We start from the raw sequence: 66,940 nt of genomic DNA, 5'->3' as shown, positions 1-66,940 counted from the left end.
AATAAAAAAAATAAAATAAAGATACAGTTCAGCTCACAGGAATAGAGACACTCACATTAGTAGGGGTACCACAGAGTGGCCCACTCATGCTTGGCATTTGGTAAGCAATAAGTTATTATAGTAAGACCTATTTGGAATTGAGACAGTCATTTAATCCAGCCAGTTGGTTAAGTTGAGAAACATAAGATAGCATTTACTGTTATCGGTTGAGTATTCCTTATCCAAAATGCTTGGGACCAGAAATGTTTTAGACTTCAGATTTTGTGGATTTTGGCATACTTGCAGATATGTAATGAGATATCTTGGGGATGGCACCCAAGTCTAAACACAAACTTCATTTATGTTTCATATATACCTTATATACATAGCCTAAAGGTAGTTTTAGTTTTCCCTCCGGCACACTGAATAAACTGTGTTTTGCACCTGCATTTTGACACTGACCCATCATACAAAGTCAGAATTGGGGCTCTAATGACATGAATAATTGATGTATATTCTCTTGGGGCAGTAGCGTCCGTACTCGTAGAAATCTGGATGCTTCCCTGTAGAGATTCTGGTTTGTTAGTGCTAAGTGAAGTCTGAGAATTTTTCTTTTTTTCTTTCTTTCTTTTTCTTTTTTTTTTGAGATAAGAGTCTCACTCTGTTGCCCAGGGTGGAGTGCAGTGGTGTGATCTCAGCTCACTGCAACTCCACCTCCCAGGTTCAAGCAGTTCTCATGTCTCACCTGCCTGGGTAGCTGGGACTACAGGTGTGCACCACCATATCCGGCCATTTTTAAAATTTTTTTTTTTTTAGTAGAGACAGGGTATCACCGTGTTGGCCAGGCTGGTCTTGAACTCCCGGTCTCAGGTGATCTGCCCACCTTGGCCTCCCAAGTGTTGGAATTACAGACATGAGCCACCATGCCCAGCATTCTGTTTTTTAAATTTTCTTTCTTGAGACAGAGTTTCACTCTTGTTGTCCAGGCTGGAGTGCAATGGCGTGATCTCGGCTCACGGCAACCTCCGCCTCCCGGGTTCAAGCAATTTCCCTGCCTCAGCCTCCTGAGTAGATAGGATTACAGGCATGCACCACTATGCCCAGCTAATTTTGTATTTTCAGTAGAGACGGGGTTTCTCCATGTTGGTCAGGCTGGTCTCGAACTCCCGACCTCAGGTGATCCGCCCACCTCCACCTCCCAAAGTGTTGGGATTACAGGCGTGAGCCACCGGGCCTGGTCTTCTTTTTTTTCTTTAGACAAGCATGCCAGGTCATTCTGGTGCTGGAAGACTTTTTACTACATTTCTCTAGGAGAAATCCATCTTAGAGAGTTGAAATAGTTGTTGATTTACATGCCCCACCCACATCTTGCACTTAGCGACTGTGCAGTGTGACTGTAGCTTCATGAAGAGGCATCTTCATTGTTGCTGTTTCTCCTTCAGGTTCTTGTCCCTCATAAGAATTGTGGGAAGAATACTACTGCCCCAGGAAGGAAAGTAGGGGAGGAAGTCTCTGGCTCCTGTGTTTGCTGAGAAGTTAATATCACCAAGCAGGAGGGGAGCCAAGCTCAAGGACCATGAGAGCCACCAGGAGAATGACGACCGGAACAGTGAATTGGACCAGGATGAGGAAGGTAAAGAACCCTTCTGCAGGGAGTTCCTGGTGAGTGGCTGTGAGTTAGAGACAAGCTGCTGTGTGTGCCATTCTAGCACTCGGGGAGAGATTCTGTTAAAAATCCATCCCTCTGAAAAACGCCTTGGCAATCAATCCCTGGCTGATTCTTCAGGATTGGCCTCATTGATGAGGAGTTTCAGTGGATGTTTGACCTTTGCTGTCTGCCTGACCCTAGTCAGAGATTTTCTTTTTCTTTCTTTCTTTTTCTTTTTCTTTTTTTTGAGACAGAATCTTGCTGTGTCACCCAGGCTGGAGTGCATTGGTGTGGTCTTGGCTTACTGCAACCTCTGCCTCCTGAGTAGCTGGGATTATAAGCACGCACCACCACACTGGCTAATTTTTTAATTTTTGATAGAGATGGGTTTGGCCATGTTGGTCAGGCCGTCTTGAACTCCTGACCTGAAGTGACCCGCCTGCCTTGGCCTCCAAAGTGCTGGGATTACAGGCATGAGCTACCGTGCGTAGCCCAGAAATTTTCTCTTTAAATACTATACATTGATGAGTTCTGTCTTTGTGCTTATGATCCACGCAGGTAGGTCATCTCAGATTTAACTTTCAGTGGTTTGTTTTTGTCTTGATGGAGTCTGTGTAACATTTAAAGTATTGCTACCAAAGCAGTAATTCTTACTATAGTTATCAAAATGCAAGAACCATACGTTTAAAATTATTTCATAATAAAGTTAAAATGAGGCTGGGCATCGTGGCTCATACCCTGTAATCCCAGCACTTTGGGAGGCTGAAGCAGGAGAATTGCTTGAGGCCAGGAGTTCAAGACCAGCCTGGGTAACAGGGCAAGACCTTATCTCTATAAGAAATTAATAAATTAGCCAGGTATGGTGGCACACACCTGTCATCCCAACTACTTGGTAGGCCGAGGCAAGAGGATGGATCAAGCCAGGGAGACTGAGGCTGCAGTGAGTCGTAATCTCACCACTGCACTCCAGCCTGTGCAGCATAAGTGAGACCCTATCTCACAATAAAAAGTTAACTTTTTATATACAGCCGGATATAAAAAAAGTTGTTCTCTGAAAGGAGAATTTGTCATTCTTAACTAGTCTGTGTAATAGTAATTGATTAGGTGGCTTCCCTTGTGATTCTGGGGGTGGGGGGAAAAATAAAGCTGGGACCAAAGTTAGAGAAGACCTTCCCATGAGGGTTGAAGATGATGAACAGGATGGCGACAGTGGCAGTGACAAAGGCAGTGAGGAAGAGGATGGGGGGAAGGTCGGATGATCTGGATCAGCCCTGTTAAGCAGTGTGACTGACATCATGGAATGCTAGTTGTAAGTGAAGCCCCTCAGAAGGGGCTGTTGTATTTCTTTGATTAATTTAAATAACTTTCTTACTAATTTAGAAATGCTTTTAAAAGTACCCTGACCAGACTCAACTCATGAGTCTTGTGACAATTAAGTGTAGCTTAGGAATATAAAAGTTTCCAGTTTACTCATTAGTGGCCCAAGCAGATGATTATAAATGCAATATTCTGGCTTTCACCCACAGAACCTATCAAAGAAACACCTGATAAACAAAAGAAGGAAATGGCCAATCAGAAAGATTCCCCTGGAGCCAAAAAGCAAAAATTAGAAGGTAACTTATTGGCCGTGGTTTAAAGCGCAGGAGATGCATGGAGAATGTCACGTTGGCAAAAACTTAGTCTCCTTTAGCCGAAACGAGCAACAATGGGATTTGCCACAGAAGCTTGGTGTTACAATCTTCAATGGGTTTTCTTTCAGTGCTACTCTATCTGAACTGAGTGTTTTTGTTTTCTTTTTTTAACCTTTTTGAGTAGCAACTGAACCATGTGTAGCATTCCAGCTGTTTGTTGGAAACCTGAATTTCAACAAAACTGCTGCTGAACCAAAAGCTGGTCTCAGTTAATTTTTTGCTAACAATGAGCTCGAAGTTGTTGGTGTCAGAGTTGGCTTGTCCAGATAAGTACCAATAAACTAAGAAGGTTTTTAAGAGCTTATCAGCCAGCACTTACTATTCCTGGAGAATTTAGGAGTTCCAGTAGCTTTATGCTACTTCATGATGGTTCATAGGCTGCTGTCTTCTCAGGTCCTTTTGTTACTGCTCTTCACCTTTTGGTGGGATTTTACCTCAGTCACTTGCAGTTTAAAGTGAATATGTAAAATCCTTCAGTGGCCATGTTTAGTAAATCTATTATTAAACTTTGCTACCTCATTTTCCCAACCAAAATATTAAAATAATCCCAAGATCTTCCAAGTCTTAGAGACAGGGTCTCGCTATTTTACCCAGGCTGGTCTCAAACTCCTGGGCTCAAGTGATCCTTCCACCTCAGCTTCCCAAAGTCCTGGGCTTATAGGTGTGAGCCACTGTGCCCTGCCTGTTTCTTAAAAATTAAAAAAAAAAAAATTTTTTTTTTGAGACAGTCTCCCTCTGTCGCTCAGGCTAGAGTGCAGTGATACGATCTCAGCTTACTGCAGTCTCTGCCTTCCAGGTTCAAGCAGTTCTCCTGCCTCAGCCTCCCAAGTAGCTAGGATTACAGGCACCTGCCACCACACCCGACTAATTTTTGCATTTTTAGTAGAGACGGGATTTTGCCATGTTGGGCAGACTGGTCCTGAACTCCTGGTCTCAAGTGATCTGCCTGCCTCAGCCTCCCAGAGTGCTGGGATTACAAGTGTGAGCCACTGCACCCAGCCAAAAATAAATACATAAATAAACAAATAACTTTTTTTGAAACAGGGTCTCACTCCATTGCCCAGGCTGGAGTGCAGGGGTGTGATCATGGCTCACTGCGACCTCTGCCACCTGGGCTCACACAGTCCTCCCACCTCAGCCTCCTGAATAGCTGGGACTGCAGGCACACATCACCATGCCTTTTTTGTACACATGGGGTTTCGCCATGTTGCCCAGGCTGATCTTGAACTCCTGAGCTCAAGCGATCCTCCCACCTCAGCCTCCCAAAGTGCCGGGATTACGGGTGTGAACCACTGCGCCCAGCCAAAATTGGTAATTTCAAGCCACACTTGCTATAGCTTTTGGTTAAATTTTGTCAGTTGTTAAGCAGAAAACTAACAGAGATGTCAATAGGCAAACTCTGCACTGATTCTCAATCCTTGCTCTAGAACATGGTTTCTTGATTTCAGCACTACTGACATTCTGGACTGGACAATTCTTCTTTTTTTGGAGACAGGGTCTGGCTCTATCACCCAGGCTGGAGTGCAATGGTGCGATCTCGGCTTACCGCAACCCCTGCCCTCCAGCTCAAGCCATCTTCCCACATCAGCCTCCCGATGTGGAGCTGAGACCACAGGCATGCACCACTATGCCCGGCTAATTTGTGTGTGTGTGTGTGTGTGTGTGTGTGTATTTTCTGTAGAGACAGGAAATATGTGTTGACCCGGCTGGTCTCAAACTCCTGAGCTCAAGCAGTCTGCCCACCTTGGCCTCACAAAGTGCTGGGATTGCAGGCATGAACCACCGTGCCGGGTCTGGGCTGGGCAATCTATGTTGTGGTGGCTGTCCAGTTCGTTGTGGGATGTTTAGCAACCTCCCTGGATTCTACCCTTTAGATACTAGATGCTTCCCTATTTGTAACAGCCAAAAATGTCTCTAGACATTGTCAAACTTGCTCCCTGGGTGAGAACTACTTCTCCATAGTTACTTCACAGTACTGACTGCCAGTTTGTGGAGACTTGGTTTTAAATTGTAAATTAGGCAGCTGCTTGTGACTTAGTGCTAATTTCTATCCCAACAGCTAGTGTGATTAGTTAACCAGAGGCATAGGCGCTTCATCTTACCTGGGTGTGCTTTTTCCCTTTTCTTCTACATCTCTGTAGGAGATTTGGCTATGTGAATTTTAAATCTGCTGATGATCAAGAAAAGGCCCTGGAACTAAGTGATACAAAAGTCCTTGGGTTTGAAATTAAATTTAAGAAACCAAAGAGAAAGGAAACAAAGGTATGCAAACAAGGTAATTTGTTCAAAGATATCGATGTATCTAGAAGATTCTGGGTCAGGCAGGAATATCACATTCTTTTTAATTTGATGCAAGTAGTCCTCAGTTTCCGACCGGCCACCTGCCTCCGTGGCACTTTGCCCTCTCTCCTGTGCTCGAGCTGCATGGCTCACCTTTCTCTGTCATAACGTTCTTTCCAGGACTCAGTCCCTGGCTACTTGAAACCCATCCATCCAGTTTCAGCTTAAATATAACTTCCTCAGATCAGAAAACTCTTTCCTTACACCCACAGTAGGGTAAGTCTTCTCTACTGGACTTCCTCATTGCCCCTTTTACTTGTCCATCCTGGCACTTATCAAAGTTTATAATTATGTGACTCTTCATTTACCAGTCCTCTCCAACAAGAACGCATGCCTGAGAGCAGAGGCCAAGTTTGTGTTTTCACAGCGAGCATGTAGCACAGGCCCTAGCCCAGAGTATGTGTTCAAATATTTGTTAAACGAACGAAGATGTGTGGTTGTTTCCACTTTACAACTCTTTGAGGGGTGTTTTTTGTTTTTTCTTTTTTTTTTTAAGACAGAGTCTCGCTCTGTCGCCCAGACTGGAGTGCAGTGGTGCGATCTTGGCTCACTGCAACCTCCACCTCCCATGTCCAAGCAATTCTCCTGCCTCAGCCTCCCGAGTAGCTGGTACCACAGGCACCTGCCACCACGCCCGGCTAATTTTTTGTGTTTTTAGTAGAGACAGGGTTTCACTGTGTTAGCCAGGATGATCTCCATCTCCTGACCTCGTGATCTGCCCACCTCGGCCTCCCAAAGCTGGGATTATAGGCGTGAGCCACTGCGCCCGGCCTGAGCCACTGCGCCTGGCCTGAGGGGTATTTTTTTCTATCTTAGGGGACTTTAGATGCTTACTAAATCTAAACTCACCAAAAATATTCTTTTGTTTTTATGTAGATCAAAATGCCGAAACACTTTGACTCAAGAACCTGCCTGACAAAGTCATTCCACATGAAACACTTCTTGTGTTTGAGGATGCTTTTCAAATCAGATTAGTGAGCAAAGATGGGATGAGTAAAAGGTATGTTTTACCCCTTGTACTGAATAAGAATGTATGTCTGCTGGATACAAAATAATGGAATTTCTTTACATTCTCTCAAATCTCTTATGCCTGATTGTAGAGAAGGAAAGAATAGTTATCCAGATTTCTGCCAGTAGGCATACAAAGCCGAAGGAGACATCATAAAGGGACAGCCAGAACTCCTAGAAAACTGTAGTGGTGCTATAGAGAAATAGAGACTTAATCTGCTACCAAGTACAAGATTGGAGATTGGAATTTATTCATAGATTGTGTACATTCATTCTTCTCTCTCCAGGGCTGACTCTGCTAGAATAATGTACTTGGTAACTTGCTTGGACAGGTACCAAAATAGAACGTAGAATTGAATTGTTAGCTTTATGTTGTAACCAATTAATGAAACACTGTCCTTAGGTATCTAGGCTTTGGTAGAGTAAGAGAGTGAATATAGTGAAATTAGAGAGGGTGGAGTATAATATATTTTGAAGGGATTGTCACTGAGGCGAAAATTGAATATTGGGTTTATAGATACATTTGAGCTAAATGTGTTGGTGTAGGTGAACTCTAAAATAATCTGTAGCAGTATGTTCTGATGAACGTAATCTCTAGAAAGAATACTACAGATCTAACAAGCATAAGATAGAACTATATGTATTGACCTGGAAAGCCATGATAAATATAGGAAAACAAATCTGAAAGAATAAATTCCATTGTTAGCAGTGTTTGCCAGGAGGAGATTTGGGAGCACTCTGCTTTAGTCTCCAGAAAACAACAAACAAATTCCTGCCAAAAGTTATATAATTTCTCAAAGTTTAATTAGGTTTTAATCAAATATACTTAAGTCTTTATAATCATTTCTCTACCTGAAGAATTATCGTATCACTTCTCAGCCTTTTGGCTAAGATCAAGTGTAGTATCTGTTTTTTTAGTTTAATATCTGATATGTCCTAAATTAAAAATAATAAAAAAGAATGATTGTAAAGGGGAGATACAAGAAACCAGAGAATCCACGCCCATGTGAAGTAAAGCATAGTACCTATGCCAGAAAAGAGTGTGGTGCAGGCTGGGCATGGTGGCTCATCCCTGTACTCCCAGCACTTTGGGAGGCCGAGGCCGGTGTATTATGAGGTCAAGAGATTGAGACCATCCTGGCCAACACGGTGAAACCCCATCTCTACTAAAATACAAAAAAATTAGCCAGCTGTGGTGGTGCGCTCCTGTAGTCCCAGCTACTCGGGAGGCTGAGGCAGAGGAATTGCTTGAATCCGGGAGGCAGAGGTTGTAGTGAGCCGAGATTGGGCCACTGCACTCCAGTCTGGTGACAGAGCGAGACCCTGTCTCAGAAAAAAAAAAAAAGAATGTGGTGCATTATGTTTTAAAAATGTGACTCAGACTGGGCACAGTGGCTCATGCCTATAATCCCAGCACTTTGGGAGGCTGAGGCAGGGGGGAAAAACCTGTCATCAGAAGTTCGAGACCAGCCTGGCCAACATGGTAAAACCTCGTCTCTACTAAAAATACAGAAAATTAGCCACATGCTGTGGTGCACGCTTATAATCCCAGCTACTCAGGAGGCTGAGACAGAATAACTTGAACTCGGGAGGCAGAGGTTGCAGTGAACCGAGGTCATGCCACTGCACTCCAGCCTGGGTGACAAGAGCGAGGGAAACTCTGTCTAAAAAAAAATATATATATATATATATAAATTTGACTGCAGAAATATAGTTTTACATGGGGGAAAAAAAATCCCCATAAGCAAAGTCAAAAGACAAGTGACAAACCAGGGAAAAATATTGGTAACTCATCAAAACTGAAGACTGGTTTTGCTGATATAAAAGTGCACCAGAGGCTAGGTGTGGTGGCTTACGCTTGTAATCCCAGCATTTTGGGTGGCCGAGGCTGGTGGATCACCTGAGGTCAGGAGTTCGAGACAAGCCTGGCCAACATGGTAAAACCCTGTCTCTACTAAAAATACAAAAAATTAGCCAGGCATGGTGGTAGACTCCTGTAATCATAGCTATTCGGGAGGCAAAGGCACGAGAATCACTTGAACTGGGGAGGTGGAGGTTGCAGTGAGCCGAGACCGCACCTTTGCACTCCAGTGTGGACAACAGAGTGAGACTCCATCTCAAAAAAAAAAAAAAAAGTACACCAGACCAGGCATGGTGGCTCACACCTGTAATCCCAGCACTTTGGAAGGCTGAGGCAGGTAGATCACCTGAGGTCAGGAGTTTGAGAGCAGTCTGGCCAACATGGTAAAATGCTGTTTCTACTAAAAATACAAAAAATTAGCTGGGTGTGGTGGCAGGCACCTGTAGTCCCAGCTACTCAGGAGTCTGAGGCACGAGAATCACTTGAACCCGGGAGGCGGAGGTTGCAGTGAGCCGAGATTGCACCGTTGCACTCCAGCCTGGGCAACAAGAGTGAAACTCCGTCTTAAAAAATAATAATAGTGGCTGGGCGCGGTGGCTCACGCCTGTAATCCCAGCACTTTAGGAGGCCGAGGCGGGCGGATCACGAGGTCAGGAGATTGAGACCACGGTGAAACCCCGTCTCTGCTAAAAATACAAAAAATTAGCTGGGCGTGGTGGTGGGTGCCTGTAGTCCTAAATACTACGGAGGCTGAGGCAGGAGAATGGCATGAACCCGGGAGGGGGAGTTTGCAGTAAGCTGAGATCGCGCCACTGCACTCTAGCCTGGGTGACAGAGCGAGACTCCGTCTCAAAAAATAAAAAATAAATAATAAATAAATAAAAATAAAGTGTGTCCCCATGGTGAAACCTTCTGAAGGGCAAGTGTGGTGGCTCACGCCTGTAATCCCAGCACTTCGGGAGGCTGAGACGGGTAGATCACCTGAGGTCAGGAGTTCCAGACCATCCTGGCCAGTATGGTGAAACTCTGTCTCTACTAAAAATAGAAAAAATTAGCCAGGTGTGGTGGCAGGCACCTGTAATCCCAGCTACTCGGGAAACTGAGGCAGGAGAATCGCTTGAACCTGGGAGGCAGAGGTTGCAGTGAGCTGAGATCTTGACATTGAACTCCAGCCTGGGCAACAGAGCAAGATTCTGTCTCAGAAAAATAAATAAATAAAATGAAATAAAATAAAATAAAAGTGCACCTAACAAATGAGTAAGAAAAATACCAACAACTTAGGAGAAATAGAGGCAGGTTATGGACAGACAGAAAAGGAGTTTTAAGAATAGGAAAAGGTACTCATCCTCACTCGTAGTAAAAGAATTGTAAATGAAATCTACACTGAGATACAACTTTTTACCTATCAAGTAGTCACAGATCAAAAGGTTTGTTAGCACAGTGGAGAAGAAGAGGGTAAAGAAGCTGGCATGCTCATACTTTGTTATTGGAAGTGAAATTGGAGAAATCTCTATGGAGATTAGGTACTTAGCCGTATATATCAAAGTTACAGTTGCAATTATCATTTTGTCTTGCAGTTCCACTCCTAAGAATTTATCCTACAGATAGTCTCAGACAAGTGTGAAATAATGTATTGCAAAGTTGTTTGATGCAAAATTAGAATCAACCTGAATATCAAGCAACAGGTGGCTAAAATTGTCTGGCAGATCCATAAGATATTTTTCTATATAGCTGTAAAAAGGAATGAAATCACATTTTGTGTACTGATGGGAAATAATCTCCAGTATACATCATTAAGAGAAAAAAGACAAAGTGTATATTAAATGAAAAAAGACAAACAGTGTGTACAGTATTCTGCTTTTTATGTAAAAACATAATGGAGAACACACTGTACACAAAAAATAACTCAACATGGATCAAAGACCTAAATGTAAGAGCTAAAACATACAATCCTTAGAAGAAAACACACTTTGTGCACAAGTGATTAAAGAAAATTGAGAAGTTGGGCTTAATCAAAATAAAAAATGTTTGTGTTTCAAAGGCCATATTTTAAAAGTCAAAAGAAAATCTATAGACTGTCTGGGCACAGTGGCTCATGCCTGTAATCCCAGCACTTTGGGAGGCTGAAGTGGGTGGATCACCTGAGGTCAGGAGTTAGAGACCAGCTTGGCCAACATGGCAAAACCCTGCCTCTACTAAAAATACATATTTAGCCAGATGTGGTGGTGAGCACCTGTAATCCCAGCTACTTGGGAGACAGAGGCAGGAGAATCACTTGAACCTGGGAGGTAGAGATTGCAGTGAGCCGAGATTGCGCCATTGCACTCCAGCCTGGGCAATGAGAGTGAAACTTCGTCTCAAAAAAAAAAAAAAAGAAAAAATCTGTAGACTGGAAGAAAATATTTGCAAATCATATATCCTATAAGGGACTTGTGTCCAAATATATAAATAACTCATAGTACAATTCAACAATAAAAAGGCAATCCAATTAAAAAATGGGCAAAGGATTCGAATGGACGTTTCTCCAAACAAGGCATATGAACAGCCAATAAGCACGCAAAAAGATGCTCAACATTAGTTGTTAGGGAAATGCAGATCAAAACCATGATGTGATACACTTCACATTCATTAGAATGGCTAGAATAAAAAAGGCAAACAGTAGCAAATGTTGACAAGGATGTGGAAAAGGTAGAGCCCTCATATGTTGGTGGTGGGAGTGTAAAATAGTTCAGTTGCTTTGGAAAAGTTTGACAGTTTCTCAAAATGTTAAACATAGAATTGCCATATGGTCCAGCAATTGTTTTAAGTATCTACCTCAAAGAAATGAAAACATATGTTCATACTTTCCTACAAATGTTCATGTCAGCATTATTTAATAGTCAAAAAGTAGAAATGACCCAAAATGTCTATCAGTTGATGGATTGATAAAGTGTGGTATGTCATTCCATATATGACATGTCCAGTATAGCCAAATCTATACAGACAGAAACTAGAGCAGTACTTGCTTGTGGCTGGGAGTGAGAATGGGTTGGGAGGAATGAGGAGTGACTGCCGATGGGTACTTTTGGGGACAATAAAAATGTTCTAAAGTTAGTTTACAATGATGATCGTACAGTTGTGTAAACATATTAGAAACCATTGTGAAGTTTAAATGGGTGAATTTTATGATATGTAAATTATATCTCAAGCTTTTTAAGAAAAGTTGTATGTGTATCTACATTTGTTTTTATATACACAGAATGTTGCCTCTATGGTTAGAAATTGGGTGGCCTGGAATAGGAATATAAGGAAGACTACACCATATCCTTTTTTTTTCCTTTTTATACATGTTCTAAATCATATCCTTTTCTACTTTTTGGATTTTGAATCTTGTATATTACTGATTCAGAAGACAAATAACAGTCTGTGGCCCTAAATGCTAACTGTTCTCTCCCTCACCTCATCGCCACAATCGCAGAATCGCATATATTGAATTCAAGTTATAAGCTGAGGCAGAGAGAGCCTTGGAAGAAAAGCAGGGAACAGAGATTGATGGGCTTGCCATAGTTCTGGACCATATTGGAGAGAAAAGCCAGGGGCAAGAAAATAGAGATAGAACAGTACCTGGAGAGGTGAGGGGTCCCAGAGCTCTGTGGATTGAGATTTACCAGGATTGTCACAGGGGGATCCCAAGGAAGGGGCTGGTATGAGGTTAGGGGCACTCGGCACTTTATTCTTTTATTATTATTTTGAGACAGGGTCTCACTCCCTTCGCCCAGGCAGGAGTGCAGTGGCACAATCATGGCTTGCAGCAGTCTTGATTTCCTGGGCTCAGGTGATCCTCCCACCTCAGCCTCCCGAGTAGCTGAACTACAGATGGGAAGGCCACACAACATTTTATTTTTTATTTTATTAATTATTATGATTATTATTTTAGACGGAGTCTCGCTCTGTCGCCCAGGCTGGAGTGCAGTGGCACAATCTTGGCTCACTGCAACCTCTGCCTCCTGGGTTCAAGCGATTCTCCTGCCTCAGCCTCCCAAGTGGCTGGGATTACAGGCGCCCACCACCACGCCTGGCCGAGATCACACCACTGTACTCCAGCCTGGGTGACAGAGCCAGACCTCTTGTCTCAAAACAAAAAAAAAGGAAACTCATCAGTTTATTTTTTCTTTTTTGGTCACCCTCTAGGATGTTGTTTGAACAAGCTCTTATACCTGTGGTTTCAGAATTAGATATTTAATTCTCTTCAGATATTAATTTTCTTCAAGTAGTGTTTTGGCAGGTTTAAACCAGTGACCCCAAACCAGTGTCCCTAATTTGCCTTATCTAATCGGCAAACATGTTGGCTTATACAGTAAGAGACCATTGAATTTGTTATGAGTATTTCAAAAAATCAAAAAATTTCACATAAAACCCTGGATTTCCAGCTTCTTTTGATACAACAGGAAATCTGCACAGGTGCAGTGGTTCACACTTGTAATCCCAGCACTTTAGGAGGCTGAGGTGGGTGGATCACTTGAGCCCAGGAGTTCAAGACCAGCCTGGGCAACATGGCGAGACCCCGTCTGTACAAAAAAAAAAAAAAAAACAAAATTAGCTGTGCGTGGTGTTGCATACCTGTAGTCCCAGCTAACTCAGGAGGCTGAGGTGTGAGGATTGCCTGAGCCTGGGAGGTCGAGGCTACAGTGAGCCATGATGGTGCCACTGCACTCCAGCTGAGGCGACAGAGTGAGACTTTATCTGTCTCAAAGAAAAAGGAAAGAAAATATGGTGGCACCATGGCTGCATTCCCACATGGCAGCAGTTGGCTGGCGATGAGAAGTAGCTGCTTCCTTTTAGGTGTGGCCTTTGCTCTTGTTTGCTGGTAAACCCCTCAGTTCCTGAGGGTCTCCACACCAACAGCAGTGGGAACAGCACAACACTTAACACTTTTAAACACAGAGTTAATAGTTTTTTCTTAGAAAATGGTTCTTTTTTAAATATATTGTAAAGATGACATGGCTGGGCATGGTGGCTCATGCGTGTAATCCCAGCACTGTAGGAGGCTTAGGAGGGCAGATCATGAGGTCAGGAGTTGGAAACCAGCCTGGCCAACATGGTGAAACCCCGTCTCTATTAAAAATACAAAAATTAGCTGGGCATGATGGCGCATACCTGTAATCCCAGCTACTCGGGAGGCTGAGGCAGGAGAATTCCTTGAACCCGGGAGGTAGAGGTTGCAGTGAGCCAAGATCGCACCACTGCACTCCAGCGTAGGCGACAGAGCGAGACTCTGCCTCGGGGAAAAAGAAAACAAGATGACATTTTGATATTTCTTATGCATTTGTCTCTTTCACAAGTGGAAAGACAAAGTATAGAACAAGACAACCACACTTTTCAAGAAAAATGGGAGAGAGACTATTTTTTTGTGGAGGTAAAGAATGTTCCTACATGTTTAATATGCAAACAAAGTCTGTGTTGAAAGAGCATACCTAAGACACCATTGTGAAACAAACCATAGCAAGAACCGCGATGGATACATAGAAAAGATGCGTGACAAACAACTTAACGAACTGAGAAAAAGACTGAGATTTCAACATGATTTGCTTTTGAATGTGAATAAAATAGGTGATGCTGCTATGAAGTGTAGCTGTATATTAAGTGAGAAAATTGCCCGGGCATCAAAACCTTTTACAGATGGGGAGTTGATAAAAGAATGCTTGTTGAGTGCAGCAGAAATTAGGTGCCCTTAACAGAGACAAGCATTTGCAAATATAAGACTGACTGGTAATATTGTTGCTCAGCCTGTTGATGATATGGCTGAAAACTTACAGGATAGGTTTCAAGAAAAAGTGAAATCATTTGTGGCTTTCTCTATCGCAGCTCATGAGAACACTGATATAAATAATGCTCCCTGGTTGTCTGTGTTCATTCGTGGTGTTGATGAAACCTTTTTTTTTTTTTTTATGAGATGGAGTCTCACTCTGTCGCCCAGGCTGGAGTGCAGTGGCGTGATCTCAGCTCACTGCAAGCTCCGCCTCTCGGGTTCACGCCATTCTCCTGCCTCAGCCTCCCGAGCAGCTGGGACTACAGGTGCCCCCCACCATGCCCGGCTAGTTTTTTGTATTTTTTAGTAGAGACGGGGTTTCACCATGTTAGCGAGGATGGTCTCGATCTCCTGACCTCGTGATCCACCCGCCTTGGCCTCCCACAGTGCTGGGATTACAGGCATGAGCCACTGTGCCTGGCCTTGATGAAACTTTTGATGTGACCGAAGAACTTTTAGATATGGTACTCGTAACAGGCACAGCATCGGGAAATGACATATTTTTATGTGTTGAGAAAAGTCTTAAAAAATTTAATGTAGACTGGTCAAAATTAGTAAGTGTTAGCACAGATGGTAATTCTGCAATGGTTGGTGTTAAACAACTTGGTACGAAACTGAAATCTATAAGGTGGCAGGGCTTTGCAAAAGCACAGAACTTAAGTGTGTGCATGGCCTCATTCTCCAGGAGTCACTTTGTGCTAAAAAGTTAAAAATGGATCCCGTCATGGACACAGTAATTTACAGCATAACCTGGATACATTCCCATGGCTCAAACCATAGAAAGTTCAACACTTTGTTCAGTGAGTTAGATGCACAATATGGAAGCCTGTTCTGTGACATGGAAGTGAAGTGGATGAGTCGTGGTATGGTGCTAAAGCAGTTTTTTGAACTGTTGGAAGAAATTGACTTTTTCATGTCTTCTAAAGGAAAATCTGTGCCTCAGCTCACTAGCAAAAATTGGGTCAAAGACTTAGCCTTTTTGATTGACATGACAACACATCTAAATACGTTGGATATTTCTCTGCAAAGGCATTCACAAGTGGTTACACAAATGCATGATTCAATTTACTAATTCCTAGCAAAATTATGTCTTTGGGAAACTCATTTGACAAGGAACAATCTGGCCCACTTCCCTACACTGAAATTAGTTTCTGAAAAAGAAAGCAATGGCCTGAACTATATTCCAAAAATTAAAGAATTGAAGAGTGAATTCCAAAAAGGATTCTCTGATTTCAAACTTTATGAAAATGAACTGATATTGTTCAGTTCACCTTTCTTGATGAGTGTTAATCATGTGAATGAAGAGCTGCAAATGGAAATTATTGAATTGCAGTGCAACACTATACTGAAAACTAGATATGATGATGTGGGAATCCCAGAATGCTACAGATACCTAGGTAATGGTTACCCTAAATATAAAAAACATTGTGCAGAGATTCTGTGCATGTTTGGAAGTACCTATGTTTATGAGCAGCTATTTTCTCTTATGAAACTAAGTAAAACTAAATATTGCTCCCAGTTAAAGGAAAGATGAATTCTCTGCTGCACGTTGCTATACAAGATTCACAACCTGACGTTGATTGACACCTTGGGCCATAAGAAAGGAATGTTAGATTTTGGATTTCAAATCTGAGAAGTAATAAATTATGAAACTTGAGATAATTATTTCTATTTTCAAATTACATTTTTTCAATATGAAGTTTAGAGTACAATCTATGGCATTATATATGTTTGTTAAATCTTATACCATATAAAATAAAGTTGGATTATACTTTTGGTGGTTTTTCACACCTCACCTTTCTGGCCTTTATTCAAGTTTATAAACCTCTGCCTTAAAAGAAGCCACATTTTTCTTTTCTTCTTTTTTTTTTTTTTTTTTAGGCGGGGTCTTGCCCTTCCCCCCAGACTGGAGTGCAGTGGCCGGATCTCAGCTCACTGCAAGCTCCGCCTCCCGGGTTCACACCATTCTCCTGTCTCAGCCTCCCGAGTAGCTGGGATTACAGGCGCCCGCCTCGTCGCCCGCCTAGTTTTTTGTATTTTTTAGTAGAGACGGGGTTTCACCGTATTAGCCAGGATGGTCTCGATCTCCTGACCTTGTGATCCGCCCGTCTCAGCCTCCCAAAGTGCTGGGATTACAGGCTTGAGCCACCGTGCCCGGCCAAGAAGCCACATTTTTCTTAAAGGCACTTGTGAGCCTGGGATGTGAACAAAGGAGTCAGCTGGATGAATTGAATATTTGGACACCTAGTGTGACCCTATCCCTAAGCACGGTAGACCTGCCACAGTCATCTTGGGGTTCAGGCCAGGGTAACTAACCCCCTTCCCTTTGTGGTGCTTCTATTTGGATTTACACATTTCTTTGGAAGTTCCAACGTTTTTGGTCAGCTTATAATCAATGTGGCTGGCCCAGAAACATTCTGCCTCTTACAGGCAGGGATGCTTGTTCCCGTGACATTGGGGCACCCAGGGGAGTGCAAAATGGGGTGTCGATGTGTGAAAGAGCAGATGAGCATTTTTCCGGGGACAAGGCCTGTAGCCGCCAGCAGAGTCTTAGGTCTGTGACTCAAACAGTGTTTTTCCACTGACGTAGTGACATGACTACTCACTACTGTAGAAGCCGAATCTTAAAAAATTAGTCTAGCCAGGCGTGGTGGCTCACACCTGTAATCCCAGCAGTTTGGGAGGCTGAGACAGGCAGATCACCTGAGGTCAGGAGTTTGAGACCAGCTTGGCCAACATGGTGAAATCTGGTCTCTACTAAAAATACGAAAATCAGCTGGGCATGGTGGCAGGCACCTGTAGTCCTAGCTACTCAGGAGACTGAGGCAGGACAATTGCTTGAACCCAAGTGGCAGAAGTTGTAGTGAGCTGAGATCACAGCATTGCACTCCAGCCTGGGTGACAAGAGCGAAAGTCCATCTCAAAAAAAAAAAAAAAAATTATGAATGTATACTATTGTAGAATATTTGGCTATTTTTATAAAGAAATTTTGGGCCGGGCGCGGTGGCTCATGCCTGTAATCCCAGCATTTTGGGAGGCCAAGGCAGGTGGATCACAAGGTCAGGAGATCGAGACCATCCTGGCTAACACAGTGAAACCCCGTCTCTACTAAAAATACAAAAAATTAGCCGGGCATGGTGACAGATGCCTGTATTCCCAGCCACTCGGGAGACTGAGGCAGGAGAATCGCTTGAACCCGGGGGGTGGGGGTGGTAAGGAGCCGAGAACGCGCCACTTTGCACTTTAAGAAAAAAAAACCCCCTCCTAAAAAAAAAAAAAAAAAAAAAACAACGAAATTTTGGGGAAATACTTGTAATCTCAGCAGAGAAAAGTCCTGTAAATATTTAGGCATGCTTTCTTTCAATTTTCTTTTCTTTTTTGAGACGGAGTTTCGCTCTTGTTGCCTGGGCTAGAGTGCAGTGGCGCGATCTCGGCTCACCACAACCTCCGCCTCCTGGGTTCAAGCGATTCTCCTGCCTCAGCCTCCTGAGTAGCTGGGATTACAGGCATGTGCCACCATGCCTGGATAATTTTGTATTTTTAGTAGAGACAGGGTTTCTCCATGTTGGCTAGACTGGTCTTGAACTCTTGACTTCAGGTAATCCGCCACCCTCGGCCTCCCAAAGTGCTGGGATTACAGGCGTGAGCCACCTTGCCTGGCCTTCTTTCAGTTTTCGATGTGCGATTTTATGTTGTTGAACGCATTGTGGATGGACCATAGTGTATCCTGCTCTCTGCCCTCTCTCCCCCACTCAACAGTAAGCCCTAAACAGCTCTTAGTCTTCAGGCTTAGGTTGTGTTTATTTGATTCCTCAAGGAGTGCACTGATGGGCTTTGCTAGCTGGTGAGTTCTCTCAGCAACACGTGAGCATGGCTGAGTCGATTTCTCAATGCAGGGTCCCTCTTCCTTTCTGCCAGGCTCATAGAAGGCTGGAAAAAAACCCTCGCTATTCCGGGAAGGAGAGGCAGATCTTACCTCTGGAGATCCTCAGGACAGCCTCAGTGCAGAAGTCTTGGGACTGCTAATGAGTGAGACTGAGTTCCAATAGCTGCAGCAGAGCAAAGAGATGAAGACGGAGTGGCTTTAGGGCAGGGCAGTGAGGTCTTGTGGCTCTGGTAGCCTCTGAGAAAGCCAACTTAGATGGCAAACCCAGATTCAGATTCCCTCCTTTAATAAGAGAGACTTGACTATAAATGTGGGTGAGAGTGTGGTGGTGAGGACCAAGGGGGCTCTCACAACAGGCCTCTGGAGGATGAGTGAGATGGCAGGGCAGGGCCAGGCTCTTCTGCAGAGGAAACTTGGGGACTATTTTGGAAAGGATGAGTGACTAAAGTTATAGAGTGACTTTGAGGATGACAGTGCAGCCGATGACAAGGCAGGGCAGTGGGAAGAGGGTCCAGGCATGGAGATCAAAGTTGGGGTTAAGGACGGGGAGACTGGCTAGGCAAGGGGCCTCTGAACTTCAGGTCATTATGGTTGAGCCTTTCAGCTGTGGGTGAGTGAGGTACAGGCCGGAGCTCTGCTTTCAGCTGCATTCTCCTGTAGGAGTGGAAGCAGTCAGTGTCACAGCTGCACTCTCACACATCTGACTCCTGGCTCCTCGGAGGCTCATGCCATCTGGCCCTATCCTTCCCCAGTCAACTGTGGTCATCTAGAACCCTATCTGGCTTTTTTTTTTTCCAGACAGGATCTCACTCTTGCCCAGGCTGGAGTGCAATGGTGCGATCACAGCTCACTGCAGCCTTGACCTTCCAGGTTCAAGCAGTCCTCCCACCTCAGCCTCCCAAGGAGCTGAAACCACAAGTATGTGCCTCCACAGCTAGTTTTAAAACATTTTTGTAGAAATGGGGTCCGGCTATGTTGCCCAGGCTGGTCTCGAACTCCTGGACTCAAGTGATCCTTCTGCCTTGGCCTCACAAAGTGATAGGATTACAGGCATGAGCCACTGCACCTGGCCCCGTATCTGGCATTTGTTAAAGAGCCTGGACCCCTGGCTCATGGGCTTCTCTCCATCCCTACTCCTGGGACCTCAACCTCCCAGCTGGTCCTGGATACTCACGTCCCAGGTATTTACCTGCCTTAAGAAGTCCATAGGTGGAGCTGAGTGCGGTGGCTCACACCTGTAATCCCAGCACTTTGGGAGGCCAAGGCAGGTGGATCACCTGAGGTCAGGAGTTCAAGACCAGCCTGGCCAACAAGGAGAAACCCCGTCTTTACTAAAAATACAAATTAGCTGGGCATAGGGGTGCATGCCTGCAATCCCAGCTACTCAGGAGGCTGAGGCAGGAGAATCACTTGAACCCGGGAGGTGGAGGTTGTGGTGAGCTGAGCTTGTGCCATTGCACACTAGCCTGGGCAACAAAAGCAAAACTCTCTCTCAAAAAAAAAAAAAAAAAAGTCTGTAAGTGTTCCTTCTCCCGTGACAATGTGCATGGAACTCCTCACTCAGTTACTTGCCCTGTTCTTAGGTTCTTTCCCCCTCAATAACATCTCCAGCTCTCTGATTTCTCTACTTTCTCCCAAATCCATCGGTCCCCTTCCAAATCTCCTTTCGGATGCATCCTATCCCACATGGACCAACTTACCACTCTTGCCACTATCCCTAAATCTCTGATCTTCCCAGCCCCTCTGTCACCTGCTCCCTAGAAATTTCTACCCTGAGTCAATTAATATATGTCCCATGCTCCTCCCCTATGTTGGGGTGCTGGCAGAAACCCCACCTCAGGGGCAGCTTGATTTCATTCTAAGCTTGTGGCTCCAGTCTCATCTGGGCCAGCAGTACTCCCCTACAAGCTTCTATTTCCCTTGTCCTCCTGTTCTTCCCTGGAGTCAGAGCCGCCATCTCATTTTTATTAGGTAACTTTATCTTCTTATAAAAGCCATTTGAGAGAAACCTCCCCACCATCTTCCTGCTCCCGTATACTCACCCTACATGCCTGCCTGCCTCCTGTCCTCAGTGGCCTTCCTCCTGGCGTGGCAGCTCCCTCTCCCTACGCTGCATTCTGCATCCCCTGCCCTCAAGGGCTCAAGGACTTCCCTCTATCCGCTGTCTGCTTTCTCTCTGTGTTTTTAGAAATTTTGTTTCTACTGGCTCTTGTAATAAAATGCCCACATCTCTGGCACACTCCCTTTACATTTCTATTTTTAAAAATGTATAAAATTGACACTATTCAAAATTCAGGGTACAAATGGAAGGCTCCCACTCATCATCTAGCTACCCAGTTCCTTTGTATAGAAGGAGCCAGTATTATTGGCGGCTTCTTGTCTTCCACTGTTCAAGACAAGGAATTATGTATTCTTTTCCTACCGATTTTGTTGTTTTGTTTTGAGACAGAGTCTCGCTTTGTCACCCAGGCTGGAGTGCAGTGGTGCAGTCCCTGCTCACTGCAACCTCCACCTCCCGGGTTCACGCGAGTCTCCTCCCTCAGCCTTCCAAGTAGCTGGGACTACAGGTGCATGTCACCACGCCTGGCTAATTTTTTATATTTTTAGTGGAAACGGGGTTTCACCGTGCTGGCCAGGATGGTCTCGATCTCCTGACCTCGTGATCCGCCTGGCCCGGCCTCCCAAAATGCCGGGATTATAGGCGTAAGCCACCATGCCCGGCCTCCTACCGATTTTTGACACAAAGCAACAAGCTATAACACATTTTCCTATACCTTGCCTTTTTGTCGTTGAAAGTATTTTGGAGATCATTTCATATCTGTAGTGAACAGCTGCTCCCTTTGTTTTTATAGCTGTAGTGCTCCATTGCATGGATGTACAAGAATATCCTTAACCAGTTTATTAGGTTAACTCTACCTGCTATAGTGTATAGTGGATGGACCCCCCAGTGCAACACAGTAAGTGTTTATTTCTCACTCATGCTACATTCAGAGTGGGGAATTCCTGGGCAGGCAGCCTTCTGTGTGGTCATCTGGGGACCCAGGCTTCCTCTGTTTTGCTCCTCTGTCCTGTTCTGGGTCATTGGAAAGATCCTCATTCAGCAAGTAGAAAGGAGAGAACAAGGAGGATGCATCCTATCCCACTTGGACCAACTTACCACTCTTGCCACTATCCCTAAATCTCTGGTCTTCCCAGCCCGTCTGTCACCTGCTCCCTAGAAATTTCTACCCTGAGTCAATTACTACTCCAGCAAGTAGATAGGAGAGAACAAGTGGGAGCACTTGATGCAGGCCAGGCTTAGATATGTTTTCACCACTCATGGTCCTGTGCCACACCTCTAGTCCCAAGGAGGCTGGGCAGGTGCTGCAGCTACACATCCAGGAAGAAGAGGGAATGGGTTGACTGAGCAGCTAGCCTGTCTCTACTGCCCTTGGCTCCTGTTGAGGCTGCCATGTTCTCAAGAGAATCCAGAACCAAGACTCTCCCTGAGCATATGCCCACTTCCAATCCTGCCCTCTCCTTCCCTTCACAGCCAAAGGTCTTGGAATAGTCCCCCAATTCCCTGACTGCCATTCTTCATCTACAGCTACTCCGTGCACCTGTGACACCTGTTGTGCCTCCTCACCCCCCCCCATGAAAACTCTTTTCTCAAGGACACCAGGGAGGACATCTGCAGCAAAAGCTTCTAGAAAGATGGTTTTTAGATCTGATCTTACTCTCAGCAACATCTGACACCACCACCCTTTCCTCGCCCTTGAAGTCTCCTTCTTCTCATTTCCCTCCTCTCTGAAGGCTTCGCAGGCTGTCCCCTCCCTCTACTGTCCCCTCCGTGCTGATTTTCTGATGCCTTTCCCCACAGCTTGTCAGAGGCTTTGCCTTTTGGCTCCACAAGATGTTGGAAGCTCGGCTTGTACTTTCCTTGCCATAGCCCTGGAAATATTCATTTCTCCCAGGGTCTTGGTGCCTTTTATTGAGAACAACATTCAAAACCAAAATCTGGCCGGGCGCACTGGTTCATGCCTGTAATCCCAGTACTTTGATAGGCCGAGGCGGGTATATCACCTGAGGTCAGGAGTTTGAGACCAGCCTGGCCAACATGGCAAAACCCCGTCTCTACTAAAAATACAAAAATTAGCTGGGCCTGGTGGTGTGCACCTGTAATCCCAGCTACTCAGGAGGCTGAGGCAGGAGAATTGTTTGAACCTGGGGGTGGAGGTTGCAGTAAGCCAAGATTGGGCAACTTCACTCCAGCCGGGGTGAAAGAGCTAAATTCCATCTCAAAACAAAACCAAAAAACAACAACAACAAAAAAACAAGATCTGGGTGCTGGGTGAGTTCACTGGTCTCAGGTGTTAGTACTTTTAGGCCCTTACAGTGGATAGAGTTAGGAAATCAATGTCCACACATGTGCATTTCTAAAGCTCTTAAAAACCAGGAGTTCACAGTGATGTCTCCAATTCCAGTCCAACACCATAATGTTTATTCTAGCCTACTCTTCTCATTATTAATTTTTTAGAGCTATAGTCTCACTATGTTGTTCAGGCTGGACTGCAGTGGTGCTATCATAGCTCACTGTGGCCTTGAATTCCTGGGCTCAAGTGATCCTTTGCCTCAGCATCCCAGGTAGTTGGGACTACAGGGGTGCACCACCACACCTGGCTAAATTTTTTATGTTTTATCTTTTTTGTAGATATAGGGGTCTTGCTATGTTGCCCTAGCTGGTCTTGGATTCCTGAACTCAAGCAGTTCTTCTGCCGCAGCTTCTCAAAATGCTGGGATTACAGGCATAAGCCACTGCGTCTGTCCCCTTTCCTTATTTTTAGCCCATTTTCCTGATGGTGAGAAATCTGGCTCTTGCTAGCCACAGTATATAGACTTGCTCAGTGCCAGAATCCACATCAAGTAGTTCATGGATTTCTAACTCACATCTCTGTGAAAAAGAGAGATGTGAGTTCGATGTGAGATGTGTGCTCCTTTACCAATGGCACAATACTGTGCAATTTTTTTCACCTTTAATCGTAGAGCATATAGTCAAAATACTGTTTCTGAAGCTACATAGGTTACTGCTCCCCAAGGGTGCCTGAGTGCATGTTATTCATTTGTAAAACAGCAGGTTCACTTGTTTCTGTTCGTATTCCATTTTGGGTCATCTCTACCACCCTTCTTCAATTCCTCGTTGATTTAATTTTTTTTTTTTTTTTTTACTATGAAATAAATAGTTCTAAAAGTCGGAATTATACAAAGATGTACTGTTGACTATTGAACAGTGCAGGAGTTAGAGGTGCCAACCCCCCATGTAGTTGAAAATCCACATATAACTTTTGATTCCCTAAAAACACAAGTACTGTTAGGCTACTGTTGACTAGGAACCTTACCAATAACACGAACAGTCGATTAACACGTTTTGTATGTTATATATATTACATACTGTATTCTTACAATACAGAAAACATTATTAAGAAAGGCTGGGCACGGTGGCTAACACCTGTAATCCCAACACTTTTCAAGGCTGAGGTGGGCAGATCACCTGAGGTCAGGAGTTCGAGACCAGCCTGGGCAACATGACGAACCCCCATCTCTACTAACAATACAAAAAAAAAAAAAAAAATTAGCCAGCCATGGTGGTGGGTGCCTGTAGTCCCAGCTACTCAGGAGTCTGAGTTAGAGAGAACTGCTTAAACGCAGGAGGTGGAGATTGCAGTAAGCCAAGATCATGCCACTGCACTCCAGCCTGGGCAACAGAGCAGACTCCGTCTCAAAAAGAAAAATCGTAAGGAAGAGAAAATTTACTATTCATTAAGTGTAAGTGAATTATTATAAAGCGTTTCATCCTCATCTTCACATTGAGTAGGCTGAGGAAGAGGAGGAGGGGTTGATCTTGCTGCCTCAGGGGTGGCCAAGGCACACATGTGGACTCACAGTTCAAACCCACGTTGTTCAAGGGTGAATTGGACTCAAGAGAAGTGTTACCTCTCCTGTCCCTTCTCCCCCTCCCACCTTTCACAAGAGGGAATCCCAAGTAGCTGGGATTACAGGTGCGTGCCACCATGCCCGGATAATGTTTTTTTTTTTTTGTATTTTTAGTAGAGATGAGTTTTCACCATGTTGGCCAGGCTGGCCTGGAACTCCTGACCTCAGGCGATCGACCCGCCTCGGCCTCCCAAAGTGCTGGGATTACAGGCGTGAGTCACCGTGCCCGGCCATGATTCTGTTATTTCTAAGGGCAGGGGAAACAGTAAACATTTTGATAATCAATTTTAATACAAGGATAGAGGCTATAAAATCTAGGCAGAAAAGCATCCTTCTCTTATGGAAGGTCTTTTATATGGTTTGTATATCAAGAATCCCCACAGATATCCTGCAAAGTCGTCGATTCTATTCTATCGTTTTACAGATGAGGGAAGCCTGAGCCTCAAAGAAGTGAGGTAACTTCCCAGGGTCGTACAGCTGGGAAGTCACAGAGCAGACGCAGACCACGCGACTGCTCTTGCCCCACTCCCCACCCCAACATGCTTTTGAGTTCACACTGCAGCCGCCTCTGCCCCGCCACCTTCTGTCACCCACAGCGCCCCCACGCTGGGTCCGCACGCCCCCACGTCCAGACCACAGGAAGGGACACTGGGAGGGCGGGAACCTGCGCACCCGCTGAAAAGACAGTCTGGGAAACCACACCCCACAGTCTGCCAACCCAGGGGCAGATGGGCTCGGGGTCTCAGCGTCTGCGGGTGGCAGGTGGCGTCAGGTCTGCACAGCGGACACTGGGAGGCCTGCAGACCACCCAAGAAACCCGGGTCACCCTGTCCGCTTCCTGGGCACACTCGAGAGGCCCGTGCCCTGGGCAAACTGCCTAGACTGTGCTCTGCAGGTGCCGCGGCCTCTTCCCGTTCGCTCTTGAGGCCTCTGCGGCCCCCGCCCTACCCTACCCCAGCTCCTCCAGCAAAGGTCCCCGAACCCGAGGCTTCTGTGCCGCCTTGACAATGGCAGCCCTCCTCTGCCACCGCGGAGAAGTCCCGGAGCTCCTAGACTTTGGCCTTTTCTGTTCCTGCCGGGGGCTGCTCGGGAAGCACTCTCAGGGCCAGCCTCCAGCCTTGGGCTCCCGCCCCGGCCTCGCCGCGTGTCTTCGCTCTCCACGGGGCCGTACGGGGCCTGCCCTCTGGGGCCTGCCGCCTGGGGCCTGCTGCCCGCCACCCGCTACCCAGGGCTTCCTGCCGGCCGCCAGCACCACCTGACCCTCCCACGAGAGCCCAGCACTGCCCAACCCAGGCCTTCTGTAGGGTCCCCTCCTCTCCACTATGACCCCATTATCCCCACGTGGTCCCCCTCCTCCCCATGGCTGCCCCCTGCCCATGCAGGGTCCCCGTTTTCCTTGCATGGGTTTGCCGTCCTCCCCATGTGGGGTCCCAGTCCTCTCCAGGCTTCTGGAAGGCCGGTGAGCTGGAGACAAGCAGGGTCAGGGAGCCCCGGGAAGGCTGAGCAACGGCAGGAAAGGGACGGGCTCAACACATTTCTGGGAAGTAAAGTGGCGGGATCCTGAGGCAGCAGGAGTCCTGGCACCCAGGACCACAGTTTGAGAGGCCTGGCGCAAAATGAAAATGCAGGCCTCCTGCTCAGCAGTAACTCAGAGACAAGATGGCGACAGCAGAGCTTACAGCCAAGCCCGGAGCCCCGCCAGGTGCAGGCCGCACACCCGCGAACCCGCCCTGCCGTATCTGCAAGTTGGGCGCCCAGGGAGGCGCAGGGCTCTGGGGGCTGCCTGGAGAGGCCTGACCCCTTGCTTCCCCGGCAGCCGCTCCGAGCTGTGCCAAACCCGGACTGCCGCGGCGCTGCCACCTGCTGGCCAACTCGGGCCCCTGCCGCGCCCCTCGGAGAGAAGGACCTTGTGTGGAGTGGACAAGCGGCTTGGTGACCCGGACCGTACCTTCGCAGAAGAGAAAAGAGGCGGGGAGGGAGCATTCTGCAGGAGTTCACATCGGCTACAGCACCCCAGTGACGGTGTCAGCACGTTACTGTCGCTCTTAAACTGTCCTGTGCCTTACGTCAGCAAGGTGGAGATGATGACCCCCACTATAGGTGAGGAAATGAATTAAGAATTGGAGTTTTCTGGCCAGCGCGGTGGCTCACGCCAGTAATCCCAGCACTCTGAGAGGCTGAGGAGGGCGGATCACCTGAGGTCAGGAGTTCGAGACCAGCCTGACCAACATGGTGAAACCCCAACTCTACTAAAAACAAAACAAAAATTAGCCAGGCGTGATGGCGGACACCTGTAATCCCAGCTACTCAGGAGCCTAAGGCAGGAGAATCACTTGAACTCGGGAGGCGGAGGTTGCAGTGAGCCAAGATCGCACCACTGCACTACAGCCTGGGTGACAGAGTGAGACTCCGTCTAAAAAAAAAAAATGGACTTTTCTGGCTGCAGAGGCAACGGAGCGGCCTCCCAGGACCCTTCTCTGTTCTCTAATTCTCCCCTGATCATTGATCATTCTCCAGGTACCCGTCTCCCCTCCCCCACTCCAGTGCTGACTCCCTGGGGCTGGGGGTGGGGCAGGTGGCTCAGGAACACACTGGCTTTACCATAACTACTACCTTGCCTGGGCACAAAGGAGGGGCTGTAATCCAGGGACAGTCTGGGGAACTCCTTTGTGGGAGACAGCTTCTGGGAAAGATGTTTTCTAGTTCCCTCTGGACTCTAAGATGTGTAGGCATGAGGTTCATTGCTTGAACCACAGCAAGAGACATTCTGCCACCGTGACGAAAGCTGACCTGAGATGACACGGACACAGAAGTAGAAAGAAAGACAGGAAGATGGCTGCAGGGTGACACCTGTGAGCTGCTGGATCAAGCCGGGCCTGCAGGGCTGAACTTTGCAGTGAACCCCCTGAACTGTTTAAGTCATGCTGACCAGCCACTTGGGATGAAAAGTGTCCTGACACTTTGCCCAAAGCCTCCCAAGTTAGACCCAGGACCAAAGACATCAGAGGCCACAGTTTTCTCCCATGGATAACGTGCTGCTTGGAAGATTAATTACTATCTGAAAAAAACAGCAGGAGAACAGTTGGAGAATAGGGCAGGGACTTGCCTTGGGTTCAGATGCAGCTTCGTGCAGAATAGTGACACGGGCAGTTTGTCTTCACCCTGCCCCTACACTGGGGTCCTTTGCCCACTTGTACCTACCTCCCCTAGCTCCAACTTTTCCCCTGCCTCTGTGTCATCCTGTCTCCACCTGAGGGAGGGAACGAGCCGTGTGTTCGTGGCAGCTTCTTCGTGAGACCAGCAGTGCTAAGCTGGGTATTGAAGAGGTTGGTGAGTGAGCAGGGCATGTTGGCTTATGCCTGTAATCCCAACACTTTGGGAGGCTGAGGCAGGCGGATCACTTGAGCTCAGAAGCTCGCGACCAGCCTGGCCAACATGGTGAAACTCTATCTCTGCTAAAAATATAAAAGTTAGCCAGGTGTAGTGGCAGGCGCCTATAACCCCAGCTACTCAGGAGTCTGAGGCAGAAGAATCACTTGAGCCCAGGAGGTGGAGGTTGCAGTGAGCTAAGATTCTGCCACTGCACTCCAGCCTGGGCAACAGAGGGAGACTCCGTTCCCACCCCCCACACCAAAAAAAGGTTGGTGAGTGAAACTTGGGCCCCTGCAGGAAAAGCGCTGTGGTCCCAGCGGGCTGATGGGTACAGGGACACAGCCCAACAGTCAGATGCTGAGCCCCCTGCCCACTTGGAACCCAGCCCAAGAGCTTTTCTTCAGCCCTGGACCCCTGGCGCTGGTGAGCTCTGGTTTCTTCCTGACCTCCACTGGCCACTGGGCTGGAGCTCCCCTGTGGGACCCCACCCCAGCCCTGGGGAGGGGCCAGAGGGAAGCTGGAGGCAGAGTGGGCAGCTGCTGAACTCTGAGCTGCCAGAGGTAGTGAATAGCGTTGTCAGACTGTTTCAACTCAAATTCCAACACTGACACAAAAAGCCAACAACAATAATAATCCCCAATAAATAAATTTAACATCTCTTTCTTTTTTTTTTTTTTTTTGAGACGGAGTCTGGCTGTGTCGCCCAGGCTGGAGTGCAGTGGCGCGATCTCAGCTCACTGCAAGCTCCGCCTCCCGGGTTCACGCCATTCTCCTGCCTCAGCCTCCGAGTAGCTGGGACTACAGGCGCCCGCCACCATGCCCGGCTAGATTTTTGTATTTTTAATAGAGATGGGGTTTCACCATGTTAGCCAGGATGGTCTCGATCTCCTGACCTCGTGATCCACCCGCCTCGGCCTCCCAAAGTGCTGGGATTACAGGCTTGAGCCACCACGCCTGGCCTAAATTTAACATTTCGATCTCTTTTTTTTTTTTTTTTTTTTAAGATAGGGTCTTGCCCTGTTGCCCAGGCTGGAGTGCAGTGGCACAATCACAGCTCACTGCAGCTTTCAGCTCCTAGGCTCAAGAGATCCTCCCCACTCAGCTCCTGAGTAGCTGGGACTACAGGCGTGCACCACCACATCCAGCTCATTTTTTTTTAAAAATGTATTTGTAGAGACTGGATCTTGCTTTGTTGGCCAGGCTGGTCTTGAACTCCTGGGCTCAAGTGATCTGCCTACCTCAGCTCCACAAAGTGATGGTATTATAGATATGATCCCCTGCACTTGATCCAAAATGTTTAAATTACATAAATCACAAATGCAGGCCCAGTGCAATGGCTCATGCCTGTAATCCCAACACTTTGGGAAGCCGAGGCAGGTGGATCACTTGAGGTCAGGAGTTGAAGACGAACATGATGAAACCCCACCTTTACTAAAAACACAATAGTTAGGCCGGGTGCTATGGCTCACGCCTGTAATCCTAACACTTTAGAAAGCCAGGGCAGCAGATTACATGAGGTCAGGAGTTCAGGACCAGCCTGGCAAACATAGTGAAACCCCGTCTCTACTAGAAATACAAAAATTAGCCGGGTGTGGTGGCACATGCCTGTAGTCCCAGCTACTTGGGAGTCTGAGGCAGGAGAATTGCTTGAACCTGGGAGGTAGAGGTTACAGTGAGCCGAGATAGCACTACTGCACTCCAGCCAGAGTGAGACTCTATCTCAAAAAAAAAAAAAAAAAAGTCACAAATGCAAACCCTAACCTTATTAAGAAGAAAATGAAAGTTTGTTTCATCTCCCCAGCCTCCTCACTGCCCCATCAATTTCCAGTTACACTTTTTATTTTTTTGAAATGGAGTCTCTGTCACCCAGGCTGGAGTGCAGTGGCCGGATCTCGGCTCACTGCAAGCTTCGCCTCCTGGGTTCACGCCATTCTCCTGCCTCAGCCTCCCAAGTAGCTGGGACTACAGGTGCCTGCCACCACGCCCGGCTTATTTTTTGTATTTTTAGTAGAGACGGGGTTTCACCGTGTTAGCCAGGATGGTCTCGATCTCCTGACCTCATGATCCACCCACCTCGGCCTCCCAAAGTGCTGGGATTACAGGCGTGAGCCACCACGCCTGGCCTCCAGTTACATTTTGTCAGACGTTATATGGGAAGTTTTCCAGTTATCCACATTACAGCCAAGAGTTTCTATTATATTGCATGACCTCTATTGATTTTATTATTACTTATTTTTCTTTTCTTTATTTTTTATTTTTTATTTTTTTTGAGACGGAGTCTCACTCTGTCACCCAGGCTGGAGTGCTGTGGCCGGATCTCAGCTCACTGCAAGCTCCGCCTCCCGGGTTCACGCCATTTTCCTGACTCAGCCTCTCGAGTAGCTGGGACTACAGGCGCTGCCACCTCGCCTGGCTAGTTTTTTGTATTTTTTAGTAGAGACGGGGTTTCACCTTGTTAGCCAGGATGGTCTCGATCTCCTGACCTCGTGATCCGCCCATCTCGGCCTCCCAAAGTGCTGGGATTACAGTCTTGAGCCACCGCGCCCGGCCTTCTTTTTCTTTTCTTTTCTTTTCTTTTCTTTTCTTTTTTTTTTTTTTTGAGACGGTGTCTCACTGTCGCCCAGGCTGGAGTGCAGTGGCGCGATCTCTGCTTACTGCAGCTTCCCCCTCCCAAAGCGCTGGGATTACAGGCGTGAGCAACCATGCCTGGCCTATTATCTTTTAAAGCTCACTTCTTACTATCTAACCAAATCTGTTGTTACCATCAGTTTACTTAAGCGTCTTTCCACGGTGGTGATTGACACAGGAGGTAAAAGGGAGTACTGAAGTGGATTTAACAACGTGCAGGCCGGGCGCGGTGGCTCAAGCCTGTAATCCCAGCACTTTGGGAGGCCGAGACGGGCGGATCACGAGGTCAGGAGATCGAGACCATCCTAGCTAACACGGTGAAACCCCGTCTCTACTAAAAATACAAAAAAAACTAGCCGGGCGAGGTGGCGGGCGCCTGTAGTCCCAGCTACTCGGGAGGCTGAGCCAGGAGAATGGCGTAAACCCGAGAGGCAGAGCTTGCAGTGAGCTGAGATCCGGCCACTGCACTCCAGCCCGGGCGACAGAACGAGACTCCGTCTCAAAAAAAAAAAAACACCGTGCAATGGCGGGAGGTGTTTCCTGGAGGGAACCTGCTGACTCCTGTAACAGGAGGATCTGAAGGGAGCTTTTTCTTTCTAGACTCCCCATGTCCCCTGGGCAGTGGCCACAGCCACTTCATTGTTCCGAAGCTCATGCTCTAATCCAGCCTCCATGAAGCACCCAGAGGGATCTTCTCAAAATGTTATAGAAGATCGTGTCACTCTCTGGCCTAAAACTGTTCAGTGGCTCCCACTGGACTTCAGTCCCTCAAACCCCTACCTGCCTCTCCAGTCCCATTTGCCACCTCTTCCTCTCCCCTGAATAAGACTGGGATCCTCAGTCTTCAAGCCCCTCAGTTTCCCTTAAGGCTCCGAAGGTCCCAGTCCTCTTGGGCTGCCTACAGCGCTTTCCTCTCCCGCACCTGGCTAACAGATCCCACAGCTCTTCCAGGCCCACCTGAAATGGCATTTCCTCTACAAGGCTCTCCCCAGTTCTCAAGTTCACTCCAGAAATGCTTGTGGAGCTCCTGTCTTGTGCCAGACACCAGACTAGGCCCGAATCCTCCATGGGGAGCATTGTAGATGCTGGTAATGGGGGGCGGAGAGGTGGTGGGAGTCAAATGCTCACCCTCATATCTTTAGAGGGAGAATTGAGACTTGGCGCTGGCTGTGAGTGTGGCTAGGTGAATCGAAGATTTAAAAGATAGCCAGTGAGGCTGGAGGGCAGAGAGTCGGGGCAGTTGGGAGTGGACCAAATTGCCCTGGTAGTGTGGAGGTGGTGAGACCGGTTAAAATTCTGGAGCTTCTGTGGAGGTAGAATCGACTGGCATTGCATGTTTGCCAAGCTACCTTCTCATTCAGCCTCTGCTGTAGGTCTGCAACTAATCCAGTCCTTGTCCAGTGAGAGCTGTATTTCTCCTTGAAGTTCATACATTTTTAATATGAAAATTTTTATTGCAATATTATTCATAACTATAATAGCCACCCTCTTAAGGGTACAGTTAAGTGGGGCTTTTTGGTATATTCACAAAGTTGCACAACCATCACAACTATCTGATTCTAGAACATTTTCATTACCTCAAAAAGAGATCCTATACCCATTAGCAGTCACTCCCTATTCCCCTCTGCCCCGACAACCACTAATCTGCCCTCTGTCTACAGATTTGCTAATTCTGGATATGTTATATAAATGGAATCATAAAATATTTGGTATTTGCATCTGGCTTCTTTCACTTAGCATGTTTTCAAAGTTCATCTATGTTGCAGATCAGTACTTTTTTTTATTGCTAAGTAACATTCCACTGTATGGATAGATCACATTTGTTTATCCATTCATCAGCTGATAGACATTTAGGTTGTTTTTCTTTATTACAAATAATGCTGCAGGGCTGGGTGTGGTGGCTTATGCCGGTAATCCCAACACTTTGGGAGGCAGAGGTGGGAGGATCGCTGGAGCTCAGGAGTTTGAGACCAGTGTGGGTAAAACAGTGAGACCTCAATTCTACAAAAAGTTAGCACAGTGTGGTGGCAAGTGCCTGTATTCCCAGCTACTTAGGAGGCTGAGGTGGGAGGATCACTTGAGCCCAGGAGGCAGAGATTACAGTGAGCTGAGATCAAGCCACTACACTCTAGCCTGGGCAACAGAGCAAGACTGTCTCATGAAAAAAAAAAAAAAAGTTGCTGTGAACATTTATGGACAAGTTTTTTTGTATGAACATGTGCTTTCATTTTTCTTGGCTATATACCTAGGAGGAGATTTGCTGAATTGTAAGGCAACTCTGTGTTTAACCATTTGAGGAACTGCCACACTGTTTTCCAAAGCAGCTGCACTATTTAACATTGCCATCAGCAGCATACGAAAGTTCCAATTTCGGCCGGGCTCAGTGGCTCATGGCTGTAATCCCAGCACTTTGAGAGGCCAAGGCGGGTGGATCACCACCTCAGGAGATCAAGACCATTCTGGCTAACACAGTGAAACCCTGTCTCTACTAAAAATACAAAAAATTAGCCAGGCATGGTGGCACGTGCCTGTACTGCCAGCTACTCGGGAGGCTGAGGCAGGAGAATCACTTGAACCCAGGAGGCAGAGGTTGCAGTGAGCCAAGATCGTGCCACTCCACTCCAGTCTGGGTGACAGAGCAAGACTCCGTCTCAAAAAAAAAAAAAAGAAAGAGAAGAAAGTTCCAGTTTTACTACATCCTCACCAATATCTGCTTTTCACTGACTCTTTTTCTTTTTGCAGAGATGGGGTCTCACTATGTTGCCCAAGCTGGTCTCGAACTCTTCAGCTCAAGCAATTCTCCCATCTCAGCCTCCCAAAGTGCTAGGATTACAGGTGTGAGCCACTGTGCCCAGGCTGAGCTGACTTTTTAATTATAGCCATTATACTGGGTGTGAAGATGTAGCTTTTTTTTTTTTCCTGAGACAGGGATTTTGCTATGTTGCCCAGGCTAGTCTTGAACTCCTAGCCTCAAACAATCCTCCTGCCTTAGCCTCCAGAGTAGCTGGGATAGATGTAGTTTATTGTGGTTTTGATTTGTATTTCCCTGATGGCTAATAATGTTGAGTATCTTTTCATGTTCTTATTCATGATTTGTATATATTTGGAAAAATGCCCTTTGCCCATTTTACAATTGGCTTACTTGTTTTCTTATCATCAGATAGTAGGTCTTTATATTCTGGATATTAACTCTTTATCAGATATATGATTTTCAAATATTTTCTCCTATTCTGTAGATTATCTTTTCATGTTTTTCTTTGCCATTTACTCCAGTTAATCTTTCTATTTTCTTGATAGTGTCCTTTGCAACACAAATGTGTTTTAATTTCCTGAAGTCCAAGGTGCTTCTGTTTTCTTTTGTTGCTTATGCTTTTGGTGTGATATCTAGGAAATCATTGCCTAATCTAAGGTAAGGAATATTTATGCATGTATTATCGTCTAAGAGTTTTATAGTTTTACCTCTTACATTTATATTGCTGATCCATTTTGAGTTAATTTTTCTATATGGTATGAAGTAGAGGTTCAATTTTATTCTTTTTCATTGGATATTCAGTTGCCCCAGCATTGTATGTTGAAGAGACTGTTCTTTCCTCATTGAATTATTTTGGCACCTTTGTCAAAATCAATTGTCCATAAATGTATGTGCTTATTTCTAGATTTTCAATTCTATTCCATTTATCTATATGTTTATCCTTATGCCAGTACCACACAGTCTTATAGTTAAGGTTTGCTGTTGAAAAGTGTGTCTTCCAATTTTATTCTTTTCAAGATTGTTTTGGCTATTTAGGGTCTCTTAAACTTTTAGATAAATTTTAGGATCAGCTTGTTGATTTTTAGGATCAGCTTGTTGATTTCCATAAAAATCAATTCCTGAAATTTGACAGGAATTGTATAGAATCTGTTTATTAATTTGGGGAGTATTGCCATCCTAAGAAAATTAAATCTTCTGATCCATGAACATGGGAAGTGTTTCCATTTATTAGGTCTTTATTTCTATGTTGTTTTGCAGTTTTCAATGTTTGTCTTGCACTTCTTTTGTTAACTTTATTTATAAGTATAACGTTTCTTTTTGATGCAGTTGTAAATTGAATTTTTTTTTAATTCAATTTTTGATTGTTCATTGCTATTGATGGAAACATCCTTGATTTTTACATATTGATTTTGTATCTTTTATATCTTGCTGAACTTTTTATTAGCTCTAATAGTTTTGTGTGGGTGTGTATATCCCATTGGATTTTCTATACACAAGATCATGTTATCTACAAATAAAGATAGTTTTATTTCTTTTTTTTTTTCTTGCCTAATTGCCCTGGATGGCACCCCCAGTACAATTTGAATAGAAGGGATGAGAGCAGACACCTTTGCATTGTTCCTGATCTTAAAGCTTTCCGTCTTTCACACTGGGTTCCATGTTTTTGTAGATGCCCTTTATCAGATTGAGGAAGTACCTGTCTACTGTTTTGTTCAGTGTTTTGCTTTTTATTAAACATGAAAGGGTGTCAGTTTTTGTGAGCTTTTCCTGCATCTATTGAGATAATTATATGCCTTTTGTCCTTTATGGTTAACACATTTTTATTTATTTATTTATTTATTTTATTTTTTATTTATTTATTTTTTTGAGACGGAGTCTAGCTCTGTCGCCCGGGCTGGAGTGCAGTGGCCGGATCTCAGCTCACTGCAAGCTCCGCCTCCCGGGTTTACGCCATTCTCCTACCTCAGCCTCCGGAGTAGCTGGGACTACAGGCGCCCGCCACCTCGCCCGGCTAGTTTTTTTGTATTTTTAGTAGAGACGGGGTTTCACCATGTTAGCCAGGATGGTCTCGATCTCCTGACCTCGTGATCCGCCCGTCTCGGCCTCCCAAAGTGCTGGGATTACAGGCTTGAGCCACCGCGCCCGGCCTTATTTATTTATTTTGACACAGAGTCTCATTCCGTCACCCAGGCTGGAGTGCAGTGGCACAATCTCAGCTCACTACAACCTCCATCTCCCGGGTTCAAGTGAGTCTCCTGCCTCAGCCTCCCACAGAGCTGGGACTACAGTTGCATGCCACTGTGCCTGGCTAATTTTTGTATTTTGTATGGAAATGGGGTTTCACCATGTTGACCAGGCTGGTCTCGAACTCCTGACCTCAAGTGATCCGCCCACTTTGGCCTCCCAAAGTGCTAAGATTACAGGCATGAGCCACCATGCCCAGCTGATTAACACATTTTTAAAAGCAGTTACCTGGACAGGGTTGAGGAGTAGGAACCAGGAAAATCGAAGAGACAAGTGCAAGAGAGACTTTTAACTGTCTTATTTTATTTTATTTTATTTTGAGATGAGTTCTCTCTATGTAGTGGCTATTCACAGGCATGATCTGGCTTGACAGGGCATGGTAGCTCACACCTGTAATCCCAGCACTTTCGGAGGCTGAGGCAGGCAAATCATGTGAGCTCAGGAGTTCGAGACCAGCCTGGCCAACATGGTGAAACCTCGTCTCTACTAAAAATACAAAAATTAGCCAGGTGTGGTGGCGCATGCCTGTAATCCCAGCTACTCGGGAGGCTGAGACAGGAGAATTGCTTGAACCTGAGAGGCGGAGGTTGCAGTGAGCCGAGATCACACCAGTGCACTCCAGCCTAGGTGACAGAGCAAGACTCTGTCTCAAAAAAAAAAAAAATGATCTAGCTCACTACAGCCTTGAAATCCTGGTCTCAAGCTAGTCTCCTGCCTCAGCATCCTGAGTAGCTGGGACTATAGGCACACCACAGCACCTGGCACCTTTTATACTTTTTGGTTTCTTGAATGTATTTATTATGCAAAAAATTAAATTACTATTATTTTTGTTTTGTTTTGTTTTTGAGATGGAATCTCGCTCTGTCGCCCGGGCTGGAGTGCAGTGGTGCCATCTCAGCTCACTACAACCTCTGCCTCCTAGGTTGAAGCAATTCTCCTGCCTCAGCCTCCTGAGTAGCTAGGATTACAGCCACCACACACAGCTAATTTTTGTTTTAGTAGAGATGGGGTTTCACCATGTTGGTCAGGCTGGTCTTGAACTCCTGACCTCAAGTGATCTGCCCACCTTAGCCTCTCAAAGTCCTGGGATTACAGGAGCGAGCCACCACTAAATTTTCTTTAAAAAATTTTATATATGGTATTAGATGTATCCATGAAATAAATATTTAGATAAAATTAAATAAAATGTACTATCTTAACCATTTTTAAGTGTATAGTTCAGTAGTGTTAAGTACAGTCACATTGTTGTGTAACCTATTTCTAGAACTTTTCATCTTGTAAAACTGCAATTCTCGGGCTGGGCACAGTGGCTTATGCCTGTAATCTCTGCATTTTGGGATGCCAAGGTGAGAGGATTTCTTTCTTTTTTTTTTTTTTTTTCCTTCTGTTGCCCAGGCTGGAGTGCAGTGGCCCCATCTCAGTTCACTGCAACCTCCGTCTCCTGGGCTCAAGCCATCCTCCCACCTCAGCCTCCCAAGTAGCTGGGACTACAGGAATGCGCCACCATACCTGGCTAATGTTTGTGTTTGTTTTTTGAGGTGGAGTTTTGCTCTTGTTGCCCAGGCTAGAGTGCAATGGCGCAATCTCAGCTCGCTGCAATCTCTGCCTCCCACGTTCAAGCGATTCTCCTGCCTCAGCTTCCCGGTAGCTGGGATTACTGGTGCCTGCCACCACGCCCGGCTAAGTTTTGTGTTTTTAGTAGAGATGGGGTTTCACCATGTTAGGCTGGTCTCGAACTCCTGACCTCAGGTGATCCACCCGCCTCAGCCTCCCAAAGTGCTGGGATTACAGGCGTGAGCTACTGTACCCGGCAACATTTCTGTAATTTTTGTAGAGAAGGGGTTTTGCTATGTTACCTAGGCTGGTCTCAAACTCCCGAGCTCAAGCAATCCATCCACCTTGGCCTCCTAAAGTGTTGGGATTACAAGCGTGAGCCACTGTGCCCAGCCCGGGAGTATTTCTTGAGTCCCCAGGGGTTCAAGACTCAAGACCAGCCTAGGCAACATACAGAGACCTTGTCTCTACCAAAAAAAAGAAAAAAGAAAGAAAGAAAGAAAAAATTAGATGAGCGTAGTGGTGCAGACCTGTAGTCCCAGCTACTTGGGAGGCTGAGGTGGGAGGATCACTTGAGCCTGGGAGATAAAGGCTGCAGTGAGCCAGGACTGCACCACTGCACTCTAGCCTGGGTGACAGAGTGAGACGCTGTCTCAAAAAAAAAAAAAAAACAAAAAACACCCCTGAAAGTGTGTACCCATTAAACGCCTCCCATCTCCCCAGCCCTTGGCAACTACTATTCTACTTTCTGTTTCTTTGAGTTTCACTACTCTAGATATCTTCTTTAAGTGAGATCATACAGTATTTTGTGTGTGTGTGAGACTATCTTATTTCACTTAGCACAATGTCTTCAAAGTTCATCCACATTGTAGCGTGTGTCGGATTGGATTTCCTTTATTTTCTCTCTCTCTTTCTCTCTCTATCTCTTTCTTTCTGAGTCTCGTTCTGTCACCCAGGCTGGAGTGCAGTGGCACAATCTTGGTTCACAGCAACCTCCACCTCCTGGGTTCAAGCAATTCTCCTGCCTCAGCCTCCAGAGTAGCTGGGATTACAGGCAATTGCCACCATCCACGGCTAATTTTTGCCTTTTTAGTACAGATGGGGTTTCACCATGTTGGCCAGGCTGGTCTCAAACTCCTGACCTCAAGTGATCCACCCACATCGGCCTCCCAAAGTGCTGGGATTACAGGCATAAGCCACTGCGCCTGGCCTTCTATTTTTAATTTTTGAGGAACCGCCTGACTGTTCTCTCTGGCAGCTGCACCATTTTACAGTCCTACCAGCAATGCATAAGGATTCCAATTTCTCCACATCTTCACCAACAACTGTTATTTTCTTTCTTCTTCTTCTTCCTCTTCTTCCTTTCTTCCTCTTCCTCTTCCTTTTCCTCCTCTTCCTCTTCTCTTCTCTTTTCTTCCTTCTCCTTCTTCTTCTTTTTTTTTTTTTTGAGACGGAGTCTGGCTCTGTCACCCAGGCTGGAGTGCAGTGGCCGGATCTCAGCTCACTGCAAGCTCTGCCTCCCGGGTTTACGCCATTCTCCTGCCTCAGCCTCTCGAGTAGCTGGGACTACAGGCGGCCGCCACCTCGCCCGGCTAGTTTTTTTTTTGTATTTTTTAGTAGAGACGGGGTTTCACCGGGTTAGCCAGGATGGTCTTGATCTCCTGACCTCGTGATCCGCCCGTCTCGGCCTCCCAAAGTGCTGGGATTACAGGCTTGAGCCACCGCGCCCAGCCTTTTTTTTTTTTTTTTGAGACAGAGTTTCGCTCTTGTTGCCCAGGCTGGAGTGCAATGGTGCGATCTCGGCTCACCTCAACCTCTGCCTTCTGGGTTCAAGTGATTTTCCTGCCTCAGCTTCCTGAGTAGCTGGGATTACAGGTGCATGCCACAACGCCCACCTAATTTTTGTATTTTTGGTAGAGACGGAGTTTCACCATGTTGGTCAGGCTGATCTCGAACTCCTGACCTCAGGTGATCCACCCGCCTCGGCCTCCCAAAGTGCTGGGATTACAGGCATGAGCCACTGCACCTGGCCCCACCTCTCTTGGAAAAAAAAAAAAAAAGCAGCAGCTCACAGTGGAGTGGGGAGACACACATGAGCATGTTTACCCATGAGTATTGTGCAGCTGGTGCAGTAGCACAAAGAGGAGGACCTGACCCAGCCTGGGGATTACAGGGAAGACCCCAGGAAGGTGGTTTAGTCCTGAAGGACAACCAGGAGGCTGGAGATGGAGGGGGTCACATCAGGCAGGGGAAGGAGTACAAGAAGAGGTGGAGGCGGGACAGAGGCCCAGAGGGCCCCCTGGAAGAAGACGGATAGTCCAATTGGCTTGGAGTCTGGGCACAGGACCAGGGCTAGGGTGAGACAAGTGAGGCAGTTGTCTTGCATACAGAGTTTAAGGTCCCAAAAGTCAGTGATCAATATTTAGTGCAATATTTAAAAATAAAAATTAATGCAAGAAAATCCATGATGAACAAAATATCAAATTTTAAATGACACAATCAGTGACAGTGCTGTGCAAGCCACAGTGCATCCTGAGGCAAAAGAAATGTCAGTGATAGTGATCTGTGTTCATTTAAAAATCTGATTTTAGGCTGGGTGCGGTGGTTAATGCCTGTAATCCCAGCACTTTGGGAGGCCGAGGTGAGTGGACCACCTGAGGTCAGCAGTTCAAGGCCAGCCTGGACAACATGGTGAAACCCTGTCTCTATTAAAAATACAAAAATTAGCCAGGCGTGGTGGCAGGCACAGTGGCAGGTGCCTGTAATCCCAGTTACTCAGGAAGCTGAGGCAGGAGAATCACTTCAACCTGGGAGGCGGAGGTTGCAGTAAGCCATGATTGCACCACTGCACTCCAGCCTGGGTGACAGAGCGAGATTCCGTCTCAAAAAAAAAAAAAAAAAAAAAAAATTAGCCGGGCATGGTGGTGGGCGCCTGTAGTCCCAGCTACTTGGGAAGCCGAGGCAGGGTAATCGCTTGAGCCAGGAAGGCGGAGGTTGCAGTGAGCTGAGATCGCACTACTGCACTCCAGCCTGAGTAACAGAGTGAGACTCCGTCTGGGATGGGGGGAAAAATACATAAAATAAAATTCCGATTTTGACTGGGCACGGAGGCTCACACCTGTAATCCCAGCACTTTGGGAGGCTGAGGAGGGAGGATGACTTGAGCCCAGGAGTTTGAAACCAGCCTGAGCAACATGGCAAGACTCCGTCTCTACAAAAAATTAAACGATTAGCCTGGCATGGTGGAACATCCCTGTAGTCCCAGCTACTTGCGGGGCTGAGGTTGGAGGATCCCTTGAGTTCGGGAGGCAGAGATTGCAGTGAGCCAAAGTGGCACCACTGCAATCCAGCCTGGGCCACAGAGTGAGATTCTGCCTCAAAAATAATAAATACTATTTGACTTTTTTGTTCATCATGGATTTTCCCTAGTAATTAAATAATATTGCACTGAAACATTATTTTTGATGATTTTTTTGGTGTCCCTTAGATGTTGTACCTGAGGCAAGTGCTTTACCTCACACTAGACCCCTCTCTGCAGCAGAAAGGGTTTTCTTTGAGACGGAATCTCGTTCTGTCATCCGGGCTGGTGTGCAGTGGTGCGATTTCGGCTCACTGCAACCTCCGCCTCCCAGGTTCAAATGATTCTCCTGCCTTGGCCTCCCGAGTAGCTGGGATTATAGGCACTTGCCACCAGACCTAGCTAATTTTTGTATTTTTAGTACAGACGGAGGTTCACTATGTTGACCAGGCTGACCTTGAACTCCTGACCTCGTGATCCACCTGCCTCAGCCTCCCAAAGTGCTGGGATTACAAGAGTGAGCCACCGGCCTCAGGAAGGGGTTTTCAGTGTGGGTTGAGGCACTTGGATTTTTCTCCTGCTGGCTGTCAGAAGTCACTGAAATCCCTTCATTAAAAGAATGTGTTTGTATCTGCTGCTGAGGAAAACTGATGTGACTGCCACGTGTTAGGTTAAGATACAGAGCAAGACAGGTCAGGGCGGCTGACTGGCAACGGCTGGGTTAATCCAGGCAGGAACTTGAGCAGGGGTGGTGGAAAGCAGAGTGGACCCACTCTGAAGACACTCAAAGCCCAGGCTGGGGTGTCTGGGAGCTGAGGGAGAGGTCAGGGTCTAGACAATGCTACGATCTGAATGCTGGTGTCCCCTACAAATTCATATGTTGAAAGCTAATCCCCAAGGCAAGAGGTGGTGCCTATGGGAAGTGATTAACTCCTGAGGGCTCCACCCTTGAGAATGGGATTAATGTCCTTATAAAAAGGGCTCACAGGAGCCTGTGGGTTCCTTCTGCCTTCGAAGCAGCAGCAAAAAGGGCACCGCCTAGGAGAGAGGCCCTCACGGACATCAGATCTGCCAGTGCTTTGATCTTGGACATCCAGCCTCCAGAACTGTAACACATTTCTGTTGTTTATAAAGGACCCTGTCTAAAGTTATAGCAGTTCCAGCAGACTAAGACAACGTCCTGGCTTTTGGCTAGGCAAGCTGGGAGCTGTCTCTCCTTTTTTGAGGTAGGAAAGACAGCAGTTCAGGAGTGGAGGAAGAGGCTGAATTCAGAGTGGGACACTCTACTTGGAGTCTGAAGTTTTATAGGGCACCAAAGGGAGACGTCTGCCAAGCCACTGGGTTAATGAGGAAGAAAGTTGCTCCTGAAGAGACCCTGATTTGGGCACCTTCAGATGGCGTTGTCCACGGGAAGGTGGAGCCGCTGTGGAGGAGCGGCCCCAAGTAGTGGGGGGTACACACATATGGTAGCTGAGGCCACTGGATAAGGGTGTTACCAGTGAGAGAATGTCGAGGGGAGAGAAAGGTGGAAACACTCTTTGAGAAAGGAAGAAGGTAGGCAAAGAGGAAGGAGGCCAGGGGAGAGAAGTGTCAGGGAGGCAGAGGGGAAGCTCCAAGGGAGGATGCGGTCAAGAGACAGAAGCTAGGCCGGGCGCGGTGGCTCAAGCCTGTAATCCCAGCACTTTGGGAGGCCGAGACGGGCGGATCACGAGGTCAGGAGATCGAGACCATCCTGGCTAACCCGGTGAAACCCCGTCTCTACTAAAAAAATACAAAAAACTAGCGGGGCGAGGTGGCGGCGCCTGTAGTCCCAGCTACTCCGGAGGCTGAGGCAGGAGAATGGCATAAACCCAGGAGGTGGAGCTTGCAGTGAGCTGAGATCCGGCCACAGCACTCCAGCCTGGGCCACAGAGCAAGACTCTGCCTCAAAAAAAAAAAAAAAAAAAGAAAAAAAAAAAAGAGACAGAAGCTGCAGAAGGGTCAAGAGAGATGAGAGATAAGGTCCGCAAGGCGTCCTTCTGGCTAGCGACAAACAGCATGTCTGCAGGAGGCAGGGTTGGAGGGCACCTGAAGGGGCTGGGAGCCTGGGGGTCCCTGGTGGAGCTGGGAGCAACTGTTGTCAGCTCTTCCCAGGAGCTTGTTCCTGCAAAAGGCAATGGAAGGGAAGGAGGTATTGGAATGGCAGGTGGCAGGCCAGGCGCGGTGGCTCACACCTGTAATCCCAGCACTTTGGGAAGCCGAGACAGGCGGATCATGAGATCAGGAGACTGAGACCATCTGGCTAACACGGTGAAACCCCATCTCTACTAAAAAATACAAAAAACTAGCCAGGCAAGGTGGCGGGTGGCTGTAGTCCCAGCTACTTGGAAGGCTAAGGCAGGAGAATGGCGTAAACCCGGGAGGCGGAGCTTGCAGTGAGCCGAGATCTGGCCACTGCACTCCAGCCTGGGCAACAGAGTGAGACTCTGTCTCAAAAAATAAATAAAAATAAAAGATAATTAGCCGGGCGTGGTGGCACACCTGTAGTCCCAGCTACTCGGGAGGCTGAGGCAGGAGAATCGCTTGAACCCAGGATGTGGAGGTTGCAGTGAGCCGAGATCACGCCACTACACTCCAGCCTGGGCGACAGGGCGAGACTCTGTCTCAAAAACAAACAAACAAAAAATACAAAAAGTAGCTGGGCGTGGCAGCAAACGCCTGTAGTCTTAGCTACTTGGGTGGCTGAGATGGGAGGATCACTTGAGCCTGTGTTAACACCACTGCACTCCAGCCTGGGCAACAGAGTGAGTCTGAACACACACACACACACCCCAATACACAACAACAAAAAAATGGCGGGTGGCAGTCGAGGAGATCACTGCAGTGGGACCCCCAGGAGGGGGTGAGGAGGGGCTCGCTGGCACATGGGAAAGGGTGATACAGAGAGACTCTGGTTTCCTTGGGGCCTTGTGGTGGCCGGGAATGCTCAGGCTGTCTGCGAATGTTTGTAAATCAGAGGGTGGGAATCCCTCTGGGAGGTCTGTCCTTCCCTGTGAAGGAGAAGACAGGGTAACTCTGTTGACAGGGAGGGCAGAGAAGGAGACATGAAGTGCCTGAGGGAAGAGGCTTGGCATAGAGGCTGGGGAGAGGGAAATGAGAGCGGTCAGAAGCTCCTGGAAGATGATCTGGGCTAGCAGCTGGGGCTGCTACCAGGGCGGCTGCTGGGAGGGCCGGGCATTTGGAGGCCCCAAATCTGCATTATCACAGATTTCTCTCCAGCAGGGCCCAACCTCCTGGATGGAGAGGCCTGGTAGGTGCAGCAGGGAAGTTGGAATGGCGATGATCTGGGGCCCGCAACAGCCTCCTCCAGCGGACTCAGGGGCCTGCGGTTGTTGGCAAGGGGCTGACTCTACCTGTGGGTGAACAGGTGAAGCTTCACGGGCTGCCTCAGGAAGACAAGACTGGGTTCTCTGGCTCTGGCCCCTGGGACCTCCTGCAGGGGAAGACTTGCTAACACACCAAGCAAGGCCTGGCAAGGGAGGAAGAACTTAGGGTCCCCCTTTGACACCTGGGGGAAAGTGCTGGGGAAGTTCTGGGCAGTATCGAAAGGCCTCAGCGAACCCAAAAGACAGAAGGAGGCTGGGCTGGTAAAAGGAACTTCACAGCAGACACCCCAGGCCTCCACACTCAGGCAGACCTGAAGCTCTGGAAGCTGAGGCTGTGAACTCCCTCCCGGCCAGCTGGGGTGCCCAGCCCTGCCCTGCTCGGCCTCCATGGCAGGGACTCACCCTGCAGGCTTTGTGAGCTGGATGCTGGCTGGGTCTGGCCAGCCCCACCTGCAACTCGGGGGGAGGAGCAGGGGAGACACAGGATGTCCCCACCTCCTGACCTTCTGAAGCTTCCCTGGCATCAGCCCGGGCCCTTATCATAGCCTTCAGTGGAAGAGCCTGGAGTGGGGGGCAGACACTTCCTGCTCAGTCCCCTCAACTTCTCAGCACTTCTATCCCTCGTGTCACCACGTCCCTGCGCTAAGCTCCCTCTTTTTAAAATACCCAATGTGATTCTTCTTGGCTGGCTGGAGCCTAATTGAGACACTTAGTTCCTAGAAGCCCAGTCCTGGGAAGTGGAGGTAATCCTTGGAAGCCTGCAGACCCCCTCCAGTGGGCTGTCAGACTCTAGCACAAGTATGAGGCCCACTATGGCCAACTGGGTCTCAGGGGCCAGAAGTGCCCATGGGTGCCCCAAGTAGGTGCCTCACTACACAGGTATCGTGGGGAGCAGCCAGGCCACAGCAGCAGGCAGAGTTGGGCTGGGTCCATGCAGGCCTGAAGAAGCAGCCAGTAGCCACTCAAGGCAGTGGTACCCCTGGAGCATCTGGACTGGTGTGTGAGACTAGTCACACTCCCCACAAGAATTAGAGCCATGCTCAAACCTCTCCCCACCATCTAGTTACTCCTCTGCTAAAACATGGAGCACTATCTCCCAGCCTTGGAGCTCAGGGGCAACAGATAACCTGAGCCGGCTGGAGGAAGTGGTATCGCTCTTGGCTGGAACCGCCATGGAAAACCCCAACCAAAGACAGCACTTGGGAGAACATCTATGAAAATGTAAAAGGCCATACCCTTGACCCAGCTGTTCTACAGATATGATTTGTGTAAAATAAAGCAAGTGAGAATATTTGCTATAGCAGTTTGTAATGGCCAAACATAGCAAACAACCCTAAATGTCCAGCAATGGTGACTAGATAAATTGTGATCCTTCCACACAAGGAACGCCATGTAGCTATTAAAAAGAATGAGGCAGCTCTACATGTGCTGATGTAGGATGAGTTACAAGATACATATAGTTAACACAAAAGAAGGAGAGTTCAGAACAGTGTATATGATAGCATTGTATTAAATATAACAAATATACTTGTCTGTTTGCACATACAACTGAATCTGGAAGGACATACAAGAGACTGGCACTGCCTTGAGACTGGGAGGCCTAGGGGACAGGGAGGGGAGGGAGACTTTTTACTGTGCTTCTGTTTGAATCTTTTGAATTTTGCACTATGTGTGTACTTTACAATTCAATAAATAACTCATGTTTTCAAAACAAAACAAAAAAGCATTTAGAAACAAACAGGCCAGACATGGCTCACATCTATAATCCCAGTGCTTTGAGAGGCTGAGGCGGGAGGATTGATAAAACTGGGGATGTCAAGGCTGCAGTGAGCCATGATCCTGCCACTGCCCTCAAGCCTGAGTGACAGAGTAAGATTCTGTCTCAAAAAAAAAAAAAAAAAAAAACTGGGATGACAGAGCAGTGTCTTCACTTACATCCTACACCTCCACTGCTAGCTGTGTGACCCTGGCCAAGTTAATTTACCTCTATGCCCCAGTTTCTATAAAACAGTGATAACTTTTTGGAACGGTTATTTTGAAGAGTAAGTGAATGGATATATGAAGAGCTGCAAGAGCGCCTGGCACCGAATCAGCATTACGAAGTGTTAGATATTGCTATTTTGCTGCCCCAGACTAACTCCAAAGCAACGCCACTTGAGCCATGCCGGCTCTCCCTGCTCCTGCTTCTACCTAAATACTTCACTCATTTAACAAATAATTTTCATTTCTTTCTTTCTTTCTTTCTTTTTTTGAGATGGGGTTTTGCTCTTGTTGCCCAGGCTGGAGTGCAATGGCGCCATCTCGGTTCACTGCAACCTCCGCCTCGTGGGCTCAAGCGATCCTCCCACCTCAGCCTCCCGAGTAGCTGGAGTAGCTGGGACTCCAGGCGAGTGCCACCACGCCCGCTAATTATTACTTTTTTGTAAAGACAGAGTCGCATTATATTACCCAGGCCGGTCTCAAGTTCCTGGACTCAAGCGATCCTCCTGCATCAGCCTCCCAAAGTACTGGGAGTACAGGCATGAGCCATCGCGCCTGGCCTTAACAAATACTTTTCTTTCTTTCTTTCTGAGACGGAGTCTCGCTCTGTCGCCCAGGCTGGAGTGCAGTGGCGCGATCTCGGCTCACTGCAATCTCCGACTCCCCGGTTCATGCGCCTCGGCCTCCAAAGTGCTGGATTGCGGGCCTGAGCCACCGCGCCCCGCCTGAGGTGATTTTTAACAAGTACAGCCGTAGCTGCAGGTATCCTGGTTCTGTAGGAACAATGAGGTATGGATGGATCCTCAATGAGGACTGGATGGATCCCAGGCAGGCCCTGGACGGAGGGAAATGCTCTGGTTTGCTAAGCCCGGCAGCGAGGGAGACCCACCCACAAAGCTAACCGTGGAAGTCACTGGCGGCCTCCTTCGCCCTGCCGCCGGGGAACCCTGCCGGTGGCTCTCGACCTTCTCCCGAGCCATCTGGTGACACTGACTTAGCAGCCACCACCTTAATTGGCGCATTCGACCCAAATAACAACCAGGAAACCTGTGGGCGGTCAAAGGCCAGGCTTTGCGGTCGACCCGCCCAGGCCCCTCTCCTTGCCCTGTGAGGCCAGAAAGTTACTTCTCCGAGGCCGTTCCCCATGACAAGAAATATCTCCCGCCTGAGGTTCTGTGGGGTAGGGGAGGTTCGTGCATTTCTCACAGAAAACCTCGCACAGACCCGCGACTGCCTTTATTAACGGCTCTCAGAGGTTGCCTGCAGCCGGGGGTGTCTCCAGTCCCATGCTCGCGGGCAAGCAGGGCTGAGCAGTGCCTCCGAAAGTGCCAACGGGAACTCCGCGGTCCCTGAACTTCCGGGGCTGGCGGGCTTCTTTCTCCAGGGCCACCGGGAGCCCCGGCGTGAGTGCGTGCCGGGGCCGCACACGGGGTCTTTGAGGAAATCCAAGGCTGCCCGAGCCTAGGGAGCCAGCCACATTGGAGAACCCGAGACCGCCCGATTCCACCACCCCCGCGCTCCCCTCACAGCCGGCGCCAAAAACGCCAGTCCCACGGCGCAAGCTGGGACCCGCGCGCCCACGGCCCAATCAGCGCCGGCCTTGCACAAAGCGAGCCCCGCCCCCACGGCTCGGCTGCCAGCCCCTCCCCCTCCCGTGGCCGCCTCGGCCCGCCCACTCCCCGCCCCGCGCCGTTCTCGGTTAGAGGCTCGCGATTGGCTCAGGGGGACTGCCGCGAGCTCTGGTTGGTCGGCGCGGAGTCACGAGGGCGCCGTCGTCGCCTTTCCACAGGCGATTACTGAGCAGGCTCAGTCTTTCGCCTCAGTCTCGAGCTCTCGCTGGCCTTCGGCTGTACGTGCTCCGGGATCTTCAGCACCCGCGGCCGCCATCGCCGTCGCTTGGCTTCCTCTGGACTCCTCTGCGCCACTTCTCCGCTCCACACTCCGCCGCCATAAGCCGCCATCATGGTGAAGCTCGCGAAGGTAAATGGCCTTGAGCGCGAGCGCAAACGTCTAGGCCTGCTCTCCGAGGGGCGAGCGCGGCGGCGCGGGGAGAAGGGCCTGCGCGCAGTCCCGGGCGCGTTCTAGGGCGCCATGCTGCGGGAAGTCTCGCGCGATTAGTGGGGAGGTCTCGCGGTGTCTGCCTACTTGGTGGCGAGGTGAAGAGCTTCTGCAGGTGCTGGGGGCGGCGAACGCGGCGGGAAAGACAGAGTCACTGAGCGCGGGGAGGGGGCGCTGGGCCCCGGGGTGGGGAGATGAGACCAAACTCCTGCGACGCATACGAGCCGGGACCCGACTCCTGACGCACGTGCCCGGGAGCGCGGCCTGCCACGTGGGCCGCGCCGTGTGGGTCCTGGAATTTCCAGAGGCACAGGTACCTTGCGCGGGGAAATGGCGGTATCGGCCCTAGTCGGAGTCCCGGCGTGGCAAGCCGACACGTGGTGGGCCCCGGAAGGTGGCTCTGCCGCGTGCCTTTTGCGCCGTGTTTCGGGCACGTGGTGGCCTACCAGGTACCCCCACGTGGCCGCGCCGCCTCTTTAAGGGGCGGGGTTGTCTTGCTGGGAAAGGCATAATGTTCATGAGAAAACCAAGGTAGTTACTTTTTACCTTAGGGCGGGTTTTCTGTTTGTGAAGCCCGGGAGGAAAAATGTGGGCGGTTGAGAGTAGTCTATCTTGCATTGCCATCAGGACTAGTTTTGATGTTGTGCTGTTTGGCACTATGAGAAATGGATCTGAGGAAGGAGATGATGGCGGTTTACTATGAACAGTAATGGCAAAATATGAATGGCCTGAAATGTCGAGGTGGAGGTGTAATGACCTACTTGTGTCCATTTTAGGCAGGTAAAAATCAAGGTGACGCCAAGAAAATGGCTCCTCCTCCAAAGGAGGTAGAAGAAGATAGTGAAGATGAAGAAATGTCAGAAGATGAAGAAGATGATAGTAGTGGAGAAGAGGTAATTTTATCCAGCTTAATGCAGAATTATGTTAAAACTACAAAATGGAGAGTTAAGACATGAAATTGGATGTCTGTGGCTAAAATAAGATTTTATTCATCCAGGTATGTCCTATTGTAGTGATTGTTTCACAAGCTCTTCATTGACATGTCAGGATGTCATTTGGCTAAGTATTTGAATGTGAGTTTGAGACAAGAGGTCTGGGGATCTCCTTTCCATGTGCCTCTGCAGGGCAAGGAGTGTGGTTTGTTGTGTTAACTCATTACATTTTTCCAGTTTCAACATGTTAGCCTCACCCCGACATGTAGAGCTGGGCATTGTATTCATATCTGAGGATAACCTTCCCAGATTCCTTTCCTAGCCTCCAATTAAGATTAATTGGTCTCCATTCCATTATATATAAACTTCGTAATACTACTCACTGCGTTATAGTTATCTTTGGTGTAGACTGAGGGCTGCCGCCTCTTTGTGTTAACATTGACCCTCTTTACTCTTTAGCAGTCCTGGCCTTTATTTGCTCGCTGTAAAGACATCTGAGCACTGAATTATGCTCAGGTTTCTCGTTGAGAATTGAATAAAAGTTTTATTCTTCCACACATTGCCTGATAAAACAATGAGATTTTCATGTAGCTAAACGATGGCTTTTATCAAACTAACATGCTCACTCTTTGATGTGTGATAGTTTTGTAAGGGATGATTGTGTTTGGCCTATTTGATCTTCATTTTATCTCAGGTCCTAAGAATGGAGCTTCACCGGGCTCGGTACTGCCACCCACTGTAGGAACCCCAAATGATTTAATAAGTTAATGCTTGGAGCCTCCTATGTGTAAGGTTCTGAATAATTTACACATAGCAATTCATTATCCTTATACATGTAATATGATACTATTACCATTTTCAGATGAGAAAGTTGGGGTTTGAGAAAGTATGAGGTGCAAGAATTCAGAGGTCTGGTTCAGAGGTGTTTTAAGTGTTCAAAAGGGTTAAGGGCTCTGACCTAAGACAACATAAGAGAAGCCTGGAGTTTAACATGCTAACATGTGTCTAGTGCATGTGGTCTTGAACCAGAAGCCTTGCCAGAATCTAACACTCATTGGGACCATGGTTATCTTTTTGGGTGTGGGGCTGGACTTACTGGTTTGGTTTTCATTTATTCTCAAGGTTGTCATACCTCAGAAGAAAGGCAAGAAGGCTGCTGCAACCTCGGCAAAGAAGGTGGTAGTTTCTCCAACAAAAAAGGTTGCAGTTGCCACACCAGCCAAGAAAGCAGCTGTCACTCCAGGCAAAAAAGCAGCAGCAACACCTGCCAAGAAGACAGTTACACCAGCCAAAGCAGTTGCCACACCTGGCAAGAAGGGAGCCACACCAGGCAAAGCATTGGTAGCAACTCCTGGTAAGAAGGGTGCTGCCATCCCAGCCAAGGGAGCAAAGAATGGTAAGAATGCCAAGAAGGAAGACAGTGATGAAGAGGAGGAGGATGACAGTGAGGAAGATGATGAGGATGACGAGGACGAAGATGAGGATGAAGATGAAATTGAACCAGCAGTGATGAAAGCAGCAGCTGCTGCCCCTGCCTCAGAGGATGAGGAGGATGAGGATGATGAAGATGATGAAGATGAGGATGACGACGACGAGGAAGATGGTAAGGAGTTGTCTTGGTAGTTACTGGGCTTCTGATTGCAAGATATCTTGAGATTCTGGGATCAACATATTCCACAACAACCTGGAGACGAGAGTAGAGTCCTTGTGGGGATTCTCTGAGCTGTTGTGTTTTAGACTTAATTACCCATGAATGATTTTTGTCCCTCCTGAGAAAATTTCAACAGCACATTCTGTGAGTGTTTTTCATAATGTAGGATTTTGTTTCTTAGTGATCTTTTTAATTTTTTTGACATGGGAGTTTTTGCTGTTTCCCAGGCTGGAGTGCAGTGGCGCGCTATCTCGGCTCACTGCAACCTCCATCTCCAGGGTTCAAGCAGTTCTGCCTTAGCCTCCCAAGTAGCTGTGATTACAGGTGACCACCACTGTGCCCTACTAATTTTTGGATTTTTAGTAGAAATGAGGTTTCACCATGTTGGCCAGGCTGGTCTCGAACTCTTGACCTCAGGTGATCCACCCACCTTGGCCTCCCAAAGTGCTAGGATTATAGGCGTGAGCCACTGTGCCCAGCCCCAAGTAATCTATTCTTGCCATGACTATTAACTAAACATGGTGACAGGATTGCATGAGATTTTAAAACCGATGTTGGTTTTGGGAGATTGCTGCAATTTTTAGGTGGCTTATCTTTCAGACTCTGAAGAAGAAGCTATGGAGACTACACCAGCCAAAGGAAAGAAAGCTGCAAAAGTTGTTCCTGTGAAAGCCAAGAACGTGGCTGAGGATGAAGATGAAGAAGAGGATGATGAGGACGAGGATGATGACGACGACGAAGATGATGAGGATGAAGATGATGAGGATGAAGATGAGGAGGAAGAAGAGGAGGAGGAAGGTAATTAATTAAATTCTGACATACATTGACATGAGTTGTTTAAAGGAGGCACTTAAGTGTTGGTGGCTATTGATGGGTGATACATTGTTTGACATCTTGTCCAGAGCCTGTCAAAGAAGCACCTGGAAAACGAAAGAAGGAAATGGCCAAACAGAAAGCAGCTCCTGAAGCCAAGAAACAGAAAGTGGAAGGTAACTTGCAGAATTAGGGGATGTGGGGGAGATAAACAGCACAAATGATGAATGACAAAGGGACTTAATACTGAAACATGATGTTACATTGCAGTGTGCTGATGTGCTGTGTACAGAAATTTTGCTTTGGAAACTAGCTTTTTACCACACTTCACAAGTAGACTGAGTTCAGTTTTTTTTGTATAGGCACAGAACCGACTACGGCTTTCAATCTCTTTGTTGGAAACCTAAACTTTAACAAATCTGCTCCTGAATTAAAAACTGGTATCAGCGATGTTTTTGCTAAAAATGATCTTGCTGTTGTGGATGTCAGAATTGGTATGACTAGGTAAGTGCTTCATGTACATTACATACACATGGGTCTGTTAATGCTTTTCCTTCCCCTATTAGCACAGTTACTTTAGCCTGCCACTCTTAAACATGAATAGTGTAAACATCTTCAAGGATTAGCATTAGTGAACTAAGTTAGAATTAAACTATAGAGTCCCTGGATTGCAGTTTCCACAGTCAGTCGTAACTTGGTATAGCACAGAATAATCTTAGTAAGTTTTTTTGTGTTTTTTGTTTTGTTTTGTTTTTTATTGAGATGGACTCTGGCTTTCGCTCAGGCTGGAGTACAGTGGCGCAATCTTGGCTCACTACAACCTCTGCCTTCCGGGTTCAAGTGATTCTCCTTCCTAAGCCTCCCGAGTAGCTGGGATTACAGGTGCACATCACCACGCCTGGGGAATCTGTATTTTTCGTTGAGACAGGGTTTCATCATGTTGGCCAGGCTGGTTTCGAACTCCTGACCTCAAGTGATCCACCCACCTCGGCCTCTCGAACTGCCGGGATTACAGGCATGAGCCACTGTGCCCAGCCTAAATTGGGGTCTTGAGGCACCAGTGTTGGTGTTAGGCAGGAGATTTGCTTGAACCTGGGTGACTGAGGTTGCAGTGAGCCAAGTTCGCACCACTTTTCTCCAGCCTGGGCAACAGATCGAGACTCTGTCTCAATTTAAAATAATAATTATTTGATGTTTATTTTCTTGGAAGTACCTGAAACTATTTGACCTGACTAGTCATAGTGAATGCTTTTATCCAGACAGGATTCTCCTGTATTAGTGCTTATAGGTGTTCCTTTGCCAGTTGCTACTGTGAATTGTTACAAGCAATTTAGCTAACGACGATGACCTCAAACATGAATGTGCATGTCATATCTCCGTACTGAGACCTTGTTCTGTAGCTACAATTTGCAGAGCCTTCACTTTGTTTTGCTAATATTAGGGGTACTTTTTAAAATGTGATCTTTGTTTGCACCATCACATTTGTCTAGAATACATATTGTGGATTTCAATTTGTGTTTTCATCTGTTGTAATTTTGTCCTTCTCTCCACCTTGAAGGAAATTTGGTTATGTGGATTTTGAATCTGCTGAAGACCTGGAGAAAGCTTTGGAACTCACTGGTTTGAAAGTCTTTGGCAATGAAATTAAACTAGAGAAACCAAAAGGAAAAGACAGTAAGAAGGGTATGTAAGGCTTTAGGAGATGCAATAAACTCAGGAGCTAGACTGCTAGGGAAAATGCTTTGTAACCCATTTCCCTTGGTTTTCTCTTTAAAAAATTTTTTTTCCCCTTGGTTTCCTCTTAATGTGGGAATTAAATGAGCTGGTGTTTACAAGAGTACTTGGCACTGCTTGCTAGTGTTACAGTGTAAATTCTCGAGTTAGGCAAGCAAGAACACTTTTATACAGAACACGAATTATTAGATGCATCTAAATTAACGTAAAGGGGTCTTCACTGAAACTAGATTAGGTCCCTAATTACTGTTTGCATCCTTTATTTCTCTGTATACGTTATAATGTTTTAAATTGGTACGTTCACCTTTTTTGTTTCCAAAAATAACGTGCATCTACTCCAGGTTGAACTCTAGTGTACCCAATGGATAGTTTGACATCAGCTGTGACAACATGGAGGGACCACTTATGTGTTGACACTGCTATATCTCCAAGGCACAGAGCCTTGTACATTATAAGATCTCGAATTATTTGTTGAATAGTGCTATGTATTTTTTTTCTCTCTTTTTGTTGTTGCCCCCCACCTTTGGATTTTCAGGCCACGGAGCTCATTTTTGTTTTTTTAATCTAGAGCGAGATGCGAGAACGCTTTTGGCTAAAAATCTCCCTTACAAAGTTACTCAGGATGAATTGAAAGAAGTGTTTGAAGATGCTGCGGAGATCAGATTAGTCAGCAAGGATGGGAAAAGTAAAGGGTATGTTCTGTCTGTTGAAATGTAAGGGTTTTCTTAACATGAATACACATTCCTGCTTTATAAAAGAAATGTTGGTTTGATTTTCTTAGGTGTGTAATTTTGGGCAGTGTAACCTGTAAATTTGTGCCTCAATTACCCATCTGTACCATGGGGATAACTACTCATAGGGTGATTTTAAAAGACAAGCTAATACATATAAAGGAGCAAGAAATGTGCCTAGCTTACAACAGATACTTTGTGAGTAGTAGCAGTTCTTTCAGTGAGGTGAGGTTACTATGAAAACATTTTGAGTATTTGTAAAACTGTAGTGGGAAGTAAGAGGGAAGCTCAAGTTTTGATTGAAAAGTAGCATAGGCCGGGCGCGGTGGCTCAAGCCTGTAATCTCAGCACTTTGGGAGGCTGAGACGGGCGGATCATGAGGTCAGGAGATGGAGACCATCCTGGCTAACACGGTGAAACCCCGTCTCTACTAAAAAATACAAAAAACTAGTCGGGCGTGGTGGCGGGTGCCTGTAGTCCCAGCTGCTCGGGAGGCTGAGGCAGGAGAATGGTGTGAACCTGGGAGGCGGAGCTTGCAGTGAGCTGAGATCCGGCCACTGCACTCCAGCCTGGGCGACAGAGCGAGACTCCGTCTCAAAAAAGAAAAGAAAAGGAGCATAAAACTAAGGGCATTTATTGTATTCAGGTCTGAAGCAAGTTCTGTGTTGCTGAGGTAAAAAGCATTTGTGTTAATGTGGTTTTAAAAACCATGAGTTCTTCTCCCTCCATTGCAGGATTGCTTATATTGAATTTAAGACAGAAGCTGATGCAGAGAAAACCTTTGAGGAAAAGCAGGGAACAGAGATCGATGGGCGATCTATTTCCCTGTACTATACTGGAGAGAAAGGTCAAAATCAAGACTATAGAGGTGGAAAGAATAGCACTTGGAGTGGTAAGAAATTAGGCTTGTTACCGGGTTCTAGAATTGATCGAGGGAACTCCTTTGTGTCTTTGTACTTCATAAGTTTATACTTTTTAATCAAAGTTACTTAAATGTAGGTGAAGATCAAGGACATTATACCCCAAGTTATACTCTTATTTGGAATAGTAATTTCCGATCTTGAATGAGAGCTCTAAAATCATTTTGCATTGGAATACAGTAGGCAAATCAAGCTTCCTTTGTAGATATGTTTTGTACTTTAAATGACTTCGACTACGTGTGTTTTGAACTCAGATTATTGTTCTAGGAAAAGAGACCAGTAGTCAGCCTATACATAAAGAACCACCACCAGAACATTGCAGCATGTACTAAGTACTTAATATGTTGAGTAACAGAAATGGATTTCACTTACATCATCAGTATTTGTGTGTTAACTCTTCCAAGCACTGAAATTCTTAGGAATAAGATATTACTGCTCTGACCGAAGCTGGGAACCACTGTTTTTTCAGAGTCTTAGGAATGTGGCATCTCTGTTTGCAGGTGAATCAAAAACTCTGGTTTTAAGCAACCTCTCCTACAGTGCAACAGAAGAAACTCTTCAGGAAGTATTTGAGAAAGCAACTTTTATCAAAGTACCCCAGAACCAAAATGGCAAATCTAAAGGGTAAGATAATTAATATCTTTATATCATCAGTTACAGGCTATATATGTCTTACAGGGCTAAAGGAACGTAAGGTCATGTGATCCTGTCAGAAAAGCCAATTTTAGCTACGTAAATGAGTGTAAGATAAAGAGCATCATTTAGGTACCAACTTGAGAGAAGGCTTGGCTGCATCATGTGACAGTGAAGGAGCACGTGTTTGGTAACTTATTCTAAGCATTAACTGTTCATCCTCAGGTATGCATTTATAGAGTTTGCTTCATTCGAAGATGCTAAAGAAGCTTTAAATTCCTGTAATAAAAGGGAAATTGAGGGCAGAGCAATCAGGCTGGAGTTGCAAGGACCCAGGGGATCACCTAATGCCAGAAGCCGTAAGTCACCTGGATAGGATGCTGTGGTTGGGGGTAGCACACTCAGTGCTTTCGGTGTTTATTTTTTGCACAAATTCTGTGTTTCCTGTTGCTACTGAGTGAACAATAACTGGATATGATGACTGATTACCTGAGAAATAATTGATGAAATCTCAAGAAGATTCCTCTAGATAGTCAAGTTCTGATCCAGCTGTGTCAACTCAGAGCAGCAAGTTTGCCCGTGATTTCCTGCCCCATCCAGTGGGCAGCACCTGCTTGGGTGGTTCTTCCACTTTCCATAGAAGATGTGGGGTAGCATATCAACTATGCAGTGGCAATTTAAAAAATGTAAACTCAGAATAGCCTTACTTTAATTAAGGACTAGTTGGGTTAGTTGCTTTTCACTGCTTTTCCACTAAGACAAGCATTCTTGGCCAGTAGTCATACCAGGCATTGTGCAAATTCAGTGTTACTACGAACTGTGACTTCTCATAAAGTCACAATTTTTTTTTCTTCCACAGAGCCATCCAAAACTCTGTTTGTCAAAGGCCTGTCTGAGGATACCACTGAAGAGACATTAAAGGAGTCATTTGACGGCTCTGTTCGGGCAAGGATAGTCACTGACCGGGAAACTGGGTCCTCCAAAGGGTAAGGGAAGAAAGCATGAGTGCTACTTCCACTTGAAGGGGTTTTGTTCTGTGGAGACCTTGAGTCTAAAGTGTCTTCTCATTGAGCTCCTTTCTGTCTATCAGTGGCAGTTTATGGATTCGCACGAGAAGAAGAGAGAATTCACAGCACTAGCATTATTTTACCTTCTGTCTTTACAGAGGTATATTTAGCTGTTTTGTGAGACATTCTGGGGTTCAAGCTGTCACACCAGTTAGTTTTCCATAGAGAGCTACTCTATCACTGATATCTTTTCCCAACTAAACAAGGCTACTTTCTGTGGGATGGCTCCCCAGCGTGTGCAGTTAAACTTGGGACATGTGCCGTAGGTGCTTTTTATAATTGGCAATTTCATTTGGTGTTCTAGGTTTGGTTTTGTAGACTTCAACAGTGAGGAGGATGCCAAAGCTGCCAAGGAGGCCATGGAAGATGGTGAAATTGATGGAAATAAAGTTACCTTGGACTGGGCCAAACCTAAGGGTGAAGGTGGCTTTGGGGGTCGTGGTGGAGGCAGAGGCGGCTTTGGAGGACGAGGTGGTGGCAGAGGAGGCCGAGGAGGATTTGGTGGCAGAGGCCGGGGAGGCTTTGGAGGTAAGGCACACAGGGATAATGACTTCAATGTCTACTGGGCACCACATAGCATAGGCTCTTCAGACTGCCCTGTCACGGTTCCTAATCACTGGGGAGGAGGAACTTTGGACCTATTCTTTTAACAGTGTCTTGCCTTCCCCCTGTAGGGCGAGGCGGCTTCCGAGGAGGCAGAGGAGGAGGAGGTGACCACAAGCCACAAGGAAAGAAGACGAAGTTTGAATAGCTTCTGTCCCTCTGCTTTCCCTTTTCCATTTGAAAGAAAGGACTCTGGGGTTTTTACTGTTACCTGATCAATGACAGAGCCTTCTGAGGACATTCCAAGACAGTATACAGTCCTGTGGTCTCCTTGGAAATCCGTCTAGTTAACATTTCAAGGGCAATACCTTGTTGGTTTTGACTGGATATTCATATAAACTTTTTAAAGAGTTGAGTGATAGAGCTAACCCTTATCTGTAAGTTTTGAATTTATATTGTTTCATCCCATGTACAAAACCATTTTTTCCTACAAATAGTTTGGGTTTTGTTGTTGTTTCTTTTGTTGTTATTTTTTTTTTTTTTGCGTTCGTGGGGTTGTAAAAGAAAAGAAAGCAGAATGTTTTATGGTTTTTGCTTCAGCAGCTTTAGGACAAATTAAAAGTCAACTCTGGTGCCAGACGTGTTACTTCCTAAAGAGTGTTTCCACTGGAATGTTACTGGAGAGCATGGCAAAGCCAGCTCTGCCACTCACTTCACCCATCCCAATGGAAATGGCGTAGTGCGTGCGTTTCCAGTATCCCAGCCCCCAACTTGGTTGAAATGCTGGTGAGGGGACCCGCTCCTGCAGCCCTGATGCTGATGAAGGCTGCTGCAGCTTCTCACAGTTTTAGCAGGTCTGAGGATTAATGTCCTGAAGACGACTCTGGAAAGAGGTGCAGGAACACATTAGTCAGGTCTAGGACAAGGAAGGGCATCTGGGAAGAGCAGTGGCTCACACCTGTAATCGCAACACTTGGGGACGCCGAGGTGGGCAGATCACCTGAGGTCAGGAGTTGAAGACCAGCGTGGCCAATGTGGTAAAACCCCAGTCCCAGCTACTCAGGAAGCTGAAGCAGGAGAGTCATGTGAACCCGGGAAGCAGAGGTTGCAGTGAGCTGAGCACACACCACTATACTTCAGGCTGGGTAACAAAGCGAGTCTGCAAAACAGTACTGGAATAGAACTCGTGCTAGATGGATAGACCAATGGACACTCAGGTACCATGCAGCTGAGGAGGAAACTGCACATCCAGTAAACCCCTAAAAAGCCATTTGTTCTGTACTATGTATATTGTTTATTCTTGCTGGCCTTAAGTACTTGTCTCTCAATCTCCACTTTTAGTAAAAGACGAAGGCCACATGAGAGGTGGGACTATCAACAACGTGATGAATTTAGATGAAACCCAGTGCCCAAAATCAACATAGGTAGCCAAGTGCAAAACCCTGTTTTAGAGTAGCGAAATCAAACTATAATACTGGGATAAGCTTAGAAGGCAACGTGAAGAACCTTAGCTGGTTTGGGTTTACCCTGGTTGAGTTGGGCTGCTGAAATCTTAACATCCTTGTGCTTAGCACCTACTGCTTGTCAGCCCTGTTCCATGTCCAGGGGCAAGCATAAGGACAAAAAAAGGAAGGCCTTGCAGTCTATATTCTAGATAAGGAATTGAAGGCTTTTAGCTAACCAAGCCCATCAGGGGTGTTGTGGATTAAGTCTCTTAAATTGCAACAAGAGAAATAGTATGAACATAAGAATCTATCGCCAGTGGTTTTCAAGAAAGATCCTGTGAGGCCGGGCACCACACCATGGGTCTTACCTGTAACCCCAACACCTTGGGAACCCTGGGTATGGAGATGGCTTGAGCCCAGAAGTTTCAGACCAGCCTAGAGAACAGTGAGACTCCCATCTCTACAAGAGATGGTCATGATGGCATAAGCCTGCAGTTCTCGGGAAGCTGAGGTGGGAGGATTGCTTGATTCCGACACTGCACTCCTCCAGTCTGGGTGACAGAAACAGTTTGAAAATCCTTGGCTGGGCGCAGTGGCTCAAGCCTATAATCCCAGCACTTTGGGAGGCCGAGATGGGTGGATCATGAGGTCAGGAGATCGAGACCATCCTGGCTAATACGGTGAAACCCCACCTCTACTAAAAAATACAAAAAACTAGCCGGGCGAGGTGGCAGGCGCCTGTAGTCCCAGCTACTCCGGAGGCTGAGGCAGGAGAATGGGGTAAACCCGGGAGGCGGCGTGAGCTGAGATCCGGCCACTGCACTCCAGCCTGGGCGACAGAGCCAGACTCTTTTCAAAAAAAAAAAAAAAAAAAAACGAGTATCTTTGTGAAGTTGGTGTCTAGGTCTTCTGGAATCTATGAAATGATGCCTCCAGGGTTCTCTCCTTGGTTCCCTGCAGCCTTCACCCAGTTGAGAATGTGCTGCAGCTGGTTTCTTTGTGCAATCTTTGGGCGGCTCATGGGTTAAAGTAAGTGATTATATGCTGTGTGGCCATCTATTGGGATTGCTGGTGGCTCTGGTGTAGCACAGCCACTGCTTTTTCAATACTTGGAGAGCCTATGGGAGTGGGATTGTGGTAGGTTCCCTTGCTGTGTGCAAGGGAGGGCTTGAATTGCAGGAAGAGCTCATGGCTCCCAAGGTGGGGCTTGCATTGCTATCAAGTTGCTGTTAATGGGACAGTTGCTGTTCGTGTGCTCAGCAGCTGGGCTTTTTCCTCAGCCCCTCTACTAACCTGCTGTGAGGCAAGACAAGGGCAGGACACTAAGGTTCCTATCTCCTGATTCTTTTCTTTCCTATTCCTTAAGGAAAGTAGAGATGGTCCAGTCCTGTGATTTGTCAGTGCTTGTTCTAATCATACGTGCTGATTTCCTATAGAATGAAGATGAGGGCTGGGTGCGGTGGCTCAGGCCTGTAATCCCAGCACTTTGGGAGACTGAGGTGGGTGGATCAGCTGAGGTCAGGAGTTTGAGACCAGCCTGGCCAACATGGTGAAACCCTGTCTCTACTAAAAATACAAAATTAGCTGGGCATGGCAAGGGGGGCACCTGTAATTCCAGCTACTTGGGAGGCTGAGGCAGGAGAATTGCTTGAACCCGGAGAGCGGAGGCTGCAGTGAGCCTCCGCCCTCAACAAGAGTGAAACACTATCTCAAAAAAAAAAAATAAAGAGGATGGAAGGTGGATTACCCTGCAGGGCCAGAAGGAGACACTGGGGCTTGTGATTAGGGACTGAAGTCAAATTCACAGTCCTCCCTGGTGCTTGTCTCTAGTTTCTGATTCGGTGGTGTTTGGAGCCATTTTAGAAAAGTGATAGTTTTCTTCTGCAAATGGTTGTCACCACATTTGTCATGCTTCCAGCAGGTGGCAGCATAAGTCCACAAGGATCTGGAAACTCCTGCGGGAGGGAGGCCTGGTGATGACCTGGCTGCAGGCCTGTGCATCTCTAACTCCAAACTCACCGTCAGATTCGGGACCAGTGGACAGGCCCAGGGAGTCCCCCACCTCAAGTGATGCTGCACAACCCCTGCAAAAGGGGTTTCCGATTGGATCCTACAGCTATTTTGGAGGCATGTCCTGTGCCCTTTCTCTGAGAGTTACCCTGTTATCTTTGTGTCTGTCTCCCCTCAGCCTTAAAAAAAACCAAAGCTTTTCTCACTCCAAAAGACTGTGCCCTGACCCTGCCACCTTACACAGTTGTCTCCTCTTCCCTTCATTGCCAAACTTTCAGGATGAGCATACTCTAGCCTCCTCGAAGTGTGGCTTCTGTCCCCCTTCCTCCATCGTGTTCATTAAGGTGCCAAAGCCAGGGGTCAATCTTCCCTCAGTTCACCTTCCCTGCAGCATCTGACAGACTCTGCCTCCTTCCTGCCGAAACTCCTCCTCCACCATTAATAATTTAGGCAGTAGGGCCAGGCACGGTGGCTCACACCTGTAATCCCAGCACTTTGGGAGGCCAAGGCAGGTGGATGACCTGAAGTCAGGAGTTCGAGACCAGCCTGACCAACATGGCAAAACCCTGTCTCTACTAAAAATACAAAAATTAGCTGGGTGTGGTGGCAGGCGCCTATAATTCCAGCTACTCAGGAGGCTGAGGCAGGAGAATCACTTGAACTTGGGAGGTGGAGGTTGCAGTGAGCCGAGATTGTGTCACTGCACTCCAGCCTGGGCAACAGAGCAAGACTCTGTCTCAAAAAAAAAAAAAAAAAAAAAAAGAAGGAATGTAGGTAGTGGCCTAGCACTGTGGGAGGCTGAGGTGGAAGACAGCATGAGCTCAGGAGTTAGAGACCAGTCTGAGCAACACAGTGGGACACATATCTCTAGCAAAAAAAATTTTTTAAAGTAAAGAAGAACTTAGACACACTAAGGGTGGAAGTGGTTAGGAAGGAAAAGAACAAATCCTCAAGGACTGCAGCCATTCAAAAGCCCAGTTTCATCCAATTCACAGATGGGAGCCAGTGGCTGTCTCCACTGATCAGGTCACCAACCCAGTAATGGGGGGAGTAAGAGGCCAAGAGGGTTACCCTATTTCTGATCCCTGCACATGGAAACATGAAAAGAAATGCATGCTCCCTCTGACAGGGGGGACTTGGTTTTGTTCACTGTGCTGTTCCAAGCCTAGAAGACAGGCTAACACATAGTAGGTGTTCAGCAAGTTTCCCAGGGGAAACACCTTCCCCCCAACTTAACGTAGGGTCAGGTAGCAATAGGAAAGGATCGTTAGGCCAGGAGTTCTGAACATATTTTTATTATTTTTAAAATTTTTATTTTTTTACATATAAGGTCTCACTCTGGCCCAGGCTGGAGTGCAGTGGCACAATCACGGCTCACTGCAGCCTTGACCTCCCGAGCTCAAGCAATCCTCCTACCTTAGTCTCTCGAGTAGCTTAGTGGTGGGGATTACATGTGTGCACCACCACGCCTGGCTAATTAAAAAAAAAAAAAAGTTTTTATAGAGACAGTGCCTCACTGCGTTGCCTAGGCTGGTCTCGAATTCCTGGGCTCAAGCAGTCCTCCCATCTTGGCCTCCCCAAGTGTTAGGATTACAGGTGTGAGCCACTGCACCTGGCCAACATATTTTTAAAGTTATTTTTACTTTATTTTATGATTTTTTAAAATGAGATGAGGTCTCACTTTGTTGCCCAGGCTAGAGTATAAAGGTGTTACGATAGCACACTACAGCCTCGAACTCCTGGGCTCAAGTGATCCCACTTTAGCCTCCCCAGTAGCTGACTACAGGCACATACCACCACGTCCAGTTTAAATTAATGTTTTTGTACCAAGGATTATTTTGGGAGTCTGGTGAAGACTTTGAACCCTTTTCAGAATAATGTTTTCTAAATCACTTTAAAATATAAAAGGAATACAAAGGAGACCCAATTATATTGAAATTAGTTATTAAAATATTTGAGCACAACTTACATGATAGAATTATAGATATGTTCATTAATGGATTAGGTAAGATTTATTTACATTGAAAACACAGGTAGTTTGGTTCTGGTAGTGATAAAGTGGCTTGTAACAGACTAATCCTTCTGTTGATGACAATTATAAACTCTGGTCAGGCCAGGCAGGTGGCTCACACCTGTAATCCTAGCACTTTGGGAGGCCAAGATCTGCGGATTGCTTGAGGCCCTGAGTTTGATACCAGCCTGGGTAACATGGTGAAACTCTGTCTCTACAAAAAATACAAAAATTAGCCAGGTGGGCCGGGTGCAGTGGCTCACGCCTGTAATCCCAGCACTTCGGGAGGCCGAGGCAGGTGGATCACCTGAGGTCAAGAGTTCAAGAAGAACCTGGTCAACATAGTGAAACCTCGTCTCTACTAAAAATACAAAAATTAACCAGGTGTGGTGGTATGTGCTTGTAGGCCCAGTTATTTGGGAGGCTGAGGCAGGAGAATCGCTTGAACCCGGGAGGCAGAGGTTACAGTGAGCCTAGATTGCACCACTGCACTCCAGCCTGGGCAACAGAGCAAGACCTTGTCTCAAAAAAAAATTAGCCAGGCATGGTGTTGCGTACTTGTAGTCCCAGCTACTAGGGAGGCCAAGATGGGAGGATCACCTGAGCCACTGGGGAGGTTGAGGCTGCAGTGAGCTGTGATTGCACCACTGTACTCTAGCCTGGGCAACAGAGGGAGGCCCGTCTCAAAAAAACGAACAAAAAAAAAACTCTCGGTAAAATATGTATTTTTTATTTTTAGTTATTTTTTAATTTTTATTTTTGAAGATGGAGTCTCTCTCTCTGTCACCCAGGCTGAAGTGCAGTGGCACAATCTCAGCTCACTGCAACCTCTACCGACCAGGTTCAAGTGATTCTCCTGCCTCAGCCTCCTGAGTAGCTGGGACTACAGGCATGTGCCACCACGCCCGGTTACTTTTTGGACTTTTAGTAGAGACAGGGTCTCATCATGTCGGTGAGGCTGTCTCAAACGCCTGACCTCAGGTGATTCACCTGCCTCAGCCTCCCAAAGTGCTGGGATTACAGGCATGAGCTATCGCACCAGGCCCTGGGCAAAATATTTAAAGATCAATGTCTAAAGTTGATTTGTCTTCCAATAATACCAGATAGAAAACTGGAGCAACCCAGGGAATATGGTATCAATCCTGGAAAGAAGGGAAGTACACCGGATAAGACCCATGTTTAACCAGCTTTTCTACTGAGGGCATCACCCAACTTTCTTGACTCTAAGGGAATAGAGCAGAAAGTGGATGTCTTACTGTGCTGAGGAATCAGGTTAGAGTATGAGTCTGGAAATTTTGGGAAATAATGAAAATGAGGGAGACACAGAGGAGGAAACCATAAAATCTGCATACAAATTGCCTTCAAATTCCTTTTTTCTTTTAATTTTTTTCTTTAATAGGGACAGGGTCTTGCTATGTTGCCCAGGCTGGTCTCAAATGCCTGGGCTCAAGTGATCTCCTGCCTCAGCCTCCCAAAGTGCTGGGATTATAGGTGTGAGCCACCACAACTGGCCAGAGCAACTTTTCTTTGTAGACAGAGTCTCGCTCAACTGGCCAGAGCAACTTTTCTTTGTAGACAGAGTCTCGCTCTGTCACCCAGGCTGGAGTGCACTGGCTTAATCTAGGCTCATTGCAACCTCTGTCTTCCGGACTCAAGCCATTTTCCCGCCTCAGCCTCCCCAGTAGCTGGGACTACAGGCGCCCACCATCACATCCAACTAATTTTTTGTATTTTTAGTACAGACGAGTTTTCACCGTGTTAGCCAGGATGGTCTCAATCTCCTGACCTCATGATCCGCCTGCCTCTGCCTCCCAAAGTGCTAGGATTATAGGCGTGAGCCACCACGCCCGGCCCAGGGCAACATTTCATATTTAAAAAAAGGTAAATTTACTAGAAAGACATAGTAATCTTCTTTTTTTTTTTTTTTTTTTTTGTGAGACGGAGTCTCGCTCAGTCGCCCAGGCTGGAGTGCAGTGGCGTGATCTCGGCTCACTGCAAGCTCTGCCTTCTGGGTTCACGCCATTCTCCTGCCTCAGCCTCCCAAGTAGCTGGGATTACAGGCACCCGCCGCCACGCCTGGCTAACTTTTTGCATTTTTTTTTTTTTTTTTTTTTGAGACAGAGTCTTACTCTGTAGCCCATGCTGGAGTGCAGTGGCCGGATCTCAGCTCTGTGCAAGCTCTGCCTCCCGGGTTTACACCATTCTCCTGCCTCAGCCTCCCAAGAAGCTGGGACTATAGGCGCCCGCCACCTCGCCTGGCTAGTTTTTTTTTTTTTTTTTTGTATTTTTTAGTGGAGACGGGTTTCACCATGTTAGCCAGGATGGTCTCGATCTCCTGACCTCGTGATCTGCCTGGGTCGGCCTCCCAAAGTGCTGGGATTACAGGCTTGAGCCACCGCGCCTGGCCACTTTTTGCATTTTTAGTAGAGACAGGGTTTCACTGTGTTAGCCAGGATGGTCTCGATCTCCTGACCTCATGATCCACCCGCCTCAGCCTCCCAAAGTGCTGGGATTACAGGCGTGAGCCACTGCACCCGGCAAGACATAGTAATCTTAAATGTACATGCAAACAACAACAGAGTTTTATATACCGTGAAGCAAAAAATTGATAGCGATAAAGAGAGAAATGGACAAATTTTCAATCACAATTGGAGATTTTAACACCCCTCATTTAGTAAGAGATAAAGTAAATAGACAAATAATAATGATATAGAAGAACTGAAAATGGTCATTTAGGCCTAACTACCGAAAAACACATGTTCTTTTCAAGTGCACATAAAACATTGACCAAAACATTCCAGGCTCCAAACAAATCTCAAGAAATTTCAAAGGATTGGAAAATATACAATCTGACATGACAGAAACAAATTAGAAATGAATAACAAGATACCTAGGATACTTCTTTTTTTTTGAGACAGAGTCTCGCTCTGTTGCCCAGGCTGGAGTGCAGTGGCCGGATCTCAGCTCACTGCAATCTCCGCCTCCTGGTTTCACGCCATTCTCCTGCCTCAGCCTCCCAAGCAGCTGGGACTACAGGTGCCCGCCACCTCGCCCGGCTAGTTTTTTGTATTTTTAGTAGAGACGGGGTTTCACCATATTAGCCACGATGGTCTCGATCTCCTGACCTTGTGATCCACCCGTCTCGGCCTCCCAAAGTGCTGGGATTATAGGCTTGAGCCACCGCGCCCGGCCCCTAGAATACTTCTAAATATTTGTATATTAAGTACATTTCTGAAAAACACTTCTGAATGGATCAAAGTAGAAATCACAAGAAAAATTAGATACTATTTCAAAATGAATGACAATAAAAACACATTTTGGGATGCAGCTAAAGTAGTGTTTAGATGGAAATTTATACCTTAAAATACTTTAGAAAAGAAAGAGTTTGAAAGTTAACTGTCTGTTTCCAGCTTAAGCATGTAAAAAAGAAAGAAGAGATATGTAGGAAAAGGAAATAATATAAATAACAATTAATGATGTAGAAAAATCAAGACAAAAATTGGTTCACTGAAAGGATAAATAAGATAAAATTGATAGTCCTTTAGCAAGACTGATCAAGAAAAAAAGACAAAACACAAATAGCCATTACTGGGAATGAAAGAAGGGGTGTATCATCACATTACAGATTGTACAGATTTTTTTATTTTTTATTTATTTTTATTTTTTTAAGAGACAGTCTTGCTCTGCTGTCCATTGCCAGGCTGGAGTGCAGTAGCACGACTGTAGCTCACTGCAGCCTGGAACTCTGGGGCTCAAGCGATCCTCTTGCCTCAGCCTCTCAAGTGGCTGAAACCACAGGTGCATGCCACTATGCCTGGCTAATTAAAAAAAAAAAATTCTTTTTTCCTTTTTTTGTAGAAATGGAATCTTGTTATGTTGCCCAGGCTGGTCTTGAACTTCTAGCCTCAAGTAATCCTCCCTCCTTATCCTCTCAAAGTACTGGGATTACAGGTGTGAGCCACCATGCCCCATCCAGATATTCAATATAATGAAGGAGTACTGTGAATAGCTTTACTTCACAAAATTTAACAACTTAGATAAAATGAGCAAATTCTTTGAAAACATAACTTTCCAAAATGGACACAAGAATGTTGGGAGCAAGCCCCCCAAAATCTGGCCAAAAACTGGCCCCAAAACTGGCCATTAACAAAATCTCTGCAGCACTATGACATGTCCATAATGACCCTAACGCCCAAGCTGGAAGCTTGTGGGTTTACGGGAATGAGGGCAAGGAACACCTGGCCGGCCCAGGGCGGAAAACCGCTTAAGGGCATTCTTAAGCCACAAACAATAGCACGAGGGATTTATGCCTTAAAGGCGTGTTCCTGCTGCAGTTAACTAGCCCAACCTATTCATTTAATTCGACCCATCCTTTCGTTTCCCATAAGGGATACTTTTAGTTAATTTAATATCTATAGAAACAACGCTAATGACTGGTTTGCTGTTAATAAATATGTGGGTAAATCTCTGTTCAGGGCTCTCAGCTCTGAAGGCTGTGAGACCCCTGATTTCCCACTTCACACCTCTATATTTCTCTGTGTGTGTCTTTAATTCCTCTAGTGCCACTAGGTTAGGGTCTCCCCAGCCGAGCTGGTCTCGGCACAAGAAGAAACGGAAAATATGAATAATCCTACATGTACTGATGAAATTGAATTAATCATTTTAACTTTCCACAGAGAAAACTCCAGGCCCAGATGGCTTTATGAGTAAATTCTATAAAATGTTTAAAGAAGAAATAATACTAATCTTACACAAACTATATTTCAGAAAAAGGCAGAAATGAAATCCACAGGCAGACAACCCGGGCGGCACCCTGGGCCTGGTTAAAGATCGACCCCTGACCTAACCGGTTATGTTATCTATAGATTCCAGATGTTGTATGGACAAGCGTTGTGAAAGTCCCTGTCCTGTCCTGTTCTGTTCTGATTACCGGTGCTTGCAGCCCCCAGTCACGTACTCCCTGCTTGCTCAATCGAAACCACCCCCCTCCCACCCATGGTTAAGCAAGCAGTTTGTCTAAAAAAAAAA

At 46.7% G+C, this 66,940-nt stretch overlaps 1 protein-coding gene, 1 long non-coding RNA gene, 3 other non-coding genes and 1 pseudogene across 5 annotated transcripts in view; all 6 read left to right on the top strand.

Moving 5' to 3' along the window:
• LOC111527550 overlaps positions 1 to 15,706 on the top strand; it is a 20,705-nt gene extending 4,999 nt beyond the window's left edge. The window contains exons 5-8 of the long non-coding RNA XR_002726700.2: positions 1,422 to 1,612; positions 5,460 to 5,580; positions 6,535 to 6,658; positions 15,001 to 15,706. This is a non-coding gene — a long non-coding RNA (uncharacterized LOC111527550). The remainder of the gene's footprint in view (positions 1 to 1,421; positions 1,613 to 5,459; positions 5,581 to 6,534; positions 6,659 to 15,000) is intronic.
• Positions 7,534 to 7,666, top strand: LOC111527573 (annotated as a pseudogene).
• Positions 15,707 to 47,080: 31,374 nt separating the features above from the next.
• NCL (nucleolin) lies at positions 47,081 to 57,085 on the top strand. Its single transcript, XM_023193907.2, has 14 exons — positions 47,081 to 47,344; positions 48,199 to 48,315; positions 49,477 to 49,957; positions 50,606 to 50,803; positions 50,908 to 50,994; positions 51,181 to 51,322; positions 52,377 to 52,501; positions 53,121 to 53,244; positions 54,018 to 54,175; positions 54,704 to 54,827; positions 55,062 to 55,195; positions 55,696 to 55,822; positions 56,208 to 56,431; positions 56,578 to 57,085. Exons 1-14 carry the CDS (start codon positions 47,327 to 47,329, stop codon positions 56,652 to 56,654), a joined length of 2,136 nt encoding a protein of 711 aa, XP_023049675.2. The 5' UTR covers positions 47,081 to 47,326; the 3' UTR covers positions 56,655 to 57,085.
• LOC111527570 lies at positions 51,032 to 51,101 on the top strand. Its single transcript, XR_002726706.1, has one exon. It is a non-coding gene; the product is annotated as a small nucleolar RNA SNORD82 (small nucleolar RNA).
• LOC111527571 lies at positions 55,306 to 55,385 on the top strand. Its single transcript, XR_002726707.1, has one exon. It is a non-coding gene; the product is annotated as a small nucleolar RNA SNORD20 (small nucleolar RNA).
• LOC111527569 lies at positions 55,895 to 56,031 on the top strand. The gene has a single exon (XR_002726705.1). It is a non-coding gene; the product is annotated as a small nucleolar RNA SNORA75 (small nucleolar RNA).
• Positions 57,086 to 66,940: the final 9,855 nt, after the last annotated feature.

Source organism: Piliocolobus tephrosceles, chromosome 11, assembly GCF_002776525.5.
Source record: "Piliocolobus tephrosceles isolate RC106 chromosome 11, ASM277652v3, whole genome shotgun sequence".
Classification (NCBI taxonomy): domain Eukaryota; kingdom Metazoa; phylum Chordata; class Mammalia; order Primates; family Cercopithecidae; genus Piliocolobus; species Piliocolobus tephrosceles.
The sequence above is the reverse complement of the archived record's forward strand: the minus strand, read 5'-3'. Positions and strand labels throughout refer to the sequence as shown.

Excerpts from the sequence above, each read along its gene's own strand:
- NCL (XM_023193907.2), top strand. Across the intron at positions 50,804-50,907 it reads GGAAGAAGAGGAGGAGGAAG|AGCCTGTCAAAGAAGCACCT; the intron begins GTAATTAATTAA and ends CATCTTGTCCAG. Across the intron at positions 56,432-56,577 it reads AGGCCGGGGAGGCTTTGGAG|GGCGAGGCGGCTTCCGAGGA; the intron begins GTAAGGCACACA and ends TTCCCCCTGTAG.